General features: G+C 37.5%; 12 protein-coding genes, 2 long non-coding RNA genes and 1 pseudogene across 18 annotated transcripts in view; 7 read left to right on the forward strand and 8 right to left on the reverse strand.

Moving 5' to 3' along the window:
- Positions 1–713: 713 nt before the first annotated feature.
- On the reverse strand, positions 714–2,204 carry LOC9330329 (annotated as a pseudogene).
- An 878-nt stretch (positions 2,205–3,082) lies between these two features.
- LOC9330330 (AP2/ERF and B3 domain-containing transcription factor At1g50680) lies at positions 3,083–4,231 on the reverse strand. Its single transcript, XM_002894223.2, has one exon. It carries the CDS (start codon positions 4,181–4,183, stop codon positions 3,083–3,085), a length of 1,101 nt encoding a protein of 366 aa, XP_002894269.2. The 5' UTR covers positions 4,184–4,231.
- Positions 4,232–5,114: 883 nt separating this feature from the next.
- LOC9330331 lies at positions 5,115–7,247 on the forward strand. The gene is made up of 3 exons (XM_002891542.2): positions 5,115–5,935; positions 6,003–6,591; positions 6,957–7,247. Exons 1-2 carry the CDS (start codon positions 5,765–5,767, stop codon positions 6,333–6,335), a joined length of 504 nt encoding a protein of 167 aa, XP_002891588.1. The 5' UTR covers positions 5,115–5,764; the 3' UTR covers positions 6,336–6,591; positions 6,957–7,247.
- An 857-nt stretch (positions 7,248–8,104) lies between these two features.
- LOC9330332 (calcium-dependent protein kinase 33) lies at positions 8,105–10,996 on the forward strand. The gene is made up of 8 exons (XM_002891543.2): positions 8,105–9,212; positions 9,298–9,441; positions 9,543–9,695; positions 9,803–9,918; positions 9,995–10,162; positions 10,250–10,377; positions 10,463–10,562; positions 10,648–10,996. Exons 1-8 carry the CDS (start codon positions 8,531–8,533, stop codon positions 10,720–10,722), a joined length of 1,566 nt encoding a protein of 521 aa, XP_002891589.1. The 5' UTR covers positions 8,105–8,530; the 3' UTR covers positions 10,723–10,996.
- LOC9327652 (AUGMIN subunit 4) lies at positions 10,880–14,069 on the reverse strand. The gene is made up of 13 exons (XM_021013107.1): positions 13,769–14,069; positions 13,624–13,671; positions 13,351–13,476; positions 12,932–13,264; positions 12,678–12,774; positions 12,486–12,531; positions 12,041–12,134; positions 11,858–11,929; positions 11,721–11,779; positions 11,571–11,639; positions 11,423–11,474; positions 11,236–11,313; positions 10,880–11,133 (listed from the first exon to the last, which is right to left on the reverse strand). The coding sequence occupies exons 1-13, from the start codon at positions 13,901–13,903 to the stop codon at positions 11,071–11,073; spliced, it is 1,272 nt and encodes a 423-aa protein (XP_020868766.1). The 5' UTR covers positions 13,904–14,069; the 3' UTR covers positions 10,880–11,070.
- A 5,392-nt stretch (positions 14,070–19,461) lies between these two features.
- Positions 19,462–20,335, forward strand: LOC110225425. The gene is made up of 2 exons (XM_021015165.1): positions 19,462–19,569; positions 19,669–20,335. The coding sequence occupies exons 1-2, from the start codon at positions 19,551–19,553 to the stop codon at positions 20,103–20,105; spliced, it is 456 nt and encodes a 151-aa protein (XP_020870824.1). The 5' UTR covers positions 19,462–19,550; the 3' UTR covers positions 20,106–20,335.
- A 949-nt stretch (positions 20,336–21,284) lies between these two features.
- LOC110225480 lies at positions 21,285–22,159 on the forward strand. Of its 2 annotated transcripts, none has more exons than XM_021015321.1 (3): positions 21,285–21,363; positions 21,436–21,636; positions 21,723–22,159. In XM_021015321.1, the coding sequence occupies exons 1-3, from the start codon at positions 21,345–21,347 to the stop codon at positions 22,019–22,021; spliced, it is 519 nt and encodes a 172-aa protein (XP_020870980.1). In that variant the 5' UTR covers positions 21,285–21,344; the 3' UTR covers positions 22,022–22,159. The 2 variants fall into 2 exon arrangements, with proteins under 2 accessions (XP_020870980.1, XP_020870979.1); XM_021015320.1 differs by having other exon boundaries at positions 21,312–21,374; positions 21,429–21,636.
- A 4,059-nt stretch (positions 22,160–26,218) lies between these two features.
- LOC9327653 (ubiquitin carboxyl-terminal hydrolase 8) lies at positions 26,219–30,134 on the reverse strand. Its single transcript, XM_021010540.1, is given in 11 exon segments — positions 26,219–26,475; positions 26,646–26,794; positions 26,916–26,968; positions 26,971–27,170; positions 27,300–27,824; positions 28,112–28,260; positions 28,380–28,637; positions 29,124–29,294; positions 29,422–29,562; positions 29,644–29,723; positions 30,002–30,134. Coding segments are annotated over 10 exon segments (1,830 nt in total). The 3' UTR covers positions 26,219–26,475; positions 26,646–26,674.
- A 13,310-nt stretch (positions 30,135–43,444) lies between these two features.
- On the reverse strand, positions 43,445–45,292 carry LOC9330334. 2 transcript variants are annotated; one of them, XR_002329626.1, is made up of 5 exons: positions 44,734–45,292; positions 44,262–44,642; positions 43,883–44,045; positions 43,711–43,794; positions 43,445–43,638 (listed from the first exon to the last, which is right to left on the reverse strand). It is a non-coding gene; the product is annotated as an uncharacterized LOC9330334 (long non-coding RNA). The 2 variants fall into 2 exon arrangements; XR_002329625.1 differs by having other exon boundaries at positions 44,262–45,292.
- A 2,642-nt stretch (positions 45,293–47,934) lies between these two features.
- On the reverse strand, positions 47,935–48,717 carry LOC110224584. Its single transcript, XR_002329083.1, has 2 exons — positions 48,181–48,717; positions 47,935–48,083 (listed from the first exon to the last, which is right to left on the reverse strand). It is a non-coding gene; the product is annotated as an uncharacterized LOC110224584 (long non-coding RNA).
- A 1,877-nt stretch (positions 48,718–50,594) lies between these two features.
- On the forward strand, positions 50,595–57,758 carry LOC9330335 (UPF0505 protein). Of its 2 annotated transcripts, none has more exons than XM_021013059.1 (23): positions 50,595–50,762; positions 51,031–51,231; positions 51,384–51,414; positions 51,510–51,694; positions 51,974–52,133; positions 52,340–52,436; positions 52,519–52,688; positions 53,162–53,325; positions 53,548–53,739; positions 53,825–53,914; positions 54,099–54,179; positions 54,263–54,406; positions 54,549–54,631; positions 54,830–54,971; positions 55,065–55,148; positions 55,726–55,887; positions 55,961–56,048; positions 56,418–56,492; positions 56,628–56,694; positions 56,847–56,946; positions 57,080–57,196; positions 57,274–57,330; positions 57,424–57,758. In XM_021013059.1, the coding sequence occupies exons 1-23, from the start codon at positions 50,646–50,648 to the stop codon at positions 57,532–57,534; spliced, it is 2,718 nt and encodes a 905-aa protein (XP_020868718.1). In that variant the 5' UTR covers positions 50,595–50,645; the 3' UTR covers positions 57,535–57,758. The 2 variants fall into 2 exon arrangements, with proteins under 2 accessions (XP_020868718.1, XP_020868719.1); XM_021013060.1 differs by having other exon boundaries at positions 51,513–51,694.
- A 480-nt stretch (positions 57,759–58,238) lies between these two features.
- On the forward strand, positions 58,239–58,953 carry LOC9327654. The gene is made up of 2 exons (XM_002891546.2): positions 58,239–58,555; positions 58,693–58,953. The coding sequence occupies exons 1-2, from the start codon at positions 58,308–58,310 to the stop codon at positions 58,796–58,798; spliced, it is 354 nt and encodes a 117-aa protein (XP_002891592.1). The 5' UTR covers positions 58,239–58,307; the 3' UTR covers positions 58,799–58,953.
- A 2,545-nt stretch (positions 58,954–61,498) lies between these two features.
- LOC9327655 (protein FATTY ACID EXPORT 5) lies at positions 61,499–62,662 on the forward strand. 2 transcript variants are annotated; one of them, XR_002329325.1, is made up of 4 exons: positions 61,499–61,820; positions 62,178–62,265; positions 62,358–62,491; positions 62,580–62,662. XR_002329325.1 is itself a non-coding variant. In XM_002891547.2 (3 exons), exons 1-3 carry the CDS (start codon positions 61,622–61,624, stop codon positions 62,428–62,430), a joined length of 360 nt encoding a protein of 119 aa, XP_002891593.1. In that variant the 5' UTR covers positions 61,499–61,621; the 3' UTR covers positions 62,431–62,660. The 2 variants fall into 2 exon arrangements, 1 of the variants encoding a protein (XP_002891593.1); XM_002891547.2 differs by having other exon boundaries at positions 62,358–62,660.
- Positions 62,663–62,774: 112 nt separating this feature from the next.
- On the reverse strand, positions 62,775–65,248 carry LOC110224840. Its single transcript, XM_021012289.1, has 2 exons — positions 63,709–65,248; positions 62,775–63,637 (listed from the first exon to the last, which is right to left on the reverse strand). Exons 1-2 carry the CDS (start codon positions 65,147–65,149, stop codon positions 63,165–63,167), a joined length of 1,914 nt encoding a protein of 637 aa, XP_020867948.1. The 5' UTR covers positions 65,150–65,248; the 3' UTR covers positions 62,775–63,164.
- Positions 65,249–67,690: 2,442 nt separating this feature from the next.
- The window catches only part of LOC9327656, a 1,407-nt gene continuing 1,286 nt past the window's right edge, over positions 67,691–67,811 (reverse strand). The window contains exon 2 of the mRNA XM_021012290.1: positions 67,691–67,811. This exon is cut by the window's right edge and continues 614 nt beyond it. The gene's annotated coding sequence lies outside the window, so the exon portion shown is untranslated.

The following is a 67,811-nucleotide window of genomic DNA, read 5'->3' on the forward strand; positions in this document are numbered from 1 at the left end:
AATTTCTCTAAAATCTTTTCAAGTTGAGTTTACATGTATTTTGAAAAATTAGTATTCACTTTGCATTATTATATCATAATTAATCTTTAGTAAGTTTTGTTTGTGACATTTTTTTGTTCTTTTCATTTTTAATCTTTTATTCTTTGTTAACATCACTAAATTATGACTGAGCTATCCCATTATCGGTGGAGGCCATCAGACTATAGTGAGACATAACAGCAGAAGCATTCATATTTTACGTTCTTCTTTTACGTACGTACGTGTATCTGGTGTTGGTCTATAGGCTAACTTCAACGAAAAGTATGACGAGTAAATGAAGAAGTGGGGAGGTGGCATAACGGGATCCAAATCTCAATCCAAGACCAAGAAGCCAAAGAGAGTCTTCTTGTCTCTTTTGTTTTCATTAAAAACGAAGTATCGGATGATTTAATTTGAAGAGAGTTGTTTCCAATTGAATCAGTATGGTATTAATACAGTATTAGTTACTACTAATCTTTATAAGTGTTGCTGTTCAAAAGAATATAATACATTCTTTAATCTAATTCAAAACAAAAATCTCTTAAATTCCCTAAGAACATTGGATCCTAACACCAAACAGCATAAATTAACCCTCCTTTGATAACAAATTTCTGTAAATTATTTGGGGAATCAAATAATATAGGAGAACCCGCAGTAGCTAGGGATAACAACCTTTAACATTAATATTATCACAAGTCTTCGATTTCTCCTCAATACAAAGCTAAAACTAGCTAGGCCAACCAAACAAACTTAGATACTAACAGTTTCCCCGTCCTTAAACTCAATGTAATCATCGCTATTGTCATCTTGATCGAGATCACCAACAACACCTTCATTAAGACGGATATCCTTCGGAAGCTCACCATACACCTTGAGAAACCTTGCCTCATCAGGCATGAACTTGTGGATGACATCAGCTTTGTCATCTTGGTAGTCCCTCAGCCCAACAAGTATGATGTCACCGGCTGAGATCCAAACCTTCTTGTGCAAGGTACCACGGATATGGCAGAGACGTTTACTCCCGTCAACGCACGCAGCTTCACATCGGCCGTTGCCAAGCATACGAACAACTTGTGCATACATACTCTTGCCCGAATTCCTTATAGATAAGCTCGCGCTTGATATCGTCAGCTTCATTCTTTCCTCTCTTCTTGTTCTTTCCTCCCTTTCCCTTGTTCTTCGGCATGGTCTCTGCATTAAATTCAATTGTTAGCTAGCCCTACTATTTCAAAAAGACTTGCAAACAAAGCCGCCATCTCGATCTATAAAAAAAGAGAAAATAACTTTGGAAGAAAAATCCATTATATATAGTTTAAAAGGTAATGCAGCGGTAAATACGTTTGAAACTTCGAGTATCAATGGATCACGAGATTAGCAACCGTAGCTAAGAGTTCTCTGTTTTCTCAAGTATCAATGGATCAAGAGAATGGAGAATTCAAAGTCTTTAGTTAGAGAAAGCTTCTCTGTTTATTAATCAAAAACAACCCCTCCTCAAAGTTACAAGAATAAGAGTACTTATAAGAAAACCCTAGCTGCAGAAGCTTGGAGACAAAGCAACTAAACGACTTAGAACGTAAAAAGGAAATTAAATACCAAAGACGGTGGCAAAAGCCTAATCAACACCAAAGCCCAACGATAAAATAAACGACCCAATACATGTAAGTATACGCCACATCAAAAGGCCTGCTTAAAAGGGTTTATTCCAAAAATCTCTCTAACCACGCCTTCTCCATAACAGAGATACACATATCTAGGGATACATGCAGAACAAGAACACATGAGTATCACAACATGCATTTTTTATAAGTTGAGAAAGTAATTTCATCAATTAATAATCGAGACTAAGACTTCCACGCATAACAGAGATACACATATCTAAGGATATACTCAACAAGAAACTATCTCAAATTCTGTATGAGCAAAAAACTGTTTGAACAACAGATGCGTACGTCTCAATTCAAGACAACACAAAAATTGGCAAAATAGACAGAAAAGAATCAAAATCAGAACAAAAGATTTCCCGACCAAACACTTCATGTAACGAGGAGTGAATATAATCCTAATTCAACAACTAGAAACCCTAATTTTATATATCAAAATCAAACGTACCGATCGACACGAATAGATTCAAACGCTCAATGGATGGATCAACTTCAACCCTATTTCTGTGTAGCTACGTTGCTCTTCGTTTTCACCTTCTCGCTAGGTGACTCGATCGCTAGGTTACGTACTTAAGTCTTAAACCCTAAACGCGTGGATTTGGAAATTAATATAGCAAATGATGCAATATATTCAGTATATATATATATATATATATATATATATATATAGGTAATTAAAATAAGTTTAACAGGTTTTAAATAAATTTATTATTTTATATTTTCTTCTATTACAATTTACAAACAATTGTTATTTAAAGTAATTAATTTATATATTGTTGAAGTCTAAACAAGTTGTAATTAAAAGGAAAAGAGCTTTTATTAATCAGAAGTAAATATGAATTTTAGGTTATATATTATTTTTTTGTAATAAAATTGAGGTTATTAGGAAAGTAATTAGCACTTTTGAAAAGTTAAATTAGAAAATTAGGTAGTTTTTATTTCTTTATTCGAGAAGTAGGTAAGGTTTTTTTTTTTTTTTTGTGAGAAGACAAAGTGAAAGTAGAAAGACAGTATAATACTTTTGGTGAGAAGTATGTATTTTAATTTGAGAGCAAAATACCAATAGTTATACCGCAGAAGAAAAAGACAGTAAGAAACAAGAGAACAAGAGATATATAAACATTAATTTGAGATACTCAATTGGTTGTTCTCTTGATTCATCACAGTTCTGAGAAATAAAATATCAGATGTAATCAAGTACAAAGAATCCACATTCTTCTAAAAGCGTATGAACTCACAAAGTAATTAGGGACCAAAAAGTAATCAAAACCAGTAACAACTAACAACGCATTGAGTAAAACATTCTCCAGTTAAGTAAAAGATATTTATTTTTTTCTGAAAAATTCATGGGGTACAAGTAAAACTATCTCTAATTAAGTAAAACAAATTTTCTAAAAAATTCCCTAAGGACATTGGATCCTTACACCAAAGAGCATAAACCCTCCTTTGTTTTCCTCTGTTTTGGTTTCTTTATCTTTTGACTTCGAGCTAACGAAGTTTTCTGTTTTCATTCCTTCCTCTGAACTGTCATGAACCGTCATGCTTACTTCCTCAGCGACCACGGTGCCGTTGTCTGAAAAGTAATGAACATCGATCATCAAGAAGGTCTTGCTTTGACCTTCTAATGTCTTGACATTATTCGGGACATCACAAGTGTAAAAGACTATAACATCCTTCTCCTTGAGATTCTTCTCCTTCACGAAACTATTCCAGCCTCTGGTGAAGACAAAGCTCTGGCTACTTTTCCAGTAACAATACCTAAACTTCCATTGTCTCATTGCTCTGTCGTAAAACACAACCTCCACATCTTCCACAGATCCTCCTATTTCACCATCTTCTTTCTCGCTTTGATCATCGCTTATGAAAGGCATATACTTCACTGCATACTTCTTAGGTATCACAAGCCTATTTAGTTTTCCTACATCACTCGGTGTCAATTCCTTCTGAAAAAGCTGTGTGCAAGAAAAACACTTGTCAGATTCTTGATTTACTTCTCCTCGGACTTGTTTTGTTCCCCCGATGTTCATACTCGCAACAATCTGAGATCTGACTCTTAGAAAGTCTCTGAACTTGTGCGGGTAAGAACCGTCTCTGATCATGTTCAACACAGTCTCTGTTGTGTAGCAATCTTGAAAGTCTGGTTCGTGGACTGTGATATTAGACCAAGGGAAGTTCCTGTGCGAGTTAGCGTCAAAGCTCCGGAGTTTGATAGATGCACTATCGTAAGCCGTGGCGGCTTCAGCAGCGGATTTGAAAGTTCCAAGCCAAATCCTTTTGTGGTCTGCATAAATCTGAGCCCCCCAATGACCGTTCTGTTGCTGAACCACCCCTTTGTACTTGACATTGCCAGAAACCACAACCGTCTTTGTTGCAGACGAAACCACTAGGGCGTTTTCAGGTTCGTCATTAAGTCTCATGCGTTTCTTGAGAGGCAAGAAAGAGTCGCTTGAACTTGAAGACCCTGAAGTCTCCGTCTTTGCGTCGTCGATGTTGTTCATTGACATTATCAGAGAGAATTCAAGAAACAGAGTAATAGAGAGATACGAGAGACAGAGAGAAAGAGACAAAACGATGAAGAAATATGAGGAACAAAGAGAGATCTATATAAAGAGAGCAAATCGTGGGAGAATCAATGTTATGTTTCTTAATCTTGTTGTTGTTGCGGTGCTTGAGTATTTATCAAGTTATCAGTTTCCATTTCCTATTTGTTGTAGTTTCTATAGATTGGCGATGAGAGAAAATTATGGAAAATATTGGAATTAGAGAATTTCCATTTTGTGTCGGTTCATTAATTACTTGATATATCTGATTGACAGAAAAAAAGGAAATACTTGAGAGAGCCGCTGGAAAATATATCAAGTAACAATTAGGGTTTTATGTTTACCCTAATTTTATCATTAACAAAACGTTTCTTATCTCATGTGGTTGAGTATTTTTTTTTATTTCTTCAATTTTTTGTTTTTGTTTTTTTGGTTTCTAATTGGTTCTTCTTCCAATAAGTCAACTAAAAAACAAAAGAATAATTAACAGAATTGTAAAACCTAACAAAACGTACGTTTAATAACCTACAACAATTAAGGAGGGGTTATTGGTTCATGGATTTATATGGAATTAGAAATCCAAACAAAAATCATTTGTTATTCAATCATTGATTTTAAAATCCTAATTAAATTCATGTGTTATTGGTTCTATGATTTATAAATACTAGTTAAAATCATATGTTATTCGTTTAATCATTTGTTTTTGGATTTGAGAATCCAAATTATGTTTTAAATGGAATTGAATGGGAAAAATAGAAGGATTCAAATCCATGGGTAAACACATGTTATTTCAAAATCCATATATCTTGATTTCATAATTAATAGAAATTTTCAAATTCTATATAAATTTACAAATTAATAAACCAATAACACCCCCTTAGAGTATTGGAATCACCACGATCGCGACCAATTAGGGTTACACAAGACATCTTAGGATCATAATTTGAAGCGTCAGAAATTTAATCTCGATGAGCAATGCGAAGAGAATTCGTCGTCAACGGGATTACGCAAGGAACGAGTAGTTATGATTTGATTTGATTTTTTGAATCTTCCGGAATTTGGATTTGATAACTTTATCTATGTTTTTAAGAAAAAAGATTACGATTTTGACTTGACGAAAGTAGTACTTTAACCAAATTTAACCGATGGAGATCAAAGTTAATTAACAAGCACAATGATGATAAGGTTTTATAAAAATCATCTACTAGTTCAGTTTGTCTCTACACGAATTTTCTCTCTTGGAGGCTTTGCGCCCGAAAATTTCTTAGTCACTTTCTTCCTCATCCTGCAAAACAGAAGAAGACATCAACTGTTCCAATTTATTCTCTCCGACTATGAAAACCAAAAACTGAAGGATATATATAGAGCACGGCATAACTGAAGCTTATTAATTTAATTAATCTGTTTTAGTATTATGTAATTGGCCTCTTTTATGAACCGCCGGAGAAAAAAGAGGGACCTTTTAATCTTCAATTCAAGGATAGAAGAAAGAAACAGAGAGAATTAGGGTTACGTACCCTGGCATATCTGTATTAGTTAAGAGTTATGGATCCGCAGGTGGTGGTCGATAAGAAATCTGAGGAGCCTGATCTGAAGCGTCAGAAGCTGGACGAGGTCGATGAGAAATGCGAAGAGATGTCGTCGTACAGCGATTCTACGTGTAGTTTCGATTCGGAAGATGAACGATTGGTCAAAGAAGAACTCAACAGAAGCGGGGTATGTTGTTGTAATCATCCACCAATCTCTCCTACGCTTCTCTCATGAATGTGATTGTTGTCTGTAGGATTACGACTTTGACACCACGAAGCAAAGACGCTTTGTAATGCGCTATCCTGTTAACTTCGAGGATAGCGATGTTGTTGATGAACCGGACACCGACGGAGATTTGGTCCACCGATTATCCAAGATTGCTCTTCAGAAACACAATGAGTATAACTTGACAAATCTTGAATTAGTGAGAGCTGTCAAGGCTAATCGCCATTATGGCGCGGGATTCATTTTCTACATCACCTTCGAGGCCAAGGATAATGATTCTCACATTATTATACCTTTTCAAGCTACCGTTCGCTACCTTCCACTGCAGGTAACCGTCTACCGTGTCAACCCTAAACCATAATTAGATTGGTAAGCTCTCAAACTTTTGTTGGACTCAATCTCCCATTCTCTTCTCTTTACACTTCTATCTAGTCGCCGTTATATCAATGTCATCCTTCCTCTATATATCTTCCTTAAAGATGCATCGGTTTAGAATCAGGCATATACAGTACTATGTATAAGTTGTTATTGATCTGTGTTTTGGGGTTAAACTTGCTTCTGTATGTGTTTAGGACCAAGTAGTGGCGGATGTAACAGGGATGAATGTTATTAGATTGGTAAGCTCTGAAATATTTTTGTATCCCATTCTGTTCTGTTTACACTTCTATCTATTCTCCATTAATGTCACTGATCCCTTCCTCTATATTTCTTAAAAGATGCAAATTATCTAACATCTCTAGCTAGTATCAGTTTAGAATCATCAGGCTTATACAGTAATCTCACTGATATGTATTTTGGAGTAAAATTTGTGGGAATCTCCCATTCTGTTTACAATTCTAACTAGGAGGAAACCAAGGGAAACATGTCATTGATTATATACCTCTCATTTTGGTTTAGTTTTTTAAGTATGTAAGATTTGTTAGGTCCTCTGTTTCAGCAAGTCATCTACTTGACTCATACCTGTTAATCTGGTATCTTGCAGGAGTGTCGGTGCATCTGATCTTTTGGAATCGGGTTGTTCCTTAGTATAATGATATTCTACTCAACTTTATATTATCTGCAAACTTCTTTACTGTTACTGGGATAAACTTATGCATCTTTTACTCTTGTACCATTAAGTTGTGTGTATCTTTAACTTCTATTGCGACAAGTTGTTTACTTTAAAAAAAAAAGATTTTTGGTAGCTTGTATCTTTTATTGGTTATACCTAGCGAGAAATGTCATTCTGTTGGACACAACATGGTTATACTATCATAGCTTATTTGCTTCCTCATCTTTTTTTCTTCGTTTTTGATTTGTCTTCCTTGTATTGGTCTTTTTCTTCGTTGTCTCATATGGTTTTACGGCTCTACTCTTTCGGGTTCTTCCCACCTTTGAAATCGTCCAGCATTAACAACTGACATTGCGAATGAACTGGAAACCAAAGTAGATTTGGTCCATCGATTGTCCACCTAAACCATGATTGTTCGATATAGGTAAGGTCTGAAAATTTTGTGGGAATCTTCCTGAGTAGTGAGTGGCCATAAATGTAGGAGCAAAGACATGAAAACGTTACTGATCATCTCTATCTCTCATGTTGGTTATAGTATCATCAAGTATTGATATGTGTTTATTTACTTGTGTTGATCATTATTTACTAGAGTTTTCTGCAAAACAACCCTCTAAGTAAATTTCTTTTGCAAATTTACCCTCCAAAGTCCGAATTATACAAGTCAACCCCACAATTTCAAAAGTTACTCGCAATACAGCCTTCCTGTGTAGCGATGACGTGACACTCGATAACTCCGTTTGAAAGCATAAAGGGTTTTGTGCAAAAATACCTTCTATGTAATTTTTTTTGCAAGACAAATCTCCATGTCAAATAAATGTAGGTCAAACCACAATCTCAAAAGTCACCCGTAATATAGCTTTTCCAGTTTTTGTACGAATCACCATTTTGTAAATCTAATGCAAAAAAATCGTAATTGTTTTTTTCATTTGACTAATTTTACAATAATGCTAAATGATTCCAACGATATGCATTATTATGGATGAAAGCCGTTAATGTTTCAAAAGTATATAAGCTTTGATTAATCATCATCATCGTTAGTATCTGGCCAATGTTGCTTCACATGGAACGCTTAAATGACAAAAGAAAATCAAAATCGCGAGGAGAAATAGTTGACTTGTCTTATAAAAAAATGTCAATTTAATTTCACCAACTAACTAATTCTCCACAGACCACAGCTGCCCAAAAAGCCGACCTTTAAGGATCCCTCCACTACTTCGTTCTTCCTCTTCCCCGAACTTTTCATGATTCTTCTGCAATTCAACTTTCCTTTGTTCTGATCTCTTAAACCCAAATCATTGCTTGATGAAACAAGTTCGTTGTCTTTAGTTGCTGAATTGATACACTTCCACGTCTCCTAGTATAAACCCACCAAAAAAAGATCAAACCTTTGCTTTTTCTCTGTTTCATTTTCTTGATTCTCTACAAATTTTTACGCAAGTTTCGATCTTTTGTCTCTGGGTCGTGATATTTTGAGCTGATTTAGCTAAAACAGAGACGAAAAAACAATGGGGAATTGCTTAGCCAAGAAATATGGAGTGGTGATGAAACCACAACAAAATGGTGAAAGATCAGCTGAGATCGAGAACAGAGGAAGGAGTAACCACCAATATCCGCCGGAGAAACCCACTGGAACGAATCAACCACCGCCGTGGCGGAATCCGGCGAAACACAGTGCTGCTGCAGCTATACTCGAGAAGCCGTACGAAGACGTGAAACTGTTCTACACGCTGAGCAAAGAATTGGGTCGAGGCCAGTTTGGAGTAACGTATCTGTGCACAGAGAAGTCGACGAGGAAGAGATTCGCTTGCAAGTCGATTTCGAAGAAGAAACTTGTGACGAAAGCTGATAAAGAAGATATGAGGAGAGAGATTCAGATTATGCAGCATTTGAGTGGACAACCTAACATTGTTGAGTTTAAAGGAGCTTATGAAGATGAGAAAGCTGTGAATTTGGTAATGGAGCTTTGTGCTGGTGGTGAATTGTTTGATAGGATTTTAGCAAAAGGACATTACAGTGAGAGAGCAGCTGCTTCTGTTTGTAGACAGATTGTTAATGTTGTCAACATTTGTCATTTCATGGGTGTGATGCATAGGGATTTAAAGCCTGAGAATTTCTTGTTATCTAGCAAAGATGAGAAGGCTCTTATCAAAGCCACTGATTTCGGATTATCGGTCTTTATCGAAGAAGGTATATTACATCTTTTGTTTTGAATTGGTTATATGTCTTTGGAACTGATTTTTGTTGATTCATTTGTGATGGGTTTATTTTGTAGGGAGAGTGTATAAAGATATAGTTGGGAGTGCATATTATGTTGCTCCTGAAGTTTTGAAGCGTAGATACGGTAAAGAAATCGATATATGGAGTGCTGGAATTATACTATACATTCTACTTAGCGGTGTGCCTCCGTTTTGGGCTGGTAAATGCGATGATATTATCGGTTATTTCCATTCATATACATTTGAGAAGAATGTAGTTGCTGATGTGTATGAGTATGTTTTGTTGGTTTTGCGAATTTAGAAACGGAGAAAGGGATATTTGATGCTATATTGGAAGGTGAAATAGACTTTGAATCCCAACCTTGGCCTTCAATTTCCAATAGTGCTAAAGATTTGGTACGTAGAATGTTAACACAAGATCCGAAAAGACGGATTTCTGCTGCTGAAGTTCTTCGTAAGTAAACGATCTTTTCAGGGATTTTCCTTTGTTGGTTATGGTAACTTCTTGTATACTTACTCGAATGTTGACAATGTGGTTGGTTTTTTTTTTACATTTTGAAGAGCATCCATGGCTAAGAGAAGGTGGAGAAGCATCAGATAAGCCTATTGATAGTGCTGTTCTCTCAAGGATGAAGCAATTTAGAGCGATGAATAAACTAAAGAAACTTGCTTTAAAGGTTAGATCAAGGATTCTACACCTTGTTGCTACATGCGATAGTCCTTTCTGCTTCTTACTGATAAATTTTGTAACAGGTCATTGCGGAGAACATTGACACGGAAGAAATACAAGGCTTAAAGGCGATGTTTGCTAATATAGACACAGACAATAGTGGTACAATCACATATGAAGAACTGAAAGAAGGATTAGCCAAACTGGGATCAAAACTCACTGAAGCTGAAGTGAAACAGCTCATGGATGCTGTAAGTTTTGGTCAAGAAAAGATCTTTACATTTACTTTTACCCACATTGAAAGTTAAAAAACTCATATTCGGGTTTTTGTGATTCAGGCTGATGTTGATGGAAACGGGTCAATTGATTACATTGAGTTTATTACTGCAACAATGCATAGACATAGGCTTGAAAGTAATGAAAACCTTTACAGAGCCTTCCAACATTTTGATAAAGATGGGAGTGGGTAAGTGATCCTTCTTTTGATATGAATCATTTTGTAAAGTAAATAGATTTGTAAGCATGATTGATGAGACTTTTACTCGAAATAGATACATTACGATAGACGAGCTAGAGGCTGCTTTGAAGGAATATGGAATGGGAGATGATGCTACAATCAAAGAGATTTTGTCTGATGTCGACGCCGATAACGTAAAGCCAAAAGAAAAAGCTCTTCTCCCTTATAACGTTTTTTTGTTTTCTTTCTCTAACCTCAAATTTCTCTTTCCTGTTACAGGACGGTAGAATCAACTATGAAGAGTTTTGTGCTATGATGAGAAGTGGAAATCCACAACAACCAAGACTATTCTAACACATTGTATTTGTGTCTTCTATGTATGAATCTAATCCAAAAAGACAAGAGTTGTATTATTATTGTTGTTCAGGCAAAATTTCAGGTTGAAAGAAAAAAAAGATTGTTTTCATTTCTTCCAAGGTTTTGTTTTGTTACTGTTAAACTGATTATCTCATTTGGTTTGAAGGACCATTACCAGTATATAACCAAGGAAGATAGCACACTGTAAGTAGATTACAAGTAGCGGATCACATAACTGGATGTATATAAAATTATACTGATTTTTTTCTCAGTTCAATCTTTTCTTCGAGGATCAGATTTGCTCATACATATGTCACAACTCACAAGTGTTAACAAATCTAGTGATCAGTCATGAGACTTGAGGTCCATTTCTACTTGATGAATGGTCCACTGCATATTTTCCAGTTTCTGCAAAACATGAAAGCTCTCATCATAATTTGTGTTATTGCATTCCCACAAGTCGATTCAAATTTAGAAGGTGATATGACGTAAGTAATGGCTTGCTTATACCTTTACAATGTCATGGTACTGTCTGGCAATTGTATCAAAATGTGGATCCACTCCTTGATATTCTCTAAGCCGTGTAACCTGTGCGTCATTTCGCAGGTTCGATTAATTATTTGGGAGTAAAACGCCAATGAAGACGGAAAAAAGGGGTTTAGAGCTAAGCAATGTAAGAGAGGATAAAGACACAAACCGCTTTGTTGTATGCAGCTGAAGCTTCCTCGGTAGCCTCGACTAGATAATTCCTAAAAATACAATAATAAGGCTAGGAGGTGAGAGATGGGGTCATGGGTTCGTCAAATACATGGCAAAAAACATGTCTGGAAAATAGATTCCCGCACCTGATGTTGTGCAGAGCTGATATGGAGTCAGGGGTGTATGTCTCAAGGAGGAGAACATTTTCCAGAACCCTTCACAAGCAGAGAAAAATAAGATGTTCTACTACAATAGCCCGTAATTTGGATCCTAAACAGTAAAAGATGAGATTATACCTTAATTTTGCATTCATGGTCTCACACCTTTTACACAACCAAGTCTTCTGCATCTCATTCTGTAACAATACAATATAGAGTAAGATAAATGTGAATAGGCAGCAATTAAATCAATTGGGAAACACTGAAACCCTTACATATTTGTGTTGATGTTCTAACTTTAGATCTTTCACAAGCTTAATAAGCACCCCGAGTATTTGTTCCAGGACCTTGTTCAGAAAAAAATGTACAGTCATCAGAACTTACTAGCACTAGGGAGTACAAGGATAATTCACAGGCAGTAGCTTTAATAATACAATATGAGTTTTCTTTTCACCTACATTGTAATATTCAGCAAACTTCCTGTCAGCCGAGTAGAGGTCCTCTCGTAGAGCTGCTTCATCTCTTTCAATCTCCTCAATTATAAACTTAACCCTGGAAATGCAAGAAAACATTGTCATTGATCGGTGCTAGAGAGCATAAGAGGATGGCTAAGTGTGGGAAAGTCATCTGCTCCTTCAAGACTTTTGGATAAACATTACAGAGAAGCAGAATACCTATCACCAACACAACTTTTTCTGTATGGTTATGATCCCTTCATCTAAAAAAGGCTTTCAGTTGCATTTCTTGGCTTATAGCTACCATATGTTTACATGTATATCACATTATCTAGATATATATCCCTATAAGGGCCAGTTGCCATCAGTCTTCACTAAAACCATAACGTTATCAAGTTTTTCTTTCAGATGTCTTTAGGCATACTTAAACCATAGCGATAAAGCTAACCTTTCTGGGAGCCTAGCACTTGAATTTCGATTTCCTGTGGATGAATCTGTCATTTAATGTAGAGAATAAGAAAATTATGGTCATTATCGGCACATAACTTAACATTAAGTCCAAGTATCACATTAGACACAAATGAATTAGGGTAAGGAACTAAGGACCTCTTTCTCAGTCTGCTAGTAATGAAGATCTTACCAGTGTCATCAACAATGGCATCAGCCAACTTATCACATTTGTCCTTCAATCGACCTTCTATCTCACGGGCAAGAAACATTTGGTAGTCAGCCATGTCCTAAACAAAGTATTCAAAAGAAAAACTTAGATACCCAAAGATATCCATAACCCAATCTTTCATAAGAATTGGTGCAAAAATATTTCGCAATCAGCAGATGAAGGCACAACGTAGTTATGAAGACACCAATACTAGGCACAGTATGATCTCACATTACCATGGAAATAGTATTTTGGAGCTGAACATAGGATAAGTAAGCAGGTGTTATTCCAAGAAATCGATTCGGCACACCACCAACTACGTCAGTATCAATAGTACTAAGACTAATCCCACCAGCAACACTATTTGCAGAGCTATTCACATAGTTCACAGAGTTAGAAGTGGAGCTAATCGTAAAACTCGTGCTTGCACTATCAAGAGAACTTCTTGATAGTATACTCCACTTTTCAATTTCTTCCTCATGAATTTCACCATCATCTGAAATAAGAGGTAGCCTCAGTTTCTGAGCCGCCTCAGCAACCACCAACCTATGCTCTAGAGTCTCATAAACCTAAAAAAAATCAACAATTTTGCTCATAAATGAGTCTAGAGATAACAGAAACTCCAGAAAAAAAATCAAGTTTATAGATTAGAAACCTGAGGAGAATTCTTCAAGCCAAGTTGAGGGTATAGACCTTGAACATCCCGAATTCCACCATGGTTAGCCACTGAAATAGCTTGCTGATATTCTTCTACCATAGCTACAGCTTCACAATAAATAGCCTACCAATTGTAAAAACTAAAAAAAGTGAGTCCTTAGATTGAATCAAACCCTAATTTGAACTAATCAGCTTCAACTTCAACAAGTGAATGAAGAAAATCCTGAAATTGAAATAAACCCTACAAATGGAAGAAGAGAGAAAGTGTTACCATAGCTTCCAAATAGCGAAGTCTCTCCCGAGACATCTCCTCTCTCGCCTGCAATGTCGATACAATAACTTTTGAGTCTCTGAAGAGAATTAGGGGATTGGGGATACAAAATCTGAACAGAGAGAGAGAGAGAGAGAGAGATTACGAGTTGGAGATCGGAGTAGGCAGATTTGGTAACAAGAGATCCATCGGGAGCCAAACAGTGACGCTCTAACTGATCGATCAATTGGTTGACATCCGCCGGCAGATTCTGAGCCGCGCCTTGAAGTGCCTTCACCATTGATAAATACGGCGGCGATCGATAGATACCTCAATGTGACGTTTCCGGCGAGAGATCTGCTTCGATCTACCTTTGCCGCGACTGTTGATTCAAAAATATATTCTCAGCCGCTCCAATGCAAAGTCTCACTTAATTTAACTTCTCTTAAAAATTTGAGAAAATCGTTTTTTTTTTTTTTTAACACAGAACTGCATATATTAATGAATGGACGGTACATAACAGAGTTGAACATATTTGAAATACATACAGGAACAGAGGAATGAAAGTTAAAATTGGACAAACACCATCGTTGATTCCCCGCAAGTCTATCAGCTAGTTGATTTGAAGATCGGGGAACCCAACTATATTCAACAGCTTCAAATCTTCTTTCCCAACTTTTAATTTCGTGGATCCAATTGCATTGAGTTTCTTGTCAATAAATTGACTAAACTCTGATTGTCTCCTTCCATTTGAGAAAATCGTTATAGAAGCAAAATAAGGAAATGAGTGTTTTGTTCAAAAGAAAATAAAACATGAGTTTGAGATTCCCAAGTATGCACCGATTCAACAACCCAAGAGACTAGACATATATTATGAACTAATGAACCATTTAACACAACAATGAGACAGAGGATAATAAACAGTGTAATGACAAAAACCATTTAACACAATGATGGATAATAAAACCTTGTCTTATCATTTACATGGACATATGCAGTGTAATGACCATCTCCCATTTCCATAGTGATTGCTAATTGCATAGAGCATTTAGCGAGAAGTTGTCTGATCATTCTTGTATGAGATGTAGCTTGATATATCAAAATCCTACTACAAAAAGTAACCTAAAATTTGTTAAATGTTACATACAATGCCATTGGTCTTTAGTATTTTTTCAAAATAAATTCATTAAGGTATGATACCAATCACAAAATTATTCTAATTAAATTAAAAAATTGTTAAAATCTTTTAAAGGAAAAGGATAATTGCATTCTCTCCTTTGACAAAAGACTAATAGTATAAAAATTGTTTCTACTGAAATTGTTTCAATCTTTTTCTTCTACCAATAGGACTACTACAATCTTTAAATATGATGTAAGCCTACGATAGCGTACACCATCACGAATTATAATTTACCAATAAATTTTTTTGTATATTTTAAAACTATAACATTCCTACCTTATAGATCAATGAAATTTAATTTACAAGAAAAAAAAACAAGCAAGCATATTTTACAAACAAATAAAATTTCACGGTCCCAACATTATTAATTTTAAGAGGTTTTATTGTATTTTGCTCTCTCGTTTGGCTATCATCACTTTCAAAAGGGTTCTACTCCCCATCAAATAGATTTGTCCAAAGGCATACTACGGCCGCAATAGTAAGAGGTGGCAAATCTTCTTTAGTGTAGGTATCTGGCACTGCTAGGAAAACATTGTAACCTCTTTCTTTCAAAGAAAAGCTTCAAGAACATTGACCATTTTTGTGTCTTCCCCTCGGATGTCCTTTGCAACTACGATCAAATTTGTTCGTTATGCGTCCCTATATTTATAGTATCCCCACTTCCAATTATTATAATTATTCGGCCGACGGTGTACTAGGAATGTCAAATTGGTCTGATGAGTAGGCTAGACCAGTCTAAATTATAATAGTCCGATTATGGTCACATCCAAAATCAAAGCAGTCAATATGGGCTACGGGTAATTGATAGATATCAGAATTTTTGAGGTAAATTCAATTTTTTTTTTTTTTTTTGTCATTCGAAATTAAAGGTAAATTCAATTCTTAAAAGCTCAATAATGTGTGTAAAGATTAAATTTTGAATGGGTAAAGTTTTAGTTTTGGACTGAACTTTTGAGATATTCGGGTATTTTAAAAAACACAGTAGTAAAAGTTTTAGAAATATAAAGAAAATATGGATAAGTTTTACTAATTTGTAAAAATTGAATACCCAAACGAAAACATACAAGAAATACGGATATACAATCTGAATTTTAGACATATTCCCTTATCCATTGGACTAAATTTACAATTACAAACGAGTAAATTATTAAAAAAAAAAAGGTTATGGGATGAAAAATTGCTGGCAGATATGGGACGAGACGGGTTTCCGTCCGTCCCACAGTCGATATGCTTACATTCTCTTATTTCATGTATGAGTACGGGGTTATAAGTGCACAAACGAGATTAAAATTACGGTAATAGGATGATATCACAAATTTTGAGCTAAATTCAATTCTTCAACTCTTACTAATTTGGGTAAAGATTAATTTTTGACAGGTAAAGTTTTTTGTAGACGGAAATTTTGGAAAATTCTGGTATTTTTGAAAACATAGTACTAAAAGTTTTAGAAATATAAAGAAATTATGGATAAGTTCTATTAATTTTGTAAAAATTTGAATATCCAAAAGGAAAATACACATGAAATACGGGTATACCATATGAATCCTAGACCTATTCGCTTACCAGTTGGACTAAATATACAATTATAAACAGATAAATTATTTATTAAAAATGGTTATGAGATGAAAAATTGCTGGAAAATATGGGACATGATGGGTTTTCTGTCTCACAATCGATATGCTTATTTCTCTTATTTTCCAGTATGAGTACGGGTTATAAGTGCATGAATGAGATTGGAATTACGAATAATAGGAAGACATCGGAAATCTTGAGCTAAATTCAATTCTTAAACTCTCATTAATTTGGATAAAGATTAATTTTAGGACGGGTAAATGTTTATTTCAGGACTGAAATTTTGAGAAATTTGGGTATTTATTTCAAAAACCATAGAAATGAAAATTTTAAAAATATAAAGACATTATTGATAATTTCTACTAATTTTGTAAAAATTGAATACCCAAACAAAAAATACATAAAATACGGATATTTCATCTACATCCTAGACCTAATTCCTTACCCGTTGGACTAAATATCCAATCACAATCAAGTAAATTATTTTTAAAAAACGGTTGTGAGATGAAAAAATACTGGCAGATATAAGACGGGACGGGTTTTCCGTCCCACAATCTATATGCCTACTTTTTCTTATTTTGATGTATGAGTATGGTTATAAGTAGAAGAATGAGATTGGAATTACGGGTATTAGGACGATATCTGAATGTTTTAGCTAAATTCAATTCTTAAACTCTCACTAATTTGGGTAACGATTATTTTTGAACGGGTAAAGGTTTATTTCCTAACGAAATTTTGTGAAATTCTGGTATTTAAAAAGATAGTAGGAAGTTTTTTAGAAATACAAAAAAATATGGATAATTTCTACTAATTTTGTAAAAAAATGAATACCCAAACAAACCATATAGGAAATATTAGTATTACATATGAATCCTAAACATATTCCCTTATCTGTTGGACCAAATAGATAATCACAAACAGATAAATTATTTTAAAAGAAGTTGTTATGAGATGAAAAATTGCTGGCAGATATGGGACGAGACGGGTTCTCCGTCCCACAATCGATATGCCTACTTCCTCTCTTTTTTTTTTTTTTTTTAATGTAGTTTTATTTATTGATAACAAGAACAAATTTGATTAATCTTTATGCCTAAACCAAATTGAAACTGAACCGAATACCAAACTGATAAGTTCGGGTTATGAATGCTATACCAAACAAATACCTTTACAAACATAACCCCGCACGAATGTGGTCATCTTTTATACTAAAGCAGCAAAAATAATATTTTTTAAAAAATAATATTTTTTAAAAAATATTTCAATTGGCCCAACTAAAATTAGTTATTTAGAGTTTATTCGATCTTTATAATTTATACATGTCCAATAAAAAAGTACTAAATTAAAAAATGCTTAAATTATGTATAGCATAACACATGTTTAAGATGGATTATATCATTAATTTATAATTATCTATTACATAAAATACATCTTACTTTTTTTATTTACCCTCCGAACTCCAACTATCTTTTAGTACATACACTACTAACATACATCTTTTAGATACATGTTACCTTAGTTTACCATACCATATTTTTCAATTATATCATCTCTCAAATATAATCACAATTACATAGTCATGTCAAATTTGTTTTCCACACAAACACACACAACCTAAAGACATGATTTTTTCAACTCATAAATTTCTATGTTAACATAACCCGGACGTATGTCCGGGTCCGGTCCTAGTTTTTCTTTAAACCTTGAAAAATTGATTCTCATTAAATTATTTAAATTATATTTACCTTTTAATCATGTTCGACTCTGTATTTTTCTAAATTGATATCAAAAGATCAATTTGTCAAGGTTTACATGCTTTAAAATATGATTGACTCATTGACATGTGTCGCGATTATGTTAATTACTAATTTTAGAGCATCAAAGTTTGTATGATAAAATTATATACTATCACCTTTTTTGTATAATTTCCTTTATAGTAAATGTTTACAAAAAATAGTATTTGCAATTATTTTCTTATTAGGATATGTAATTTACTTTATTAAAAAAAGAATAATGCTTTTAATATGTCAAAATCCGATCGATAGATTTGATATGTGTCACGATCACATGAGTTACTAAGTTTGAAAAGCATACTTTATATAATAAGATATTTATTTTGGTAAACTTTGATTTAACCGCTATTGTATCCCTTGATCAATCAGTCGTAAATCACCCACAAACGCATATATTTTCAACCACTAAACCAATCGATAAAAATGCTTAATAGCAATTAAATCTTTAACCGCAATCACAACTGCTATATTTGAACCAGTCCCTTAGTACCTTACCCTATTAGTTTCGATAAAGAAAAGTCGAGATTTATTGAATTAATGGAAAATTCAAATTTTTGTTGCCAAAGTAGGAAGGTTCTTTCTTACCTTTTTTTTGTTTCTTTTTTGAGCAACTTAAGGTTCTTACCGATTATTTGTTTCGTTAAAGAAAAGTCAAGATTTGACCTTTTACCTAATATAAAAAATAGGCCTAGGCTTTCGGTTAACTGTTCGGTTATCGGTTGGATCCATTCGGTTTCAGTTCTTTCGGTTCTTTCGGTTTCAAAATTTAGTATCCATTCGGATATTTTGAAATTTTGGTTCGGTTTCGGTTCGGTTCCGGTTCTTTCGGTTTTAAAATTTAGTATCCATTCGGTTATTTTGCTTAGGATAGTTTCGGATATTTCGGTTATTTTTGAGTATTTTCGGATATTTTTGGATATATTTCGGTTATTTTTGAGTATTTTTTACTATTTTTATATATTTTTCAAGTATTTTTGATTATTTGGTCTATATATAACTAATTATTTTGAAAATATAATTGTATTTCGGATATTTCGGTTACCCAAAATATTTCGGTTCGGTACCAATTCGGTTACGGTTATTTCGGTTATAGAATTTAATATCCATTCGGTTATTTTCAAATTTTCGGTTTAGTTCGGTTTGGGTTTTTTTGCTTTGGTTTCGGTTCAGTTTATTTGCTCAGGCCTAATAAAAACGCTGGGTGCCTGGGCGGAGGAGAGATAATTACGATGACTGGGCCTAATTGAAATATACTAGGCCCGACCCAAACACATTTACTTTGTGGCTTTTAAAAATGGGCCTATTTTTATATTTTATATTTTATTTTTGTTGTTGTTGTTGTAGAAATTGGATCTAAAGAAGAAGAAAGGTGATCCCTAATTTTCTCGATATTGTTCTTCGAAACCATGGCGAATGAATTCGGCTGTAAGATCTCTCGAAATTATTTTGTCTCTTTTCTAAAATACTTGGTTTTTTTTTTTTGTCGTGATTGCTTATCCGTTTCCCTTTTGTGAAACCTCGCAGGCGCTGGGATAGGCGTCTTCTGGAACATGGTGGATTTCCCAATTTCTGATGATGTTGATCGTGATGAGATTTTTGGGAATATCACTTCTTCTCTTTCTAGTAAGCGGTACTTAGGTGATTTGTCAATCTGGGCTTATACTGAGGAGAATACGCCAAATTGTTATGGTGCCGGAATCATCTTCGGCCAAGGTGATATATCTTGTCTAACTAATAAAATGATAATGGACATGCTTTTCTGGGCAATGAACACTCGTGAACCATCAAATTTGATCGTAATCGCAAAAGACATCACAGAAGAATCGGAGCTCATCAGTGTTCTTGGATTCTTGAAATCGAAAAATTTCAATGTTGTCCTTGTAGATGAAGTCGAACCGGATGTGCTTCCTGGTATTGTAAGCTCGGTATGGCCTTTCAGAAGCCTATTATTAGATGGATGAAACCCTATCTTCCGAATCGGATCCGCTTGGTTCGACAATCGACATTATCAATCTCACCTTTTATTATGTATGGTCCTTTGTTTTATGTGGAAAGACTTTGGTTTTGTGTATGAAAACATTGTAGTTTTATCTTTGTTCTTTTTCATTGTGGAAAGACTTTTGGTTTTGTTACATTGATGTTTCATCTTTGTTCTGTTTCTCTCCTTGTCCTAATGCTTTCTTCATCATTACTATTTAGCTCAAACTGTTGCTGACAGTAAGTAACACCCAAACAAAATTTCTTTCTCTTAATTGCGTATTATTTTGCTGGTGTGTGGTTTGTTTAACCTTCTTAGACCAAATGTCTTGCGAGCTTGCTATCACACAAGGTAAGTTTCCCTTTACCAAAGTCAAACATCCACGTAATCTCATGAATAGGATTAGGACATGGCCGAATGAAGTTTATTGCTTTTGGTTTTAGCAGCAGAACAATTTCTCTCACCAGTCAGTCGGAAAACAATATCTCGCATAGGCCTGGGCTTTCGGTTATCCGTTCGGTTATCGGTTGGGTCCATTTGGTTTCGGTTCTAAGATTTAGTTTCCATTCGGATATTTTGAAATTTCGGTTAGGTTTCGGTTCAGTTCCGGTTTTTTCGGTTTTAAAATTTAATATCCATTCGGTTATTTGCATAGGATATTTTCGGATATTTCGGTTATTTGTGAGTATTTTCGGATATTTTGTGATATTTTTTCGGTTATTTTCGAGTATTTCTACTATTTTTATATTATTCAAGTATTTTTGATTATTTGATATATAAATAACTAATTATTTTGAAAATATAATTGTATTTCGGATATTTCGGTTACCCGAAATATTTCGGTTCGGTACCGATTCGGTTACGGTTATTTTTGTTATAAAATTTAGTATCCATTCGGTTATTTTCAAATTTTCGGTTCGGTTTGCTTCGGTGGTTTTGGTTCGGTACATTCGGTTAAAAAAAAGCCCAGGCCTTGTCTCGCAAGTCCCTTTTGATCAAAATGTCTAACTCACAAGTCCGATTTACTACAACAAACAAAGCCCATTTAGTGCATTGTGACGATTGTAAGAGAGATAAATTTAATAATTGGGCCTATTTGAAATCTACCAGGCCCAGCCCAAAAATATAATCTGTTTGGCCTTTTTATAAATGCGAAGTTGCTGCCTATCTAAAGAAAGATAGAACTGGATCTAAGTGAACCCTAATTTTCTCCGACGAAACCATGCCGAGAAAATCCGCCGGTGAGATCTCTCTCTATATCTTCCTAGAATTATTTGTTTTTTTTTCTGAAATCTTTTCTTAATTCCTCGCAGTCGGTGGCACATGCGTCTTCTGGGATGTCGAGTGTTGCCCAATCCCTGGAGGTGTGGATCCTGATTCGATTTGTAAGAAAATCAAATCCGCTGTTGCTAAGAAGGGTAATTGTGGTGGTAAGGTGTCAATCAGGGCTTATAATAAAACTATCCAGGAAAGCGACTCTCTCTGCTATGCCGGAGTCAGACTCGTAAACGAAGGTGAATTCCATTCTTTACTCCTATTTTTCTCTTTGTTACTCATATCTAATAGTATATCGGATCTCCGTTTCGTTTATGTATAATAGAGTCAGGTTCGATAGTGGATAAAATGCAAAAAGACATTCTTTTCTGGGCACTGGAAAATCGTCCGAAACCTAATGCTAAAAACCATGACCGACCAAATTTGGTGGTAATCGCAGAAAGCGTCTCACAAGAATCGGATTTTGGCAGAACGCTTCTTTATTTGAAATTGAGAAATTACAATGTTATCGCAGCACTGCCTAAGGAGGACAATGTCGCATGTCCATATGCAAGCTCGGCATGCCTTTGGACCAGCTTATTTGATTCAGGAAAACCTATCTACCAAAGCGGATCGGCTCACTGAAATGTTGTGATAAGGCTTTGGTTTTGTGTTTCATATTTGTCCTGTTAAACGCTGTTTTTCTGTGAAAAGGCTTTGGCTTTGTGTATCAAAACATTCTTCTTTCTTTGTTTAAATAAAATATGTTAAAGTTTATGGAGAGATAGATTTTTTCCACTAAATTCTCAATGGACATAACATTTTTATTTTTCATTTTACACTAGTCTTACATGCTCACTTGGTTTTTGAGCTACAACTACAAACTTGGTTTTCACTACATCCAACATGGTAAATCAAGCCTCAACAACAGCTTCACCCTCAAGTAAAAGTAAAACCGCCTTTTAAAATTTTGGATATACTGTGACGATTTTATCAAACTCTTTCAAGTTTGGAGACTGCATCAAAGTTTGTTTAAATGAAACAAGAAAGTTCGCCTGCCAAAAACTTGTATATCTCTTGAAACTCCACGCATGTGAAGGTACGCTTATAATTCTAGTTGGCATTCACCAATACCAAGATGTTGTAGGTAGCTGACTATGGACTTCTTGTACATCTTTTCGAGGTGATACCCGAGTTGCTCCCTTGCTTTCCCGAAATGAAGAAAACCTGAGAAACCGAAACTCGTCTGTGTTATCATCTCCTAAGCTCTCTAAAAATGTATTTTCAGGTGCAGATAATAGCAAGTAGTGTACATAGCAAAACTATAATAAAAAAACGGTCATAATCTGTGTCTCACTCACTACATATACTTTTAGGACAAGACTACAGGTCCTGTGACTAAAGAGGATCTCGGGAGAGCTACATGGAGATTTCTGCATACTCTTGCTGCGAAGGTTGAGTTTATGTTTTTCTCAATTTAATTGTAGTTTACATTTCGCTTGAACACTCGTGATTGTCTTTCTTTTCATAGTTGACTCTTAACCATACTTATAATCCACTTATTTTTCTTGAAACATGACGGATGAACAGACTTAGAGGGTTCGTTTGGGTGTTGGCAAACATTTGGGCTTAGGGAGGGTTTAGAGAGAAAGAAAGGATTTTGATTCCATTTGTCATTCTCATACTTCTATTTTATCCTGTTGATGAGACCTCTAGCAGTTTCTTAGTAGATGTTTGTGAATTGGTTACACTTGAGTATCTATTTTGAATCAGATGTTTCTTATTTTCTCATTAGTATCCAGAAAAACCAACAAAGCAGCAAAACAAGGATGTCAAAGATTTGGTACAACTCTTCCTGCCCTACTCTATTATCTTCTAAAATATAGATGGTAGTTTATTAGATGAGGTAGAAATTGGTTTTATAGAACTCGGAAGCTAGAACTTTCAGCTTGAAGCTTCTAAAAATTTATCAAGGCTTAACATTTTAGATCAGTCATTCCCAATAACTTGCAGTCCGAAAGTGTTCTTCCTGTCAAAGCTAATTCTGAATCTTTTTTCTGTAGATGGCGATACTTTCTCGAATGTACCCTAGTAGAGAATGTGCGGATTAGGCCTGGGCATATGGGTAACCCGTTCGGGTTCGGGTTCGGGTTGAATGGGTAATGAATTTATGGTCCATTTGGGTATTCCTATGGTTTCGGTTCCGGTCTGGTTTGGGTATTGTCGGGTCGGATCGGTTTGGGTAATACCCGAAGTTTAAAATCACTTTACATACTCAAATGATCAAATAAAGAGAATAGAACATCAAACATGATATTTAAATACTAAATCCAATCCAAAATAACAAAGATGACTATTTCACTATTAAGTGTTAAGAGTAGATTCTAATTATCTATATACATATATAAACATATGTGTATTGCATATATATATAAGTATATATATAAGTATATAACTATATAAGACTATATATCTAATTATCTATATACATATATAAACTCAAACGTCAAAAGTCACAAAACCTAAAACCTAGGACATACATATAAGTATATAACTATATAAGACTATATATCTAATTATCTATATACAATATATCTAATTATCTATATACATATATAAACATGTGTATTTCTTCGGATTTGTGGGTACCCTAAATGGGTAACGGGTAATCCCCGACCCGACCCGATACCCACGGGTAATCCAATACTCTACCCAATAAGATAATTTTCTAATACCCTAACCCTCCCCAACCCGATTTTTTCGGTCCGGGTATCGGTTCGGGTATCGGGTCCGGGTTTTTTGCCCAGGCCTAGTGCGGATCACTTCAAAGAAACCCGAAGGTAATGTTATTTTGTAGCTCATTCCAACTTACTGTAGTGGATTTTGATCACTCGTTCTCTCAGTTCTGTTTATAATAGATCGAATCCCGCACAAGCTGGAAATCAAGAGGAGTTCTCACAATAGCTTTGCCATGTACACAAACACCGTAAATAGAAGGTAAACTGAAAGAAGAGTAGAGTTAGTGTAGCGAGGTTACTGGGGGGCGTTCTTGCACATCTCAAAGCAGTGGGGCATAGTTATAAAAAGAAAGATAATTGAAATTTATGAGGATCTGAAATGAGGGTAAGAATTGAGAACCTATGATCCATATGTGTGATTCTAAAATTGTTTTGCAGTTTGGGAAAATTGGTGTTTCCTTGCGAGAGAGTGGATACAAGATGGGGCGTTAGAGTGTGAGCAGAAAAGTTGTGATCTCCATAGACTTTTAGACCCATTTTATTATTATTTTCTTTTTTTCCATTTAAAATCATTGATATCATATCAAAATTACAAGGTCAGTATACAGAACTTTCGCTAACATATTTTGAAATCCATTATTTTTCTTCTCCACATTCGATCTTGCTCTGATGTGAAGCATGTGGTGTGGGTAGTGTCTTTTGGCTAAACCTCCAAATTGCACACTGCATAAGAAAACATGATGCTCGGTAATAGTAATGAAATGTCAACATTACGATACCAAAACTTCCGTATCATATTATTTTAATATGTTTTGAATTTGTTTTCCTTTCTATTCGATCCCAAGAATATCTTAATCATTTTGGTAAGGTAGCTATAACAATGATTCCGAAGTCTATAGAAAGAGATACTCTATAAGAAAAAATGGTCCTAAACCCATAAACCCAAAAGAGGGATTTTTCATTAGTTTATCTTTTTAGGGTTTTTGATTTTTTTTTTGTTTTTAGTCTATGGAAAATTTATTTTAGTCGATCCTTATGTGATCATTATATTTGTATGGATTATATCTAATTTACTAAGAATAAAAAAGTATAAATACTTCGAAAAAATATAGGAAATGAAAGTTGTTGATGGAGATATTCGACTGATAATTGATAGTGGTAACTGGTGAATTATTTAACATATATTGTAGTTAAGGTAAATAATTACAAAAAAGTGTCCATTACTTGAAAATTGATTGACGAATTAACGGAAAAAATGGTAAAGACATTAATTACCGTTCTTAAGTAATATAAAACCAACAAAATGTACATTTACAAATATCAAAAGTTCAAATAGATTGAAATAATGGTAATGCATCAGATTCCTTATTTAGTTTTTCTACAATTTTCGGGTTGACTTCGTAAGACCATCTCTAATGGTAAGAACCCATGAGGTTTTTACCAATTTTTTTATTTTAAATTTTGAAAATTTCAAAGCTGAGAAACTCCATTGGAGTTCTTAACAAATTCATTCTCCAATGGTAGGGGTTCTTAAAAAATATTTTTTTGAAAATAAAATGTGGTGTTTAATGTTTGGTGTTTTGAAGTTTTGAAAATAAAGATGTAGAAGAGACAAGATAATTTTGGTGTTTAAGTGTTGATAAACACATTTGTTTGATTGGGACAAAGTAAAGAAATACAAGAGACAAGTGAATCTTTTGTTTGATTGTAACTTATCAGGTAAAGATTTTGGCTTGAGAATTCAATGCGTTTAAATATTGTTTTGCTTGATGGTCTCTCTAGTTACACTCTATGAAAAACTCAATTAAAAGGAGACTATGATCAATAAGGAAGTTGGTAATGTACATAGGAATAAGATTTGTTCTAGAAAGGTTTTAAGTACCCATTCCATGATTTGATGCCTTCAACAAAACTGAGCTTAGCAAGGATAGAGATGACAGAGCTCCTGCCACAAATAGTATTGTATTGAACATGTAAACAAATGTTGTAAGATTGGTTAAACGGATGTACTAAGATTGGTTATTCCTTCATTTTTGCTTTGTTGATTGTCATGCTTTCCTCTGTCCGTCTGTTTCATGTTCATTTTGAAAGAGCACATGGACTAGGTAAAGGAAGTGGAACTAATTGCTTATAGTCTTATAGATTTGTTTCAGACAAGCAAGTAGAGGTACACCAATTCGCTATGAGGAAAAACACCAATAAACTAGAAAAGACGAGAGTTTTCTCAGAAACAGTGTTTTCTTTTTTTTGGAGCCATGAAACCCTTGAGACTTTGTATGAGTCCAATGAAGTGGAAGGTGGGCTCCAAGTGGTAAGACCAATGCCATGGTTGGTGTAGAGAGGAAGAAAATCTGACTCAACCTACATAGCGTAATGGCACACAACTTAAATATTAAACAATACTGTGAAAGAAAATTGAAGAAAACAGTGTTAGATTTTACAAACTTTGTGCCTAGCGAAAATGATTCTAGCTGTTCAACATACTGTTGATACTTCGATTCTCATTTTGTTGAACATCTAGCTGAACATACCTCTTTCTTGTGTGTTTTCGCTTCTTGGTTCATTTTTCTTCTACTAAACGTTGATAGAAGAGAACGTAGGCTGCCGAGGTCTTGATATCTTCTTTGCTGATTTGGTGGACATTGCTATCATTGAACTCATACCATTGATCACCTCCAAGCTGCAAAGTAAGAAAATGAGTCAGAAATTCCCAAGAGACTACACAAATATTATGAACCATTCAACACAAAACGATGAGACATAGGATTGGATAATAAAACAATGTCTTATTTATCCCTTACATGGACATATGCAGTGTAATGACCACCTGTCATGCTTCCACAGTGATTGCTAAATATAGCATGTAGCGATAAGTCTGACCATTCTTGTAGGAGATGTAGCTTGATAGATCAAGATCATCTAGCGGGAAGTCCACATCATCCTCCAGCTTGTTATTCAGTGAAAACCTCTTCAGATGAATTACCAGGATCTCTGGCAACCTCCACAGATCCAACTTTTTAATGGCTTGCCTCTTCTTTTTGCACCCAGGACAATCCCTAAAGAAACGATTCGGAATCATGTCATCTACCAAAGTTCACAGAGAACTAGTACAGAGCAATTCAGGTGCACAAAAAAAGATTTACGAAAATCAAGTGACAAAAAAATGGTTTTGATCAATAGCTCACCACATGTTATCAGGACCAAGAGGCTCCTCCGCCAAGTATGCTTCAAGGCACTTGTCAAGTGAAACAGATTCTTCCTGGGGTCTCTTAGTTCCAAATTTGGAAACCTCAGGTAAGTAGCTCAGAAGACAAGTATCATAAGCGTCTAGCTCTTTTACTGGCCAACGTGCAAGCACATTCACCACCTTGGATTTACTATTTAAAGGCTTTTCTTTCAATATTTCAGATTGTATTGAGTTTCCTCTGTCTTCGGTTAGGTAAAGCCTCAACACAGGGTCTGGAAGAGACTCAGTAGTCTCCTTCGCGTCAGTGGAAGTAGAACCATCGGTAACTGCTTTATCAGTGGCGTCTTCTTCAATCGGATCTTCAAGATTCGCAGTGAAGAATTCAGTAGGCATCTTAAATGAACTAAGCAATTTCAGGTACAGGTTCTCAACATCAGATCCATTCTCAACGTCACAAAGCCTCGAGACCAAGGGGATTCCAAATCCCTTCCACGTTGGGTTTGATTTCCCAAGGATAACCTGCCTGAAACGGTTAGATATTTAGTACCCACCAGACATAAATTCCATTCATGAAACTACTGACAGTAATTAAACTGCTGTACTACTTAAAAAAAAAACAATGGCACGTTAGAGAGATACATTCTATAAAGGCAAGAACTATAGATATTGATTGCTGAGGAAAGTGCATGCAATGAACTTTAAATTCATGTTGTTGCCGACATAAACAAACAGATAATGTCCAAAACCACCGGTCAAAGGGATATTTGCATTGATAACCTTTCTTAGCATTTGAATACTATGCAAACTTACTCTTCCAGCTTCTGATGCGTAAACACAATCAAACGAGAATTGTTTGCATCTTTCTTTAACCGGTACACGACAAGTTTGGCACCATATCCGATTATGGTTAATGAATCAGTCGGCTCCTCTATGAAGCGAATAATTTGATTGTTGTATACCTATACAAGTGAAGGCCAGATGAAAAGAATTTCCATAGCATGTGTTAACAAATACTCCGCGTTAGGACCAAAATAAGAATCATGGCATCAAATATAGCATATACGATATAGAAATATACCTCAGTAACCAGTAAAGTCTCATCCTCTTGTAAAGAGCAGGCCGTGACAAGAGCCTTCTGAAGATCTTCAAATCTTCCAAACTCAGGAACGTTGACAGTCAATAAAGCAGGCAGACTACCCCCATCGGCACTCATGACTATTAGATCCATTGTTCGCATTGAAGTGCATGGCAAAGGTAGTGATAGGTACATGAACGGATCAAACGTAACAGAACCCTTTTTGCAAATAGGACAAACTATTGTTGACTTTAATTGGCCCTTCAACCAGAAATGCACACAAATGTCTTAGTGATCAACATGGTCGGGATATTTTCTTAGCAAATGCACTGAACCAAAGAAGATGAGGATATCCAGGATAGTCAAATGGTTAAAGTGCAAAGAGCATCGTATCAAACGCAAAGCAGTTCTTAAGAAAAGTTGTGTATAGAGAACATTCTAATAACTTGACATAGTTATCAACAGGGAAATATCTTCCTTAAGAACAAAGAATAAATTATGTACAGAACTTCAATCAAGAAGATAAAGTTGCCTGACCAATCTAATAAAAGAAATTTCAAACTTGTCCAAGATCAGAATGAAACATAAAACCTACAACTTATATACCAGAAAATTGCACAGCTTGAACCATCCAATATTTGTCAAGCAGAGTTCAAACTATATTTTCCTAATGTGCAAGCCAAACCGATCCTTAGAGTGATTGTCAACAGAGGTATAGAAACAATTTAGGAACCTAAAGATACTTACTAGGCATAAATCAACGATTATTGAATCATTGAGAGCCACATGATTTCGCCAATATTCATCGGCCACTTCTTCCTCTGGAAGACCATCTCCATCTTTTGCTTCCACATAAGGCTTGGTCTTTATACGATTTAAGTCCTCGTGGAGTCCATCCAGCAAGAAAACTAGAAGTTCCTGCAACCATGTATGAAATACATGAATTGAATCTTCCAATATTTGGTCTTTTATGCTGACTGACAGGGAGAAACATCAGGAAGGCTCACTTAATTCAAATTCTATAAATTGAAGGGTTTTCTCTGACCTGCGAATCATGCTGATTAAAGCCACTAAATTGAGGAGCATATCGATCAAGTTTTGCTTTAAGTATACTTGGGGACACTGCTGATGCACCTGGAGCCCACAAACTCCTTAACAAGTCACCGAAAGCTAAAGCAAGCTCACCCTGCCACAAGAAAATTTGATTGGTGAGGCTAACCAAGAAGAAAGAGAATCTATCTATACAACAAGCAATATATCAGCATACTTTCTTTCCCAATGGGTTGTCAAGATTTATTTCTTTACTGTACTCTCCAAGAAAGAATTCAACAAGCTTTGGTGTGTGAGCTGTTGGGGTCGGATTTCATCCCATAGCACCGAGCCGAACTCCAAACGCCTCAGGGAATTTCTGAAGACACCTCGGTGGAAACTGCCGTTCACCTCGGGTCGAACTGCCATTCACCTCGGGTCGGACTATCATTCACCTCGGGTCAGATTGCCACTCGCCTCGGGTCATCGCATCAATCACCTCGGGGGACACCCATAGTCTGCTCGGGGTCTGTCAGCAGGCTCACGAACCCGAGCCGGCTCCCTTCAAGTGCCCGAGCCGGTTCACTTCGGGAAACCGAGCCGGTTTGTGTCGAGACCCCCGAGCTGGATCTTTCCGTGAACCCGAGCCGCTTTCCTCGGGAGCCTAGGCCACGCCTCTCTTGTCCCCGAGCCGGTTGCATAAGTTCTCCGAGGCGAAGCCTTCATCATCGCCCGAAGCAAAGACTTAGTAAATATTCTTCTCTAAAGGTATCATTTCCAAGCAAGTTATCATTTCCGAAAAAGAAGGATCATTTCCGATAAACTCGGAAATGATAAGGAAGAATCGCGAAGGATCAACTCAAATCAGGAAATCTTCCGAAAACTCCGAAGAATAAGGAAATTGTCCTAAATCCGCGATATTCTGGCCGACTTCAAGATAAATGGAAATCTTCCGAGAATATCGCTGGAGAGGCGGTTCATCATCCCTATATAAAGAGATTCAAGGCTCAAACGAAGGGCAAGAAAGATCGCTCTGGAAATTAAACTACGCAAAGCTCTCACAGCACAAACACTTTTTCTTTTACGATCAAACTCTTGTACGATCAAAATCATCTTTTCATTAATAATATCAAGAACACCATCTTTGGTATCAATCGTTTCTGTTGTTCTTTGAGAATTCACGTTTATCGTATCCCTAAAATAAAACCCTAGACAAATCTTGATTGTGTTAGTTTCGACTTCCACAGTTTGGCGCCGTCTGTGGGGATACTTTAGAATTCTCTTACCCTAAGACGCAGAACTCGATTACTGAAAAGCATGATGAACGAAGACGGTCGTCAGTCGCCACCAGCTGGAGGAGGAATCCCGAACCCTCCGAACCCTCAGAATCCTCAACCCGCCGATCCGACGATCCTAGCGACTCTAGCCGAACTGAAAGATCTGATGGTTAAATTCCAGAAGAAAACTGACGACCAAGAGAAAGCCAACCAAACCTTGGCGCAGCGAGTCGACGAAATCGCAACACGCGGGCAACAAAAAACCACACGTTTCCAAACTTGGCCACCACGAGCTCGGAGGGACTTGCCTGGCATCAACCCAACGAGACTCACGTTCGCGACACCAACCGGCAATACCAGAGTCGCAACCCGAGCCGACCCTGTCAGGCGCGAGAACCAGGATGATCCCACCGAGCCAGACGCAGTGGACTTGACGGACGAGCCAGAAGATCTGCAAGACGAACGTACCCGAGCCGGAGCTAACTCCGCCGAGCGAACAGATCTCACTGATGACGAAGAAACTGAGGAAAACATAAGGTGGGCCGAAGAATCCGAAAGAGAAGACGAGCTAAGCAAGATCCGAGCCTCCCTAGCCAAGGCGGAAGCCGATATGAAGCTCGTCAAAACCCAGATACATAGCGTCTCATCCTCCGCGCCGAACATCGACCGAATTTTGGAAGAATCTCGGAATACGCCTTTCACCAAAAGAATTTCTGAGACGACGATGTCCAACCTGGGAAAGTTCAGAATCGACTCCTACAACGGATCAACCGACCCGAAGTGCCACATTAAATCGTTCGTGATATCTGTGGCCCGAGCCAGGTTCAAGCCCGGAGAAAAGGATGCGGGTCTGTGCTTACTGTTCGTGGAACACCTCAAAGGACCCGCATTAGAGTGGTTTTCAAGATTGGAACGAAACTCGATTGATAGTTTCGACGAGCTGTCGACATTGTTCCTCAAACAATACTCCGTGCTCATCGACCCCGGAACTTCCGACGCGGATCTATGGTCCTTGTCTCAACAGCCGACCGAGCCACTAAGGGATTTCCTCAAGACCTTCAAATCGACGCTAGCCAAGGTCGAAGGAATTACAGATGTAGCAGCTCTCTCGGCTTTGAAGAAAGCTCTCTGGTACAAGTCAGAATTCAGGAAAGAGTTGAACCTGTCTAAACCAACGACAATTCGCGACGCGCTCCATCGAGCCTCGGATTTCGTCGCCCACGAAGAAGAAATGGCGCTACTAGCAAAGAGGCACAAGCCAACAAAACAGGCGCCCCGAGCCGAGAAAACCGAGAAAGCCCAAGCGGCGCCTCCGGTCCAGAAAAAGACACGTGAGAGCAGTACGTATACGCATCACGAAGGGCGCAATTTCTCAGGATACCATAGCTACCAGATTGACACGCCCCGAGGCCGTGGCCGCGGTAGAGGCCGAGGCCGTGGGCGAGGAAGAGAGTCCTTCACCTGGACAAGGGATCAGCCACCGAGCAATGATCAAGAATATTGCGAACACCACAAAATTTTCGGCCATCATACCTCGAGATGCCGAAGCCTCGGAGCCAAGTTAGCAACCAAATTCCTAGCTGGAGAGCTCGGGACAAACGTTACTCTTAAGGACCTCGAGCCAGAACCGGAGCCCGAACAGACCAACCCAGGAAGAGACCCCGAACCAAGGAACCAGGAGTCTCAGAAAAGAACCCGGGGATCGGAAGACGAAGACCGAGATGGTACGCGGCAGAAGATTTTTACCATAATGGGTGGATCGCCATACTGTCCTGACACTGTAGCGGCAATCAAAGCTTATCAATGCCGAGCCGAGACACCTAGCAACTGGACAAGACCCTTCGATCGACCTAACGACGTGATCACATTCGAAGAGAGCGAGACAAACGGGCTCGACATGCCTCATAACGACCCAATCGTCGTCACATTAGCGATAGGAGACCACGATATTTACCGAGTGTTAATTGACACCGGCAGCACCATTGACGTGATCTTTCGCGAAACGCTCCAACGAATGAACATCGACATGTCACAGGTGATTCCGACCCCGAGGCCTGTCCTCGGATTTTCAGGGGAAACTTTGATGACGCTTGGGACCATCCAACTACCAGTCCGAGCCGGCGGGGTAACAAAGATAGTCAACTTCTCAGTCACCGATCGACCTACCATCTACAACGTCATAATGGGAACCCCGTGGTTAAATCTAATGCGAGCTGTCGCATCAACATATCATCTGTGTGTCAAGTTCCCGACCCCTAATGGCGTGAAAACAATTTGGGGCAGTCAGAAAAATTCTCGGATGTGTTTCATGGCAGCACACAAACTCCGAAACCCTGTCACTGAAGTAAAGGCTGAAACGGATCACAAGAAATCGAAACTTGGCCGGAGTGAAGAGAAGGCTATATCTAAACAGTTATAGCAATTACAGATCGAGGAGGCGCGCGAGGAGAAGAAGCCTACCTCGGATCCTGTAATCTCCATTAGCCTCGACGACGAACGGCCCGAACGATGTGTGGAAATTGGCAGCGACTTAACCGAGGAGCTCAAGACCGAGCTCATCTCATTCCTCAAGGAGAACATCGACACCTTCGCCTGGTCGGCTGAAGATCTACCTGGGGTAAGCATCGACGTAATCTGCCACGAGCTGAATGTTGACCCATCTTTCAAGCCCATCAAGCAGAAGCGAAGAAAATTGGGTCGGGATCGCGCAGATGCAGTGAACGCCGAAGTTGAAAAACTCCTGAAGATCGGCTCGATCTCTGAAGCAAGGTATCCGGACTGGTTAGCAAATCCTGTCGTGGTTAAAAAGAAGAACGGCAAGTGGAGAGTTTGCGTCAATTTCACCGATCTGAACAAAGCTTGCCCTAAAGACAGTTTTCCGCTCCCACATATCGATCGTTTAGTGGAAGCAACCGCGGGAAATAAGTTGCTATCATTCATGGACGCTTTCGCAGGATACAATCAAATTCTCATGCACCCCGACGATCGCGAGAAGACAGCATTCATCACAGACCGAGGTATCTACTGTTACAAAGTCATGCCCTTCGGACTCAAGAACGCCGGCGCGACGTATCAGCGACTCGTCAACAGAATGTTCTCCGAACAGCTCGGGAAGACGATGGAAGTTTATATCGACGACATGTTAGTCAAATCTCTTGAAGAAAGCGACCACATAGCCCATCTGCGCGACTGTTTCCGTCAGCTCAACAAGCACAACATGAAGCTTAACCCAGCAAAATGTCGTTTCGCGGTAAAGTCTAGAGAATTCTTGGGGTATCTCGTAACACACCGAGGCATCGAGGCGAACCCGAAACAGATCGATGCTCTACTAAACATGCCCTCACCGCAGAACAAGCGCGAAGTCCAACGTCTCACCGGGAGAGTCGCAGCCTTGAACCGATTCATCTCGCGATCCACTGACAAATGTCTAGCTTTCTACGACACTCTGCGCGGGAACAAGAAATTCGAATGGACCGATCGCTGCGAAGAAGCTTTCCAGGAACTGAAGAAGTATTTAGCTAATCCACCGGTGTTAGCGAAACCAGTCCCGGGCGAGCCGTTATTCCTATACATCGCGGTCTCTGATACGGCTATAAGCGGAGTCATAGTCAGGGAAGACAGAGGGGAGCAGAAGCCGATTTTTTACGTCTCGCAAACTTTCACCGACGCGGAAACACGCTACCCGCAAACTGAAAAGCTCGCCCTCGCCGTAGTAATGTCAGCTCGGAAGCTACGGCCATATTTCCAGTCTCACTCGATTGTCGTCATGGCGCCCATATCGCTCCGAACCATCTTGCACAGTCCAAGCCAATCGGGACACTTAGCCAAGTGGGCAGTAGAACTCAGCGAGTATGACATCGAATACAGAAACAAAACATGCGCGAAATCTCAAGTCCTGGCCGATTTCATCATCGAGCTGCCAACAGAGAACGTCCGAGAAGAGTCGCCCAACGCTGTTTGGATCCTCCACGTCGACGGCTCATCCTCAAAACAAGGTTCTGGCGTCGGAATCCGCCTCGCATCACCAGAGGGCGAAATCCTTGAACAATCCTTTCGGCTAAATTTCGACGCGACTAACAACGTGGCTGAATATGAAGCGCTAATAGCAGGACTTAAGCTGGCTCGGGGACTTAAGATCAACAAGCTGCGAGCCTTTTGCGACTCCCAGCTCGTGGCTAATCAATTCAATGGAGAATACACGGCTCGCGACGAACGAATGGAAGCGTATCTTGCTCTCACGCAAGACTTGGCGAAACAGTTCGGAGAGTTTGAGTTGACCAGAATCCCGCGAGGTGAGAACACATCGGCCGATGCCTTAGCGGCTCTAGCTTCAACCTCCGACCCAAATCTGAAGAGGATCATACCGGTCGAGTTCATCGAAAAGCCGAGCATTGAAGATAATAGCGAAGATCAAGTTCTAACAGCTCGGGAGACAGAAGAACTGGAAGAAATGGACATCGAACAACTAGACCAGCAAACTACGGACGCAACCGAGCCCGAATACGGAAGCGACGCCAAATGGATCGGAGCCATCCGAAGCTACATTACCGATGGAGAAGTTCCTACTGAAAAGTGGGCAGCTCGGAAGCTTAAGGCCAAAGCGGCTCGGTATACTCTGATCGACGGAGAGCTCTTTAAATGGCGGTTTTCTGGTCCTCTCCTTATCTGTGTCGAAGGAAACGAAGCTCGGAGAGCCATGGAAGAAGTTCACGGCGGATCTTGTGGAAACCATTCTGGCGGAAGAGCTCTGGCTATAAAGATCAAACGCCACGGATATTTCTGGCCGACGATGGTCAAAGACTGCGAGAAATTTTCTCAGCGGTGCGATAAATGCCAGAGGCACGCACCAACCATTCATCAACCCGCCGAGCTCCTCTCTTCCATCACTTCGCCTTATCCGTTCATGCGATGGTCCATGGACATCATCGGACCTCTACACAACTCCAAACAGAAGAAACTCGTCCTCGTACTAACATACTACTTCTCCAAATGGATCGAGGCGGACTCCTATGCCAGCATCAAAGACGCGCAGGTCGAAAACTTCGTCTGGAAGAACATCATATGCCGCCACGGGATACCTTATGAGATCGTTACAGACAATGGATCGCAGTTTATTTCGGCTCGGTTCGAAGGATTCTGCGAGAAATGGGGAATTCGCCTCAGCAAGTCTACGCCCCGGTATCCTCAGGGGAACGGACAGGCCGAAGCGGCAAACAAGACGATTCTCGACGGAATAAAAAAGCGCCTCGACGCAAAGAAAGGCCGCTGGGCCGACGAATTGGAAGGAGTACTCTGGTCACACAGAACCACGCCACGGCGAGCCACGGGAGAAACACCTTTCGCCCTTGTCTACGGCACGGAGTGTGTGATTCCCACCGAAGCCGAGATCCCGGGACTGAGAAGACGTTTTCTCCCCGAGCAGGAAAATTCCAACACTCAGATGATGCTGGACGAGCTGGACTTAATTGACGAAAGAAGAGATTCGGCTTTGGTCCGAATGCAGAACTATCAGAATGCGACGGCTCGGTACTACAACTCTCACGTTAAACATCGCCGTTTCCACGAAGGAGATCTCGTACTGCGCAAAGTTTTCCAAAATACCGCCGAGCAGAACGCAGGCAAACTCGACGCGAATTGGGAGGGACCTTACACGATTGCAAAGGTAATCCGTCCCGGCGTCTACGAACTCATCAACATGAACGGCAAAGCGGTACCTAGATCCTGGAACGCAATGCATCTAAGGAAATACTACCGCTAAAAACCTAAGGTACGCATGTACTCGAACTACGGGGTGGCTTGATCCCTGAAAAGGGTACGTAGGCAGCTCGTCCTCGGACGAGTTCAGCTACCCCCCCTAATTAAAAAAGGGGGGAGTGGGTCCGTATACATATACTCCCACTTAACTTTTTAACTAATTTTCTAGTTTTTACCCTTCGGGTCATTAATTTTATCCACCTCGACATCTATCCTAAAAGTCACCTCGGAAACTTTCACGGTCACCTTACCGACATATAAAGCTAAAAGTTCGTTCGGACGATGGCCACGTCCCCGAACAGAAAAAGCTCTTTTCACCGCTTCGGTTACAGCGCGCTATATAAACAGTCAAGACGATTCGGTCGGAGATATCCTGCCATAAAGAAATTGTCTTCAGAAAACCCAGTTGACTTCGACACTGGTACCCCAGTTCGCTTCTAAGCACTGGCTTCGACTATATCAGCTCGGGTCGCAACCGATAGAGATTAGTCCCATATAACTAAAACCCAGTTATCTTAACACTGGTTCGCTATTCCGAAAGATAACTTCTACTGAGCCGAAACTCATTTTTACCAAAACCCAATTACGTTGACATTGGTGTATAATCCGGTTCGGAAGTTAATACTATTGGGAAGTTAAAACGGCTCGACGGGCATGTCATAAACCCAGTTACTCAACACTGGTATCGGATTCAAGAAACATGCATTCAGATGGATAAAGCCGTCCAGGCATAAGTTTTACAAAAAAAAAAACAGAAGAAAAAGGAGTTTTAGAGACGCCTCGGGCTTATTCGTCTCGCTCTTCGGCATACGTCGCCGCAGGATCCAGGAACGTTCCTGCTTGATCGGTAACTCCGATTTCGGTCGCATCGCCTTCCACCGACCTATTTCCGAGGCTATCATGAGCGGAGTCGGGTGAAACCGGAGGAACCTTCAAAGTTCCGAGCAGTTCAACCGCAAGCCGAGAATACTCCGCTTCGGCATCCCCGAACTCTTCTTTCCATGCCTCTACCTCCTTCTTCTCATCCTCGATCGACTTTCCCCCTTCGAGCTCGGCGATCAGCTCGGCGTTTGCTTTGGCCTGGGAGAAGTACATGTAACGATCGGCAACTTGGTCAAACTGTTCCAGTTTCGCCTCGATCGTCCCGATCTGCTTGGCGAACTCCTCAGTAACCGCCCTTTTCGCAGCTTTCCTGGCTCGGGCTACCTCGACCTCCCGAAGAGACTTCTCCTCGGCGAGCAAGCGTTTGAGGCGCTCGACCTCTGCTTCGGTTTTTTGCCGAATTCGAGCATTCTCCTTGGCCTCTTTCAGCCTCGCCTCTTGCTCAGCTGCGACAAGGGCCTCCGCGTTCTCTCTCGCCGTAGTCGCCTCGGCTATCCTCCTCTCCGACTCCGCACGGGCTATTTCAAGCCGCTCGTTGGCAACTTCATGCTGACGGTTCGCAGATTCGTAAGAACGAACCAGCGTGTTCATTGAGGAGAAAGCCTGGGAATAAAATAACATGTTAGGAACGGAAAAGAAATCGAAACAAGAGGCTCAACAAAAAATCATTACCTTCAGAAAGTTAGCCGAAGTCTCGGCGTATCTCTCCGCCTCGGCCAGATTCTCAGGGGCCGTCAGCAACGGCCATGCGCACGAAGCAACAAGATTGGCCGAAGCCATCTTGTCCTTGTAAATCGGTCGGGAGCTGCCATGGTCGCTCTTCGACCTTTTCCTCCTATCGGTAGAGTGTTCGCCCCGAGGACGCTTTCCTTTAGACTTGGCCTGTCTACCGGCAGCCAAGCCAACCACCACCTCGGTGTGTTCGACCTCGGGAGCCTGAACTCCACTGTCCCCAGCTGGGACATCATCGACCGCTTCGGGAGGAACCGAAGCAACCGCTCGGTCAACCCCAGATCGTTCGGGGCCTTAACCGCTTCGGGCCTGCCAGATGCCTCGGGAGGATCGGACGCCTCGGGCCCTCTGGACCCCTCGCTCAAAGGTTTGAAGGCTGCCTCGAGAGCTCTTTTCTGCTCGGCCGCTTCCTTCTCGGCAGCCTTTTTCTCCCTTAGTGTCATCTTCGCCTTTTGCATCTCCATGTAGCCGCTTAGTCGGTGATCCGAAGAAGATGACGAGGACGAACAGGATACGCCTCGGAGTAATCTCAACGCCTTCTCAACCCTTTTAAGCGTGAAATGTTTGGTCCAGTTACACTTCCGCGAAGCTAACTCCTCGTGAATTTCTAGAAGATCTTCGGGGATAAGCTCGAGGAACGCCGGGTTACGATCTGAAAACGAAAACAAAACCGGTTAGAATAAATCGATCAAATCGCAAAGAAAAAAAAAAAAAAAAAAAAAAAAAAAAAAAAAAAAAACGCCTCGGGTAAACTACCGATTGTGCCCCATTTCGCAACAATTTTATCAAGGCATCCCTCGGGGACGGAGTCCTCGTCAATCGCGACGAAGAAGAAATGATCGGTGTATTTCTCGTCCTTGCTCGGGAACCCGCCAATGATCTTTTTATTTTTGCTCGGCGAGATGTAGTACCTTTCCAGAGGACCCGGGCTACGACGAACCTCCAGGAAATTCCTTAGATGCCCGAGGGACAAAACTTTATCCGCCTCGAAACTCCTAACTAAAATCCCGATTAGATGCCGTAGTCCGCGGGTTGAGATCTGGGCCAACGCAATCTTGTACGACCACAAATACTCAACAATCAGCCTCGGGAGAGGGAACCACAGGAAACAAAAACTGAAAAATCCCTCGTACAGCGTGAAGAACCCCTCGGGAGGATTATCGGCTCGTTCACTCGGAGTCGGAAGCCTCATCGTGACTCCTTCGCTGAAACCAAACCGAGCTCTTAATTCTCTGAGGGAGTCCTCGGTGGATAGCGTAGAACCAGGGGGATCGGGCCTTTTTACTTTTCTGGCTCGCTTCGTCTTCAGCTGCAGAGCCTTAGCCGCCTGCATCCTGGCCTGAAGTATTCTCGCCTCGGCATCAGAATCATAGGAAATCGCCTCGGCCTTTACAGGGAGCGAAGACGGCTCGGGCGCCTTTTGCCAACAAGAGCCCCCAGCTTCGTCCTTAGACGGAGGATGCGCCCTCCCCGTAATTAAAGTTGCCTCGGGATCATCAGGAAGATCCTCATCCCGAGCCACATTCGCTACTGTATCTTCCCGAGCCAAGAATCGGCTCGGATCTTGGTCCATAGGTGACAACCTTGATTCACTATCGCCTTTCCGCTCGGAGCAATTTGAAAAACTAGCCTCAGCTCCTTCCGAGGGACTGCTCCAGACAATTTTCCTTTCGTGAACAGGAATGCTTCTGCCTCGGGACGAATCGCTCGAATCAGAGAGTGACATCTTCGGCTCGGGTGAATTGAAAAGAATCGGAAAAACAAGATTCGAAATCGGAAAAACCAAATCTAAGATCTGGTACGGCGGAGGGATAACGGGAAATAAAGCAAAGCAAGAGGAAATTAAAGAGATCAAGATCAGAGAGAAAAGAAGCGAACCTTAGAAATTTTCCTTGCAGATTGCGAAATGAGAAGATGAAGCAAGAGTCGGATATTTATAGATTGCTTCGGCGCGTCGGGTACACACCAGTTAAATAATGTTTCGCATCCGCCCAAATCTCGGGCGCGTCGGGAGCGCGTGACCAACACTAAATTACTTCGCATCCGCACGGGTCTCGGGAATCAGCAGAAGACTCTTCCACTTCTCGAGGTAGAATCTCAACCGTCACACGCGTTAGGAGAAGATGAAGCGTCGAAGAGAATTGAATCATCAAGAACACTAATTACCGAATGACACTTCGCGAAATTTTCAAAGGATGGGCTCGGAACAAGGTTTAAAACGGCTCGGATTAACAGTCGTGAAGCTCATCGGTCGCTCTTCGAACCAACGAGCTGGGGGGCTAACTGTTGGGGTCGGATTTCATCCCATAGCACCGAGCCGAACTCCAAACGCCTCAGGGAATTTCTGAAGACACCTCGGTGGAAACTGCCGTTCACCTCGGGTCGAACTGCCATTCACCTCGGGTCGGACTATCATTCACCTCGGGTCAGATTGCCACTCGCCTCGGGTCATCGCATCAATCACCTCGGGGGACACCCATAGTCTGCTCGGGGTCTGTCAGCAGGCTCACGAACCCGAGCCGGCTCCCTTCAAGTGCCCGAGCCGGTTCACTTCGGGAAACCGAGCCGGTTTGTGTCGAGACCCCCGAGCTGGATCTTTCCGTGAACCCGAGCCGCTTTCCTCGGGAGCCTAGGCCACGCCTCTCTTGTCCCCGAGCCGGTTGCATAAGTTCTCCGAGGCGAAGCCTTCATCATCGCCCGAAGCAAAGACTTAGTAAATATTCTTCTCTAAAGGTATCATTTCCAAGCAAGTTATCATTTCCGAAAAAGAAGGATCATTTCCGATAAACTCGGAAATGATAAGGAAGAATCGCGAAGGATCAACTCAAATCAGGAAATCTTCCGAAAACTCCGAAGAATAAGGAAATTGTCCTAAATCCGCGATATTCTGGCCGACTTCAAGATAAATGGAAATCTTCCGAGAATATCGCTGGAGAGGCGGTTCATCATCCCTATATAAAGAGATTCAAGGCTCAAACGAAGGGCAAGAAAGATCGCTCTGGAAATTAAACTACGCAAAGCTCTCACAGCACAAACACTTTTTCTTTTACGATCAAACTCTTGTACGATCAAAATCATCTTTTCATTAATAATATCAAGAACACCATCTTTGGTATCAATCGTTTCTGTTGTTCTTTGAGAATTCACGTTTATCGTATCCCTAAAATAAAACCCTAGACAAATCTTGATTGTGTTAGTTTCGACTTCCACATGAGCCAAGCACTGAAGGGAACTGTTCAGGAAACAGGTATTTCCTAGATTCTGCAAGCCTGTCAGCCCCAAAGTTCCAGCTTCTCCATCTTTTCCCAAAAAGCTCAAAGAATTACTCCCTCCAACTCTGAAAAAATTGTGCTACCATTAATATGCCATTGAATAGGAACATAAAAAGTGTACAGCTTGTTTGCAATGTTAATCTCATTCTTACTCTTCTAAATCTTCGAAATACTCTTCCTTCGGACCTGCATTTATGGTCCGGTAGGATCCACCTTCGCATAACCTATAAAAATCCCAAGAAGCTCTTGCTTCAAGATCCAGCAACGCTTGTCGGTTGTCATTGGCGACTAATATAACAAAGCCTCTACGTGCCAGTTCCGCCATCAGAATTGAAAAATCTTGATCACCAGTAAAGAAAAGGATATTGCCGGGAGGTCGGAAGTCAAGCGCGTGCAACAACACCGCAAGTAGGATCCTCATATCTGCCGCGTCTGGCTTTCCTGGAAATAAAAAAAAAAGAATGGTTAGTGTTACTGCTGCAACGAAAGCATTATATAGAATTCTCCTTGAAGGGCAATTGCTACATACTCTTAAACGGTTCAGGAAGAATTGCACAAAACGGATAAGAAGGGAGCTCTGAAATAAATCTTATCTTCACACAGCATTGCTCATTACTGCAAACAAAAACGAATGTCAAAACATAGAAAAGGAATTAAAAAATGAACTCAAAAATTTGAAATTTGCACCTGTTTTCAAAGAAAAAGCAGAACTGCATTCTCTTCTTTGGCAGTTGTCTAGTAGTATAGAGGTTACTTCCAATGACATCGTAAATATACTCATGGGATATCAATTTAGTTTCCTCTAATCTTATTCTTCTACCACCAGTAGGATTACTAGAGCCTTTAAATGTGATGTGAACCTACAACGCAAAATATTTCAACAAATTAGAATGAGTAGATCTTGGTAAAAGATATGATATTTCTGAACACGTGAGGGACATGTGGAAGAATAAGTATGATTTCGAAGGGATAGGTGGGAAAATATGACTCATACCTTGTAATGGAAAACTTTTGATTTTGGATGGACAGGTGGATAAGCTACTCGTCTCCCACCACTTTTTTTTATTTTTATTCTTCTTTGAGCTTTTAGTCTCCGTCTCTCTTGGAGGAATATGAATGATTTCGATGTTTAACTTCTTTAACTTGGTGAACACGTTTGGATCAATAAACTTGGTATCTCCATAAGCAAATACCCTTAGAATGAAGTATCTGCTTCTTAAGGTTCTCAATCCTGCTAATATTCTATCAAGAAATAGCTCAGCCTCCTGATATGCTCCTCTATAGGCTTGATTCTCAAAATCCCATCCAATTATCACACCGAATTCTCTTTCTTCATCAGTGGGTTCTAGCTGTTTCTTTCTATGGAAATCTGAAAAATTCCTAAGAGGTGATAGAGAAATGGGAATTTCTGCAAATGTAAGGATTTTATTAATAGGTTAGTGAAACTTTTTATGAATAAAATATTTATCTAAACAAGCTTTGCATCAGTTTATTCATATTTTGACATTTAAGTAACAAGCTTTGCATCAGTTTATTCATAATATCAATAAAATATTTAACTAACCTATTTAAATATGAACCGGTTAAGCAAAGAAGAATAACACACTTACTTGTTCTGTTCGAATCGGGTGTAAGAACAATACGTGGAGGTTCCGGTGTACTTTTCTTGTTTATCTTGTATTTCCCATGCGTGATGGTAAGCTTACGCTGAAAACATTAAAAAAAATACTATTAGAAACAAGATAATGGAACTACAATCACAACATAAATAATAATTAAAAACTTTACCTCCTTTTGAATCGAAAACAAGATAGTAAGGACAGGGGAAACAAGAACACAATACTGCAAACAAATTAATAAGAACTGTTATCATAAGCTTTTCAATGAAAAAGTAGTACTACAAAATGAAAACAAATAACAAAATTACCTCGACTGGAATGTAGAGTTGATGATCCTTCTGGGAAACCATTATACAGAAGGACTTTGGTGAAAGTTTCACGGCATCTTTTCGGAGACTGTAGTACTCGAAGACGGTTGTCTCTACTACCTCGGATCCCTTTCCCTTTCCTTTTCCTTTTCCCTTTCCCTTTCCTTTTCCCTTTCCTTCCATTATGATCCTAAATCAAACAAATAAATAACCTTATAGCAAACTCAGAGAATAACCATATAACAAACTCGGAGAATTTAGCAAAGAATGTTAAAATATTTGACATACTTTTGATTCTCGCAAGTATCTTCACTTAATCCACAGATCGTGTACACTCGATTATGGTCTGAAGTTACCCGAACTTCCAAACCTTTTAGAACCACTTCAACCTGATGAGAAAAGTAATATGATTAATACTCAAAATACTAAAAGTTTTATAAGCATAAAATTTTATCTTTTACCTTGTGCCAATCAACTTCAGATATCCCTGAAGCACTTTGGATTGTGAGAATGAAATCGATTATAGGATAGAGGGGAAAACAGACCTGCAAAAACCAGAGATAATTTTCATATTATGTGCATGAAAATGTGGCAAGTCAATCTAAAAATCATTCTGAAAATCATTTAAATTACCTCAATCGGTAAGTAAATCGGGTGGTTAGAGCCGCCAGCACGTAGACAAGGATAATCACCTGAATATTCCAGGTTAATTCCCAACACTTCAGTGAAATATTTATACACTGTGATCTCAACCTCCTCGGATTCCCCGTTTCCGTTCGTAGACTTTCTAATAAACCTAAATACAGCAAAGAAATATATCTTATTATAATGAACTCACAGAAGTATATAAACATAAGAGGCATTTCTTTGTATAGGAGTTATGTAAATAATAATAAGTTAAGGATCTTGATGTAATTTCCTTAACCCTAATCTACTTAGCCTCTGTATAAATACTTGTGTAATTCTTTACCTAATGAATAAGATTAATACAAACCTTATAATTTGTTCATACCTTTGTTCATTGCAATGATCTTTAGTTAGACCAAATACCGTGTACACTTTATCATCGTGTAACGTCTGGATTTTCCGGTTTTTAAGAGTGTGTTCAGCCTTCTTCCAGTCAAGTTCACCAGCTGAAGGATTCAAGGATAATATCCCATCAGCCGCTGCTTCTTCAACAGCTTCTACTTTCGTAATGGTACCCAAAGGCCATGGCTTCCCGCAACCAGAGCAAAGATTAACATCCTGCAGTTTTTATGCGATCAGAAAGTATAAAATACTATTGGGGTTGACAAAAATCTAAACAACCTATGCGTACCTTTGGAGATGACAAGTCTCTCAGGCAGTACATGTGTATCCGGACAGTGCAACCTTCGTTAGGACACAAATCCGCCTGGAAACAAGAGTTAGAAAACAAAGCATCAGCAAGTATTATCATCACAGTGTGAATAGTAATTCCTATCAGGTTTCTTCAGAATGCAGACCTTTACTCCAAATTCATTGCAGACCTCGCAGGAAGGAATATCATTGTTCTTGAACCAACTGCGCAGATCAAGAAGAGTTCTTATACCAAGTCCGATGTTTCCCTCATTTGGGTGGCACAGCCATTTGTCCCTAACAAGTTCTTTGAGTGTTTCCTCTTTTTGCGACATTGAAAAGTTCAGGAATGCAGGAGGGACTTGCTGTTGATTGCTGCTGGCTTCACTTGGTAACTGGGATATTAACACAAGATCTCTCAGCCGTAACAAAGAGACTAAATTTGTATAGTTCAACCAGATGACTGAATACTTATAATTTGGCCAGAGAGGAATAGGTATTTGTTACCAAAGAGACAAAAAACAAAGAGAATGCTAAGAAATTTGAGATTCATTTTTTCATTATAATCCAACAATCATAAACAGTGGTGATAGATTTTATATGATACAACACACGAAGAGTATAACTCAAGAGTGCATGATTATCTGACTAAGAAACCCAAAAGCGACAAAGTTATTTATTGTTTCAGATTATGTCTCCTACAGAAGTGAAAATCTCAAGCGACTATGTAAGATAGTAGCAATTTTGAAGTCACTATGATAAAAAAAAAAAATAGGGATATGGATGGTTTCTTTTGCCAATAGATGAAGAGGTAAATATACATAAGGCAGGGACTATGACTGACCTGATTCTCGAATCGGATATTGAGAGCATCAAAGCTCGATATGCAACCTTGAGCAGGTTCAGCCTGTGCAATTTCTTCTATCTGCCACAAGTTAAAGTCATCAGTGTGATGAATAAGTACCACAAATATCCACTTTACACAACCCGTAATCATCTAAGTGCACACATAGCAAGCATAAGGAATGAAAAAGCAGATAACGTGATAAAACATGTAGCAAGAGACAAATCCAAATACTGATAAATCAAATCACACATATGAATCGAACTTTTACTTTCTAATCTAAACTCTTTATAAAGAAGACAAAGAACTTTGATCAACAAGGTACAGAAATAACTGCAAGCGTGACTTACAATGCCTTTAAAGAATGCAATCTGACGAACAGAATATTTTGTCCCAAGTTTTGATTGCGCTTCTATCTGCCACAAGTCATCAATATGATGAATAAGTACCACAAATATCCACTCTAGAAAACCCATAATCATCTGAATGAACATATAGCAAGAATAGGGAATGAAAAAGCAGATAATGTGATAAAACTTGTAGTTTGAGACAAATCCAAATACTTATAACTCTCATCACACATATGAATCAAACATTTACTTTCTAATCTAAAATCCTTATAAAGAAGATAAAGAAATTTGATCAACAAGGTACAGAAATAACTACAAGCGTGACATACAATGCCTTTAAAGAATGCAATCTGAGGAACCGAATCTTTTGTCCCGAGATTGGATTGCTCATCAGATACATTGTTAACCACTCCATAACAAACTTGGCCATCGTACTGATCTCTACAAGATCTCAACTCAGAGTGAACATATGACAGTTCCGTGTTTATCTCACGAAGGAACTCAGAGTCAAATATGTTTTTAGCAACTCCTGCAACAAAAAGAACAAAAAATATCTATTCATGTCCTCGAATTGTTCAGCCATTGTTCAATGGATTTGCATTCGAAAAGAAAAAAAGTCTACAATAAACCTATCAATCAGCACTCATCAGCATAACGAAAACGTAAAAATAGCTCTGAATCACAGTATGACAATATTCAAACAAACCGTACACAGGGAAAGACGCCAATTACGACGAAGCAACAGATTTTGTAAGAACAGAGAACGTTACTTAAATCTTCATCACAAGCGAGAAAGGAAGATCAAAAAGCGGGGAGAAAATCATAGGAGAGACCAACCGACCTAGGTTTCTGCCGATGGCGCTGGTTAAGATTGAAGCAAATTCTGTCTCCTTGAGAGGACCGAGTGAAATCAAAGCATCGAGTAGCGTCTGGTGCTCCCGAGATAGCGGTGCCATCTTCAGGCGCCCCACCTCCTCCCTCTGCGATTTCGCCCTTGCAAAATGTTAGGGTTTAAGAAGGGGAAAGAAGCTCTGTCAAAGGGAGAGATGGCGGGAAGGGGAAATCAAGTCGACGACGTCACACCGAGCCGTGTTAATGTTATTCGTTTTTGATTTAAATGGTATCTTATAATGACTTTAAATAATATGTAGAATCTCTTGGAAAAAAAATATATATATATAGAATCTCTGGTTATTTATTTGAGATTTTATTAAATTTGGTTAAAGCTTGGTGTTATTAGTTTTTTATAGGTGAAAATCACACTTAAGATACTAAAGGTTATTGTGGATTAAAATATTAAGAGAAATGGATTATACTAGATTTTAACCCGCGGTACACCGCGGGTCGACTTTTTAACTAAAAAGTTTTAAATTTTAAGTTGTAATTATTTTGTTAATATTATTTGTTTTGTTTAGTGTTTAAGATTATATATTGAATTTTGATTATTATTTCTAGGATTTTAACCCGTGGTATATCTTCCGGTATTATTATCGATCTAAACCCGTCCCACCATATAACCCCGTCCCGTGAAATTAAACATCATTTTTTTTAATAACACATTTGTTTAGAAAACATATAATTCGAGTCAATTTAAAAGTTTGCTTTTAAGTGGTTCCATAGTATAAATATTTATAATTTTTATAGTGTTCAAATATTATTAATATTATAAACTTTTTATGGAATTAAATATTATAGATACTTTAAATATTATTAATTTATACTTCTTATAAGGTTAAAATATTTATAATATTTGAAACCTTATAAATAATAATAATCTAAAGCAACATATTATTCTTTAGACATAAATAATCTTTATATATTTGGTAATAATTTTTTGGGGGTTAATCTAATTTATAAATAAACATTATTTATTGCCAAAATGAGTTTGGTTTAAAATAAGTAATATAGCCAAATGAGTTTGTCAAATAACGAATAGTAACCATAATTTAACTAATCTACATTAAAATAAATATATTTAGAAAATGATTTACTCAAAAAATTGATAAATATAGATTAATCTATAAAGGTTATTTTATCACATGATTTTTTCATTTGATGGTAAACCACTAAATATTTTTTAGTAAACAAACCAAAGAAAATTTTCAAATCAATACTAAGAGCATCTCCAAATCAATATTAAGAAGCTACAAGGATTATGGTTAACCCTGCAAATATTTTCACACTCAAACATGAACCAATATACCAAAACAATAAAAATCAGAATCATTTCCTCATTTGTCCAAACACAAAAATATGTAGATTAAGGTAACGTAGAAGGACCAGTTTCCGAATACACTGGGAAGCTCCTCAATTCAACGTGAGGCTATCAAACATAAAGCCATAGAAAGATGAAAGTGAGTGATTTATCAAAAAAAAAAAGGAGATGTAAGTGATTCAAATCAAAGAAGAATAGGAAGAACCTTAGTCCAAGACATGTAGAAAATGAAGCAAATGATTTGCAGAGCTGAGGGACGGCGAGAGTGGAACCATGCACATTGATTTGATGACTAAATAACCTCACTTATATATAGAGAATAAGTAGTCCATTGATTTAGGTCTTGTTATGATACAATATTAACAAAAAAAAAAGATTTGATGAGTAATTGTTATCTTTAAGTTATATATTTACGTAATTATTTTCCTAAAAAGTCTACAACAGTTATTAGGTTCTGTAATTGTTTTAGGAAATTATTTATTTTGCAATACATTTGTCGTTAGAAAGTTTTTAAAATAAAAGGAAATTATTGTTTTTATTTATTATTGCAATTAATGATGGATCTTTAATTATGAGAAATCATACCAAATATATTTGAAGATTACAGTAAATCACGGAATAGTTATTATCGAGATTTTTAAAGTAATTAGTTGGAGGAGATTTGAGGAACGATCTTTAGAATAATATCTTTAATTAATTTTTTTAAATCTTAAGAATTAACTCCAATGGCATTGTTTGTAAATACATTTCAACTCCAGGATTTATTTGCTAAAAGTCATCCAAAAATGTATATATAATATATAGATTCAGCTTTTAAGATTTATAGTCGTCTCGTCAAAGAGGAAAAAATATATTTCTAAAGAATAACCTAAAACTATTGATCCTAAAACTATTGGTTTGTGTTTGGATTCGTTAGTGAACCCCAATCGAACCAAATTATGAAGCATTCCTTAGATATGATTGATCATTTATTATTATTCATACATAAATTGAAAATGAGTAAATATACCAAATTTTTAGTTCGGTTTGGTCTAATACAATATTAGCAAAAATTAAAATATAATAAAAAATATTGAAAAGAGTACTAGTGAATGTTATATACTTAAATGTTATGAGTAATAGTAATATAATGATCATTTATATGTAAAACAACCTATCTAAAACCGAATGTGTATGTTTTCTTAAATAACATGAATTATATATGCAGACATTTTAGTAAATATCATGTTATTATAATCGATGACATGCTATTATTTCTATAATATCACATTTTTTGTTCAAATTACACTTGAAAAAAAATACATCCCTCATTTGTTTACCATTTTTTATTCTCTAGCTACAATCATTTTTTTCTTTTTGTTGGGTCAATTTTAGTTTCATATCTTATCATCTAGCAAAGACGGTTTACATGTATTGGACTATATGATGGACAATGCTGCCAATCGGAATCAAAATTCAAAATCAAATAACTTTCTAGAACGAAATATAACTTTTGGAGTAAAAAACAATTATAAACTTCAAGTGCGTCAAAACACCCAACATGTGACATTTTACTATTTTTTTTTTTGGTGAGCTGTGACATTTTACTATTTGAGATATAATCTCAAGACGTTGGCAAAAAAATAAGTGTAATCATAAACGGGAAAAATGTCATTTAAATCGTCACTTTGCCATTTGTAGAGGTTTAAAGCATGAATTTTGAGTCTGGTGCTTTTAATCCTCAATTTCTAGTTGATTTTCAATTTAATCTCTAACTTTCGTTGACGAAGCCGATTGAGGCACGTCTTTAACTTGACAAACGGAGGATTAAGACGCTGTTATCTGTCCGTCTAATATATCCGTTAATAAGCGAAACGACGTCGTTTAATCAAATGAAAACTCCCAAATTCGATTAAGCTCGAACCCTAGAATACCAAACCGAAATTAGAAATACAAAATCGAAGATTCTCTCTCGTTTTCTTCTCTAATCTCGATTTCTTCTCAAATCTCGATCTCATCTTTATTCCTCAAGATCTGTTGTCTCGATTCCGATGAGTTCTAGCTCCGAGACATCGATAGTACTCGCTGCCTGTGAAGTGCCTTCAAAGTGTGTGTGTGGGTTAGGTGTAAGGATCTTTACATCGAAAACTCAACATAGCTATCTTGAAGTCTTGATTAGAGAAGAAAACGAGAGAGAATCTTCGATTTTGTATTTCTAATTTCGATTAGGTATTCTAGGGTTCGAGCTTAATCGAATTTGGGGGTTTTCATTTGATTAAACGACATCGTTTAGCTTATTAACGGATATATTAGACGGACAGATAACAGCTTCTTAATCCTCCGTTTGTCCAGTTAAAGACGTGCCTCAATCGGCATCGTGAACGAAAGTTAGAGATTAAATTGAAAGTCAACTAGAAATTGAGGATTAAAAGCACCAGGCTCAAAGTTCATGTTTTAAACCTCCACAAATGGCAAAGTGACGATTTAAATGACATTTTTCCCAATCATAAACCCCCACAAAACTTTAACAATATACTTGATCATTTGAAATTGATCGAACCGAAATTAATTCATCTTGGTTCGGTTCGGTTCGTTCTTGGGTTAGACTTTTTGTTTTGGACACGTCTACTCCAATTTGACTTATTCATCAAACGACATCGCAGATCGGACGACAACGAGAAGCACAAAGCCATGGAGTTGGAATTCCGGCGTCGCGACTATGGAGCTACACATGAATCTCAATTTCTTCCTCGGTCAGAAGCTCTAAAGCATCCTCTTTCCTCTATATTTGCTTCTCGTCAACAACAGGTCTGCGATACTCTTCCTTAGAGCATTCACTAGCTATATCATTCCCACATTTGGTTCCCTTAGAGAAAAACTAGGGTTTGAATTCAATATATTGTTGTTTGTTCTGTTGGAATGATTATTGCTACTGAATTTGATGGCTTCTTGTACATTGTGTTGGTACAATGTAATCTTGTTTTTGATAGAAGAATGATTTTTCTTTTGATGTTTAGTTTTTGAAGCAGATTGATGCATTATAAGACTTGATAAATTGATTTATAAAAATATGTAGGCTAAAACTGTCAGAGGTAGCGATCTTGACTTCTTTGATCCGTTGCGGGGATTGGATGTGAATGCTTCTGCAGAAGAGAAGGTTGAAGATACTTCTATATCCATTGAAGCTGTAACTCAGGATCTGATAAAGGAGTGGAAATCACTTAAAAGAGTCTTAATGCAGCGGTTTCCTGTCTCCAAAGTGATTTCATTTTCTCCAGTTACGTATATTCTTCGCAGAAAGTCTTATTATTTGTTTAAAGATAAGATTTTTATTTTTATTTTTGTTAAAACCTGAATCATACTGCTTAAAAGATCATTTGGTGTCTCCCTTATTTCATCTTGTCTAACCTGTTCACCCATCTTTTACAGATATCTAATATAATAATGAAAGGTTCCAAAGGTATGTCTTCGTTATGCCTAATAAATAACTTTTCATTGTCTCCCGAACTTGTGGATGCATATCATAACAGCTTATACTTTACTTTACTCAATCAACAGTTGAGGCCCCTTCTGCTCTTTCCCATTCGGAGGAAACCGGTAGCGAACAAACTTCTCTGGAAGAGCCGGCCAAAATAATCAACCAACAGGAATATATAGCCAAAGTGCATGAGCTAAGAGAGGGAATTAAATGCGCTTGGCAGGCTGAAGATCGAGTAACATCGTTGAAGTTATCAATAAAGGTTAACTTACTAACTAATCAAATTGCTTTGCAACAAAGGATGGAGAATTTGTTTGCAAAAACTTCGAAGCAATGGTTTTGTGTTCTATTTCTCTATCATTAACGGTTTTGTGCTCTCAAAAGCTCGTGTTCAATTGGAGTTTGTTTCAATACTTTTTCGCCATAGAAGCAGTTTTCTTAGAAAAATAAAAATATAGATGTGCTTTAGCCGTAGATAATTTATTCCTAACTTACTAGATTATTATAATTTTAAGGTTCAATAATATCTTCCATTCTGCAGGTCACAAAACTTCTGATGGATACAACAGTTTTGCAGTTTTATCCTACAGTCTTTGTCATTGTCACTGACATGCTAGATATGCTTGGGGATATGGTGTGGGAACGGATCAAACAGAAAGCAGAACTTGATGTAGATGGAACAGTGATCTGCTCCTTACTGAGTATGCATTTCTACTCTAATCCTGTGTTTCTTTCGAGTGTTCAAGTAAAATAATATTTTGTCTTGAGCATAGTGTTCTTGAGAATGAAAATCCGTGACGTGGGCATCTGTTCATGATTGCAACCAGACACATACATTTGATGCCCAACATGTAGCGTTACTTCTAGTTGCAGCTTATAATTTCTTTTCTACCTGTGCTAAAGACAGATGATTTTCAATCAAGTGATATCTGCCTTGAAGCAAGAGAGACTTGCTATAACTGGTTTTGCAAAGTTGGTTCTGTTCGAGAACTTCTCCCTCGCATGTAAAACCTCTATCAATTATTATTTTCTTATTCTCCCTACCTTCCTCTGCCTTAGCTTTGGCTTTTCTTTGTATGCCCATAGTTATCTGGAGCTTGCAATCATGCCTTGCTGGCGTTTCCTCATTAATCAACCCATGGAAGTTCTTGATCGTTTAGTCATGATGGTGAGAGGTCTCGCAGATCCACTGGCATCTTTGTATTGTCGCCTTTATATGGTGCATCGCATGCAGAAGTTCGGCTTCTGCAATTCTGGTACTCTTATGCTATAATTCTTTCAGCAAAATGCTAGATACCAAAATAGTTGAAGAATCATAATGGTTTGTAATTTGCAGAACAAGCTTGGCTTTCTTAAATCGAAATGGATACAGAATTCTACCCTAGCCACAGTTTCTTTCTAGTTATGGAAAAGGATCTGGATATTATAAGTTATGATTTTCCCTATAATGAGTGAATGTAGTTTGAAGAGAGTAGGGGAGTCTGTTTGACTTGAGTATAGCACATGGGAGTTCTCGTGAATCATTCCATCATGACTGAATATCTGTAGATGAAGTGTCTCCTATCCTTTTACTTTTAGCAAGATACCGAGATGATGCATAATGTTAGACACCTCCAGTTTGAGAATTTTGAAGTTAGGCTTTTACATACCAATGGTTAGATTTATGTGAGATGTTTTTTACTTCCTTGAGGAGGACATTTGATATAGAAGTTTGACCATGATATAACAGGATATTTAATCAAATGCATCAAGGATATTGAAGATGTATTAGCACCTGTTTTAGTGGACAAGGAGGGGTATTCCTATATTACAGACGACAAAAAGTTGCTTTTTAGTTTGATGGAACCAGCCATCGAGTATATAGTGAAATGCTTATTTCTAACTGGACGTCAGGTTAGTAACTGTTCTTGACCAGTTAGTGACTAAAGCTTTTGGTCCACCTATTTTTTTTCCCATTCTCAATGAGGCAATGAGCTTCAGTAATCACTTATATAAGTTGTTTTGCATTATGTTTCGTTGCTGAGGCAAAAAATGTCTGGCAGACCTTGTTTATCCTTTCCGTGATTTGTGAATTGTGATGAATGATTGTTATCCTAAAATTTGGTTAGTCTACAGGAGAACAATGTCTTGAGCATGCTTGAGGAGCTTGGATTTGGAAGGAACAAATTTCAGTCATCTTGCAACTCTTCGCATGTGTCCATTTTACTTCATCATCTACTCAAGGAACTTCCATCTGAATTAGTTATTTCACTAACTACGGAGATCCTGGATATGATTAAATGCAGCAATGATTGTTCCTTTAGTCAGGTTATTTCCTCATCTCAGATTAAATAAAATATACAATCCATTGAGTCTAACCCTTCCTGTTATGTTGTACTGCTTTGTCAAGCAGGTTTTGAATTATAGGTTATTGGGAAATAAACTGTCTGAAGGGAAATCTCAAGAAGGTTTTCTCAGTTCACTCATTGATGAAGTTATTCAGGTTTTGGTGTTTCCTTTTTCGTTCAACAAAATTAGGAATTCATTCTTATGGATTTATCAATCTTTTTGTGCCTGCGCTGTTGGTGACGTACTGACATTTTATATGTCAACAAAAGCTATTTGTAAAGAGAAAGGTGACATGACTATTGCAACAGGCTGATATTTAGATGTAACTATTGTAACAGGCCGCTTCTCAGTATCAGTCACTGTATGACTACTTAAGAATTATGGACGCATATGTGGATCTTATGTTGCAGAACAAGATGGTGAGGCTGAAGTGCTTTCGTAGTCATTAGAATTCTCTGATCTTATTTCTTGAGATTTTATTTATTAGTTTTAATGGATTCAGGAAAATCATCTGGATGCTCTCTTGGATGATATTGTAAATCTAGCTCGTGACAAGTTTCTTTGTGAAGAAGAACAAGCAAGTTTGCAATCCATAATTTTGAAGCTGCTCGCTCATTTCGAGAACTTGCAAGAAGTACTTCCTCTGGTAATACTTTCTTCACTCTTTCCTTTATCTACTTTCAGGCTTCCAGGAAACAAAAAGCAGCATCCAAATTGAGCCGTTGTCTATTCCTTTGGATGGCATCATTATCTAGTGTTGCTAAACAATTTCTTTGGTTACCTTCTAGAATCATTTCATCGAGATTCTGGATCTTATGTCTGGGACTTCAAAGAGCAGTGTAAACATGCATCTTCTTAACATGGGTACAAGGTAAGGCTTGTTCGTTTTTTCCATCGTTCTAAATATGAATTAAAAATCTCAGACTTACTGGATGGAGCACATAGACGACTGTCAAGTTGATGAACGTTAATTTACATGATTTGTATATATAGTTGTGATCCTTAAGTTTATATATTGAGTTTCCTTTTTCTTGATTAAAGTATACATGTTTCTTTTCCCTTGGAGCAGGAATGGCTGCATTTGTGATTCAACAACAGTGCAATTTCTTTTTGAAGTTTCTCAGGCTCTTTATGATGCTACAGATTTCGTTCACATAAAGGATGATGACAATAGACAGACATCACATTTAATTTCTCGTTTTGTTGAGATGGTACCTTAAGTTCCACTTACATTATTACAAAATCAGTGAGTACTTGCTCTTTTTGTCAAGTTAGTTGATTTTGAGTTCATTTTTAATGCTTAGGTTGACTATGGGGCAGAAATGGAACGCCATTTGATGTTTTTGGCGGAGTGTCGTGAGGCCTTTAATGGGATACATGAACTTAAGGTCAGCAAAAAGTTAATTGTTCTTTGGTATCAGTACTTTTAATACTGCTATACCTGTGGATGACCCTGTATAGTTCCAGTCTTGTGGCACTTGTGCACTCTTGTACTCTTTAAAAAGAGTTTGATTATCTGGTAATCATTTAACTATGGTGCATTGCTATTTATCTAGTCCTTTCTTGCTTGGTCATGACCAATACTTAGCCTTGAATTTGAGGGCCAAGCAGCAATGTCTCTGCCATCTGGTGCATGATCCAAGTTATACATAATAGAGTTTGAAACGTAACGTGAATTTGGTAACAACTCTATAAATTACCGCAAAATTTGGCTAAATATTATATGGTACATTTATGAGAAGAAGAACATATAATAAGAAGAGAGGAGTACATAGAATAGTATTATATATCGAGTATAGAAAGGGAACAAGAGCAATAAATGCTTCCCACATACTAATTTTTATTGCTATGGGTGTTTTATTTTTCGTTTATTTCCATTAGAGCTTGACACAAACAAAAATTATTAAACATTTTGATTGGCTCGATGTTGTGATCATTTTTCCTGCTTATGGTCACTGGCTGCAGGAAACACTTGTCCGTTCAAGCAACACCTTAGCAGTAAAAGCACTGAAAGCAGGAAAGAAGCATACCAACTTTGTAAAATCTTGCCTAGCATTTAGCGAAGTGACCATCCCCTCTATTTCATCTCCCACGAAACACTTAAATCTTTATCTTGAAACTGCAGAGGTGATGTTTTATCTTTTTCAGTCCTTAACACTCAAACTTCGAAGTAATATACGTACTGAAGTTTGTTTTATAGGTTGCACTTTTAGGTGGTTTGATTTCTCATTCAGATGGACTGGTCATGTCAGCTGTTGAGTATCTAGAGAATGTAGCGGTAACAGATGGTGAGTCTAGAAATGTTCAATTTAACTACTGAATACTAAATTAATAAGTGAGAAGTAATAAAACTAGTCTGACATATCTTGCCACCCTAAAACCAGTTACTGCAAAGAGAACACTTCCTTTAAATTTTGTAGTGATGATCCTAAGGTCGGTGGCATGCATACACTTTTACTTGTGAAGTTTTTTGAAGTATAGACGATTATCTTTGTTCTTCGTCACTCTAGCTTTGTAGGCTTCATTTTTTTCCATTTTCAGTTGTTCTTTAGGGCTTTTTATTTTCTCTCTAGATAAATGTATATGCCTTAAATGAACATGCATCAGATATGTTGAATCGTTGATGGTATAATATCTTGTACATTTTTCTCTATCAGGTTTAAAATTAATTGACGTAGATAGTATGGCCTCGGTTGTATGCAAATTGTGCAGCCTCTTGGTAATGGTCCCAGGTAAATATCGTGGAATCTGTTGGATAGTTTTTGCTCAGCAATATAGATGTGACTCTCTGTCACCAAATTGCTTTTGTTCTCCTTATTTCTTCAGAGCTTCATAACTGAATTTTAACCGTATATTCATTTGGAAAGGTAATCCCGAGAAAGGCGTGATGGAGATCCTTAAAAGTATCTTCTCTGCTACTTGCTCTAGTTCATGGTATGCATATCTCAAGGACTTAGTACTTACCTACCTGTGGATATGAACATGTATTCTCTTGTTTTTCTGCTGTTCTAATGCCCTCTTTCTTATCTCTAAATTTAACTGTCCCTTATGTAATTGCGGTTGTGTGACATTTCGTGTTGTTGTAGGGCAACGCCGAGATTAAAGGTGAAGATATTCTGTGCTATAATGTCACTGTTGTCAACACTTTCTCAGGACAATCTGCCTTACCATTCTGCCAATCCAGAGGTATTTATATGCCTCTCATCATCTTAATGGAAGCAAAAAAAAATTTCAATTGTCGAAATTCCTTGGTCTGGATAAGTTTTCTGATGGCTGGATTTATAAGCTAAACTTTGGGTTATACTTACTCTTTGTGCAGATAATTGGAAATGATTTGTTGTTCTTTGGTGATTCATCATACAAGCAGGAACTTGTCTCATGTAGTCAGTTCGTTCTAAGTGAGCTATTAGATGCTATTGAGCAAGAGTCTTCACAGGTAAAATTACTACCACTAGTATAAAACATTCTAAGTATATTTGTTTCTCTAACTAACATGAGGTTATATAATTGCAGATTGCTCGGGGGAATATGGCCATTGAAGCTTGCAATTGCATATCATTAGCACTAGTTGTACTGTTTCTCCCAAGTTTTGCATATTTTCTCATTCCTGATAAGTTAAAAGTTGTATTAACTTGGGTTGGTGACATGTTTGATGATGTGCAGATGAATGAGAAAGTCACAGAACTTTGCTTGAGACTGCTGGAAACAGCAAAAGGTTGTTTGGGTGCCAACGACAGGTACATTGAATCGACTAAGAAATCACTCCAACTATGATACACCGAGTGAATGTTACATTATCTGATCCCAAATGTGGTGGCAACAAAGCTTGTGAGATTGTTGAATTTGGATCCAGTCAATTACTCTTTTGTACTGAACTGGGTATTGTATTTGTGTCCATAACAAGAACAAGGAAATGGGAAAATGACTTGATATAGTTTTTGAGTATTGTATAAATTCATATTTTCTAATTAAAGGAATGTCATCTTTATTGTTACTTTTATAAACTTGATTTGACCAAAGGCAACACTCATAATACAGCTGCTAATGAGTGTAGAATAATATCCAGCTTCTTAACCATTTATGATTTTGTAAACAATGAAGTCCCATTCGTTGCAACATTAACGAAAGCATACATAACACACATAACAACAATAAACATTACCTGCCAGTTCCATCGTGTTGAATCGGTTTGCAACTTTTATTATAGTGCTCGTAGTTTGTTAATCTCCAATTGCTTTGCCCAGGTTTTTAATGAGTAAGTCTTTTCAAAACGCTAATCATATTGTATATAGGATGATTATTAATGCATATCTTGTCATAAGCTAAAGAAAAATAAGAGGATGAAGATAATATTCTAGGAAAACTTGGGGTTCCTTTTTAATCTTATTTGACTCCAAAACAAAATCATTAGATACATGGTGACGTGTCTACACAAGATTGGCAAAAAGCCTATCTTCACCAATTTTGACAGGAGTCTAGATAACGAATTTTTTTTTTTTGGGGGGTCAAAATTTTAACGAAAAAGAGAGAAAGTTTGAGTCTGAAAAATGTGGTGTGCATGTTACCATCAGCCATTACCTGCCAGTTCCATCGTGTTGAATCGGCAGGCGAAGCAAGAAGAGAGTCTGAGAAGAAAACAAGTGCTCTTCTTCTTATCCTCATCTCCTTCAAGCTTAAGCAGCAAACAACAATGGAAAATCAGTAATTATCCTAAAAATGGGTTCAGATTAAAACCAAAAGCGAGTATGGTTCCTCCTTCTGAGTCTGGTGATATCACTACCTTCCTCCTCGTTAGGTCTTTCTCTAATCCCCATTTCTTTTAATTTTTTTATCAAAAAAAAGGAAAAAAATTCGAAGATTATAGCTTATTAGTATTATTATTATTGGGAAATTAAAGTAGTTATTTGTGTTGATTTATTGTACTTGTTGCAGTGGAGCAATGATCTCCATGTATTTGGTAACCAATTTTCTGGTTCCATCGTTGCTTTTTAAGTCGCTCCAAGGTGAAGAAGAGGAAGAAGATGAAGACTCCGGTTAAACTACGAGCTCCATTAATTGGTTTAAATTTTATAAAATAAAACTATGAACTATTAAATGAGTTTTTTTTTTTTTTTGGTTTAATATTAAATGAGTTATTATTAAATCATGGGTTAACATCCGTATAATAAAGTCTTGCGATCAAAATTCATTCCACACGATCTTCATTCTTTTGCTTTTACTATAGAAACCAACATAATCAAACTAAAAAGAAAAAGCATATAGCATGTTTATCTTCAAATTAACTTAAAATATCAAGTGCAAATTAATAATATGAAAAGAGAAACATTAATATCGAAAAGAAAATAATAATAATAATAATAAGAACTTTTTGCCTACTACTACATATATAGTAGCAAACTCATCCATGTTATTTAGGCTTCTTAAGAACACAGACACCACCTTTGCATGAACCTTTCTTTGAAGATGGCTTCGTGAAACAACTAAAAAGCTTCGAGAAGAAACCCATGTTTCTTGAAATCTGAAAACAATATTGGGGCTAATGGACTTTTTAAGGATCTTTGCGTTGTATGTACCTCTATTAGACTAGATCCTTACCCACATATATATAATTATAAATTACTTGGTAATAAAGTTTCATTTGTATTAAATGTGAGATTGATGAAATCGAACGGTCAAGATGACTGGTCGAGATTATGAAAATCATGAAGATATGGTTATATAAGAATAAGAAAGGATCTAGAAGAATGTCAATATGTTAACTTAGGAAGTTTACCATTATTTCTAAATCTATAATTTACTAAAGTCATGATATGTGGTTATTGTATATATTTCATTGTTACTAAATAAGAAATTTAACTATTTAGTAACAAGAAAATGTACACAAATATGAACTTTCCTAATAACAATTAAAAATATGTACGAAATATATAGACGACTTAGAAATACATGAGACAACAAAATGCGGCCAAGAATCGAATCAAGTTTGTTCACGAAGTTGTTCACGCAGGGAAACATGGTGACCTAAACGTCCTTGTTGACCATGCTATCGAGGAATCAGAGATATGGAACAAGTTAATACTAGAGCCGTCTGGTCCCCATGTTCAAGTCCATCGTCCCCCTCGAGCTGAAGTAAGATGGTTGAGACCACCACTTAATGTGTTTAAATGCAATGTTCATGCATCATGGAGTAATGAAATGAGTATGTGTGGTGGCTCATGGATCGTGCGGAATCACAATGGAGATGCTGTCTTTCATGCGAGGGAAGCTTTTCTACCCACTTCTAATAGGATAGCCTCAGAGTTAAGATGTTTTTTGTGGGCACTTCAAAGTTTACAAGACTTACATTTCGAGGACATTGAGATTTGGTAGGATTGTGCGGCTGCGATTGAGGCGGTTACGGACCCACTTAATTGGCCCCGGTACCATTCTTACCTTGACAAGATTTCTCGCCTTATTCCGGGTTTTCGTAAAGTGTTCTTTAAGCTTGCGTCCCCTAAAGCGAATTCAATTGCAAGAGATATTGCTAAGAGTGTTACACGTGATGGACGCCTCAGATCATACCTTGCCATTGGAGGTCTGGCATGGCTGCATTCGCGTATCGAAAAAGATAAACGAAGATAAAGTTTCATCTGTTTACAAATTTTCAAGTTTAATTTCGGTCTCCTATTGAGCAATGTTGCTCTGTTTTGTTGAGGCTCTTAATACTCTGTTTTATTTGGTGCACGATCATGTTACTATTTTAATACAATTTTTTTGACGACAAAAAAAAAAAAAAAAAAGAATCGAATCAAGCCTTGAGGCTAATGCTATATATATTCTCTTGTTTTTACTACAGAAACTAACATAATCAAATTTCATACCACCCGAATGTAATTTTAAACCTCCTTTGTTTTCATTGAATCGGTAATAAAATAAAAAGTTTCCGTTCAATTGAACCTAAAGTACGATGTAAAAAGATGGGTCCATAATCGATTAGTGAATATGATGTTTGATGTTGATGATGTGTTAATGCATGACGACATGATGATTAGTGATGATATACGTACTGGGTGATTATGTGAGATAATATATATATGTGATATGAACATGTATCGATGATATGTTATGTGATTGGATTATAACCTAACGTAACTAGATCATGTCATGCATCCATGCATGGTAATTGGACTATGGGATAGGTTTCGTCTCTAAAAAGTAAGTTGATGGAATTTTGGCTTAGTGATATACATAGATGGTTGCATGATGTTAGTATGAAATTGAGTTGTGATGATATTTTCATGGTGATGAGTATGCTAGTACGATAAATATGTGATGTTTTATTAAATATTTTGATGACTGCTTGTTTTAGGCTTAGTTTATGCGATTGCTGTTATGTTTAAATTTTTTTTGTGTTGATCGTATGGATATAAGTGATAGCCACTAAGTAAAACTTGGTTTACTCCTCATCACTCTTTATTTTCCCTCAAATTAGGTTTGAGATCACGAGTATCTGCGCATTCTTCGGCTAGTCGACTCCGATTAATCGGTGGCTTTCTAAGTTTCTAGGGTTCTTACTTAGATGCGTCCCGCTCCCGCCACAATGTTGTAATTTAAAATTGAGTGTTAACATTCCTCATGACATTAATTAAAGTATTAATACTACTTAGTTGTAATTAAGCATTATCGAGACAGGCAGGGTATAATGGTAATTGTCACGAAGTCATGAGATCTAAAGTGGGAGCAGTTGATTGACGAAGAATCGAATCGAATCGCCGAAGCTGACTTCTTATATAAATTGATCGGAGACGATCTCTATAAAATGCATCTGAGAAACTAAAAACCCAGATTCTATTTTCCCGGAAAATCAAAACCCGGCTCGAGAATGCACGATTTCTGCTTCACTATCCCGTACGGGATGCTATTGATTGTCGGAGGATTTATCGGATATCTGAAGAAAGGAAGTATTGCATCTCTCGCCGGAGGTGCAGGCACTGGATTGCTTGTCGTTCTCGCTGGTTTCATCAGCCTTAAAGCTTTCGAGAAGAAGAAGACTTCCTCACTCGCTACTCTTCTCCAAACAGGTTTGTTTCATGGTCTGGGATTAGATTTTCCAAGTTCCATTGGAATTCGAGTTCTTACTTGCATTGTATTCCAAAAAGTGATAGACTTTCAAGTTTCAACATTAGAAAGTTAACAACTTTAGACCTAAGTTAGCCAGTTAGGTAAATTCAGAACAATTATTGGCTTCTTTGTTGAACTTGTTTTATCATGGTAAGCTCTCTAGCTTAAGAGTTAGATAAGCTATGTTAAAAAAGGTATTAGCTTTATTGTTTGTTGCTAATTGTGATCTCTGAAAACTGACTCACATTTAACTGTCCATACATAGATCTTGGGGCTATATAGTCAATGAAAACTAATCTGAATGTCTTGTAATACAGTCATTGCAGCTGCTCTCACATTTGTCATGGGACAACGTTTCTTGCAAACTCAGAAGATTATACCGGCTGGTTTGGTTGCTGGAATCAGGTGATTATCTTTTGTTTTGCATCCAAAGGTTTAGGCTTTCAATGACTCTCTCAACATTTTAACCCAAATACCTTGTTCTGTGTATATTGCAGTGCTCTCATGACTTGTTTCTATGTATTCAAGATCGCGACTGGTGGCAACCACATACCACCGAAAGCTGAATGATAGTGTTATGTACTCCGGTTGTCGATGGGGCATACTATATCTCCTCCATTGTTGAAATAAGGTATATGAATTTTCGATTTGCAAATCAGGATAGCGTAAATAAAGCTGTTTTGATTACGCCCTAAAGGTTTGTTTATCTTGGTCTCTAGGCGAACATGGTTTTTTCTGCCTCTGTGATGTTTAGTTCCTAATGTAAGAATCTCTTGCATAAATCTAATTTGTATTTTTCATATGATCGAATCAAGCTGATCCATATACACTCTGATATGCCACACACCAAGGAGCTATTAGATCATAAGTACTCTGTTCAAAAGATACAAATAAATTATAACACACTTAAAAGCAAACCAGTTCTTAAAAGATACTAAGCAGGAACATAAAAAGATACTAAACCAAGAGATCACAAAGGTGAGATTGATCTTTGATATTCTACTTGCATAATTAATATCTTGGTTTCCTTATCAAATCAGGCGTTTATCTCGATAAGGAAACCAAGAAACTCATAACTGTGTTCAAAGATACAAATGAAACACTTAAAAGCAAACCAGTCCTCAAAAGATACAAATGAAACACTTAAAAAGCAAACCAGTCATCAAAAGATACAATGAAACACTTAAAGCAAACCAGTTCTCAAAAGGTAAAATAAAAGATAATAAAGCAAAAGGTCACAAAGGTGAGATTGATCTTTGATAATCTCCACTTGCATTTGACTGCCAAACCAACCTCGAACACGCCTAGATCAAACGAGCTGCTGCTGCTAGTCTTCTCTCTTTTACGGTTTTCTGTTCAATCAACCATGCCACAGTTTTTTGTGTCTTATTCATACGCTCTTCTAGCGACGATACCAGCACCTTCAGCTTTTGAAATCTCTCTTCGTAGGAGTCCTTACCAGCATTACCCTCACCAGAACTATCGTTTCCCTTTTCTAAATCCTCACTGGATTTCATAGTTTCTTTACTTCCAAGGCCATTATCAAGAAGCAAACGACCCTGTCCATGAGTTTCATCAGCTACAGCAATGTGAATGTTTAAATCCAGCAGTTCAGCGATGGTGAGACTATCAACTTCTTCATCAGTTTCTGAAGGTACCTGTCTCTGACAAAGACCCATAGTACTCCCATCGTTCTTACGATCTTGCATCACGTACTTGCATCTCTTGTTTGAATCCTCAGCTATCTTCATTTCATCCTTGCTTGTTCCGTTTGAGCCTGAAAGAACAAAACTACTATGATCACCTACCATGTTTCTTAATTCAAGATTCCAGCTGATTCATTGTTACCTATTTCACGAGCTTGTTTTTTCATGTACTTGCGTCTCTTGTCACGAGCTTCCTCAATGCACTTGAGTCTCTTGTTTGAATACTCAGCTATAGTCATTTCATCCTTGCTTGTGCTCTTCCTCTTAACGCCTGAACTAGTATCATCACCTATGATTTTTAATGTTTCAGCTGATACAACAACACCCTTCTCCTTAGAAGAATACTGGATTAATTCTGGATACGACTTTCTCCACCATTCGCAGAATGTTGAAGTCACACGAGGTATTGCAGAACGGGAAGGAATGTGTAATGTCAAATCATCAATAGGCTTATCATAATCCTTCCAAGCTGCCTCTCGTGAGAGCTTGTTCCTTTCAACAGGAGAAGGAACATCCTGAAGCATTCCAAACTGTGAAGCCACTCTATTGGGGAAGTAATGCTCCACTTTCCTAATTCCAACAAGCTCAGACACTTTGATGCATCGAGCAAATGAGATAAATTCTTCATCAAGACTCGGACAAACACGAACACACATCGCTTCCTCAGGGTAAAACTTAGGAAAATCCCAGTTTTTCACACTTCTTGTGTAGGGACGCCACTCAAAACTGTCGATTTTCGAATTGACCAGAATCTGCCTCGCGTCGCTAGTTTTCTGTTTCAAGTCATTCCAAAGAGCCACTCTTGGCTTACCTTCTAGCAACTCATTAGGGTTTGGTTGTAGTTCCCTAAATCTCTCCCATGTCCAAACTTGAACCAGCTTAAACAAGGCACTCAAACCAATTTCGCCCCTAGTAGACGATTTGCTAAAGCCTCTGATGTGGGTTTTTAAGAGACTTAAGTCAGCATACACATGAGCAAGAACAGCAGGAGCAAGAGCAATCCTAGTCCCACATGAAAGATGAACAGCAATTGACAAAATAGGCTCACAGATATGATGGAAGCGTGATGGAAACACAAAGTAGCTAAGCCACAAGACAAGGAAAGCAACATGCTCAAGCTCATCACCACTGTTCTTGAATCTATCCGTCCATGCCAGTTGTGTTACATGACTGACTTTACCTATTCGTTTAATCGTCTGCCATTCTTTCTTTAGCTTCACCATAATCATCTCTCCTGCGCTATCCAGAGTAGCAAAAACCGGTGAACCCAAAACAGAGAGACCTGAAAGCACCATAACGTCTTCAAGGGTTATGGTTGCTTCACCCCAAGGGAAAACAAAGGTGTTAGTATCAGGACACCATTTCTCAGCAACATCGAGGACGAGATCTGTGTTTTTGCTGATGTTGTATGTGGATGCATTAACTGCTTCAAAGATCCCAGCTTTTCTCCAGGTGGTTTCGTGCAAAGTAGCCATTTTTCTAGCCCAAAACTTAAATCTCGGGTTTGCAAATCTCCACCCATTGAAGGAAACACTTGATGACAGAGCATTGATTTGAGGGGAAGGAATTTGGCAAGGAAGCATAGCTTCAGATCCTTCAATGGAGGTGTGGTGGTAAAACAGAGTTTCAAGAGACGTGTGTTTTTGTTGGTGCTAGGTTGACTGTTTTTAGAGGGAAACAAATTTCTCGATAAGAAATATGAAAGAGAAAGACCTATTTTATTCTTTTTTCCATATATGTTTTTGGCTGATTGTGTGAAAGTTTGAATAAAAGTTAAGGCAAATAAATTATGTTGCAGATATGATGAGCTGGAAATTAAATAAGATTTCCTACTATATAAGATTATTGGAAATAAACTATTTCCATTTTGAGTTTATTAGATATTTTGGATAAAAACCATGAGAAAGTTCGTTAATTTGGTTTTTTTTTTATAGAGTTTGTTGATATTTTAAAAGTTCGTGAATTTGGATTTTTACAAAGTTTGTTGATATTTTAAAAGTTCGTTAATTTGGTTTTTCATATTGATACTTTAAAAGTTCGTTAATTTGGGTTTTCACAAAATTTAATGATACTTTAAAAGTTCGTTAATTTGGTTTTTCACAAAATTTATTGATACTTTAAAAGTTCATTAATTTGGTTTTCCATAGTGACTAAAAATTTAAGAATTCGTTAATAGTGTTTTTCCACAGAATTTGTTAATATTTTAAAAGTTCGTTAACTTGGTTTAGTATCAGGTTTAGGTGGTTTGGTATCCAGTTTAGGTCGTAACCAATATAACCGACGTATTTGTGTTTTCTGGGATTTCGAAGTTTTAGTTCCGGTGTAAATGAATTTAGAGCTCTTTTTTTATGGAGAAATAGAACAAGACCCAAAGTTTGGGTGGATCTATTGCTAATAGATCGTCAGCCCTAATTGGAAAAAAATTATTTCTTCTTTGAATTTATTAGATGTTTTGGGTAAAACCGGGAGATTTAAGAAACTATGGAGGCATAGTGAGAATTGAATTTCCATAAATTATGTTGATTCCAATAGTTCATTAATTTGTTAAATTCGTAGAGATTTTCTTTTTTAAAAAAGTTTTGTTAAAAAACTTTACCAAACTCATCGATAATCAATAAAATTATAAAGAATCAAAGTTCTAAGTAGCAACACTAAGTTTTAGTAGAATTACAAAATCAATAATAATAAAAAGTTTGAATAACAAAGAATTTTGAATATAATTTAAAAATCATCAGACCGATAACAATTGTTTTACTAAGAATCTAAGAATACATAAAACCAATAACAATGGAATCACAAAATTTTAAAAGTTTTCAAAAATCCTTCAACATTAAATTATAAATATTTTATTTCAGTCTATATGAAAAACATACTTTTAAAAAATTCACCCAAAGATTAAAAAACTATATACTGCATAATGTTAATGGTCACAAAAAACAAACTAAATAAACTTTAATTATTTCATAAAAACTTGTAAAAAGTTAATCAAATGAAACAGAAAAACAAATCTTTAAAACATCTAATATAACAAAAACAAAGGTCTCATCACTATACATAAAATAAAAATTTATCCTCTCAAAATTCTTTTTAAATGTCTTATGAGCCTGCAAGAAGAAAAAAAACAACTGTGATATGCAAAAACTGTTGGGCGCGCATTTGAAGTGTGCTTGCAACCGATTCAAACCTGAATGGACCCTACTGATCAAAGAGAAACTGATTTAAAGTTCTTATAAACCGACCGGTCTATATATTCAAACCAAACCGAACCATAAAACTAAAATCATCACAAATTTCCCTTGACTTTTGTCGTTTGCTTGCAGTTCTATCATCCATTTCACTCTCTAGCACTGTTTTTATCGAAGCAAGCTTTTGACATTATTGAGGATAGAGTTTGTATCTAATTGGGCCATATGTTTGGGCATGTAACGTGTGGTTCACGTTATAGTCGGTTGTTGTCAAACCTAGTGTATATAACGCTTGTGTAAAGGTTTAATAAAGTAAGTTAGTTCAATATCCAATTCTACCTGGTATCAGAGCCAGTCGTTTTGTAAATTAAACCATCCTTTTGTAACATAGAACCTACAGTGTATAAGATTAGTCATGAGAGTATATAACTACGAGCAAACTTTAAGGCTTATATGTATGTGATTGTGTATTCCAGCTTACTTTAGTCTTGATTCATAACACTTGATTCAATTTTTGGTTCGAATCAAAAACTTGCGGTCTCATTAAGTTGTCCAAATTAAGAATTAGGGAAGCTATGTTAAAAAGGTATTAGCTTATTGTTTGTTGCTAAATCTAATTTCAAAGATGAAACCTGACTCACAATTTGCTGTCCATAGATCTTGGACTATAGTGGTTTCAAATGGAAAAAAATCTTGAAGTCGCATTTAATTGCTCATATATAAAAACTGAAATGTGATATTTTATTGGACTTTTAAGCTGTATATCTGAGTATATTGATGTCCACTAATGCCTAAAAGTGGATTGTGGTTCTGTTACCATTTAAAACCATTAACTGGAAACAGCACCAACCTCACAAGACCTCACGGTTTCGTTAGTTTCAAGACTCAGGCTGTTCCATTTAAGGATAAAGCTCTCTAGCTCTGTAAGAAAACTCTGAGCTGCAACACACCAAGAAACTCATAACTGTGTTCAAAGATAGAAATGAAATACTTAAAAGCAAACCAGTCCTCAAAAGATATAAATGAAACACTTCAAAAGCAAACCAGTCCTCAAAAGATA

This window comes from Arabidopsis lyrata, assembly GCF_000004255.2.
Source record: "Arabidopsis lyrata subsp. lyrata unplaced genomic scaffold ARALYscaffold_1, whole genome shotgun sequence".
Classification (NCBI taxonomy): domain Eukaryota; kingdom Viridiplantae; phylum Streptophyta; class Magnoliopsida; order Brassicales; family Brassicaceae; genus Arabidopsis; species Arabidopsis lyrata.

Bases quoted from the DNA above. Each gene is read 5' to 3' on its own strand.
- LOC9330330 (XM_002894223.2), bottom strand. From the start codon at position 4,183: ATGTCAATGAACAACATCGACGACGCAAAGACGGAGACTTCAGGGTCT.
- LOC9330331 (XM_002891542.2), top strand. From the start codon at position 5,765: ATGGATCCGCAGGTGGTGGTCGATAAGAAATCTGAGGAGCCTGATCTG. The intron at 5,936-6,002 runs GTATGTTGTTGT...TGTTGTCTGTAG, and splicing joins AAGAACTCAACAGAAGCGGG to GATTACGACTTTGACACCAC.
- LOC9330332 (XM_002891543.2), top strand. From the start codon at position 8,531: ATGGGGAATTGCTTAGCCAAGAAATATGGAGTGGTGATGAAACCACAA. The intron at 10,163-10,249 runs GTAAGTTTTGGT...TTTGTGATTCAG, and splicing joins TGAAACAGCTCATGGATGCT to GCTGATGTTGATGGAAACGG. The intron at 10,378-10,462 runs GTAAGTGATCCT...TACTCGAAATAG, and splicing joins TTTGATAAAGATGGGAGTGG to ATACATTACGATAGACGAGC.
- LOC9327652 (XM_021013107.1), bottom strand. From the start codon at position 13,903: ATGGTGAAGGCACTTCAAGGCGCGGCTCAGAATCTGCCGGCGGATGTC. The intron at 13,477-13,623 runs GTAACACTTTCT...TACAATTGGTAG, and splicing joins TTCGCTATTTGGAAGCTATG to GCTATTTATTGTGAAGCTGT. The intron at 11,314-11,422 runs GTTTGTGTCTTT...AATGACGCACAG, and splicing joins CAGCTGCATACAACAAAGCG to GTTACACGGCTTAGAGAATA.
- LOC110225480 (XM_021015320.1), top strand. From the start codon at position 21,345: ATGCCGAGAAAATCCGCCGGTGAGATCTCT. The intron at 21,375-21,428 runs CTCTATATCTTC...TTTTCTTAATTC, and splicing joins AATCCGCCGGTGAGATCTCT to CTCGCAGTCGGTGGCACATG. The intron at 21,637-21,722 runs GTGAATTCCATT...TATGTATAATAG, and splicing joins AGTCAGACTCGTAAACGAAG to AGTCAGGTTCGATAGTGGAT.
- LOC9330335 (XM_021013059.1), top strand. From the start codon at position 50,646: ATGGAGTTGGAATTCCGGCGTCGCGACTATGGAGCTACACATGAATCT. The intron at 55,149-55,725 runs GTCAGCAAAAAG...CACTGGCTGCAG, and splicing joins ATGGGATACATGAACTTAAG to GAAACACTTGTCCGTTCAAG. The intron at 57,331-57,423 runs GTACTGTTTCTC...GATGATGTGCAG, and splicing joins GCATATCATTAGCACTAGTT to ATGAATGAGAAAGTCACAGA.
- LOC9327654 (XM_002891546.2), top strand. From the start codon at position 58,308: ATGTGGTGTGCATGTTACCATCAGCCATTACCTGCCAGTTCCATCGTG. The intron at 58,556-58,692 runs GTCTTTCTCTAA...TACTTGTTGCAG, and splicing joins ACTACCTTCCTCCTCGTTAG to TGGAGCAATGATCTCCATGT.
- LOC9327655 (XM_002891547.2), top strand. From the start codon at position 61,622: ATGCACGATTTCTGCTTCACTATCCCGTACGGGATGCTATTGATTGTC. The intron at 61,821-62,177 runs GTTTGTTTCATG...CTTGTAATACAG, and splicing joins CGCTACTCTTCTCCAAACAG to TCATTGCAGCTGCTCTCACA. The intron at 62,266-62,357 runs GTGATTATCTTT...TGTATATTGCAG, and splicing joins GGTTTGGTTGCTGGAATCAG to TGCTCTCATGACTTGTTTCT.
- LOC110224840 (XM_021012289.1), bottom strand. From the start codon at position 65,149: ATGCTTCCTTGCCAAATTCCTTCCCCTCAAATCAATGCTCTGTCATCA. The intron at 63,638-63,708 runs GTAACAATGAAT...TTGTTCTTTCAG, and splicing joins AAAACAAGCTCGTGAAATAG to GCTCAAACGGAACAAGCAAG.